This window comes from Lampetra planeri, chromosome 29, assembly GCF_965212315.1.
Source record: "Lampetra planeri chromosome 29, kcLamPlan1.2.h2, whole genome shotgun sequence".
Taxonomy (NCBI): Eukaryota; Metazoa; Chordata; class Hyperoartia; order Petromyzontiformes; family Petromyzontidae; genus Lampetra; species Lampetra planeri.
This window is the reverse complement of record NC_136135.1, coordinates 2,002,079-2,074,167: the sequence shown is the minus strand read 5'-3', so window position 1 is coordinate 2,074,167 and position 72,089 is coordinate 2,002,079. Positions and strand designations below refer to the sequence as shown.

The following is a 72,089-nucleotide window of genomic DNA, read 5'->3' as shown; positions in this document are numbered from 1 at the left end:
ATCAAATTATGTGAGGATACAAAATAGAAATAAAAATTACTAAAAACGATCACATTCACCGAGTTTCTGATAAGCAGGAGAAATCAACGTTTGATTAAAATCTAAATCACCTTTGTTTTTATATCTTTGAGTTGAGTAAGTTTCTTCCTTTCCACTATAGAATTGACTCTTATGAAGGGTTTACTAGTGTTGGTGTACTTTGAATCGTTAGTTTTTTCCCCACAGGTGCTTTCTGATTAGAGATGTCTGTTACTGGATCGAATCTGTGACATGTTCTGCAATTTACGCACCGTTTTCACAGCAACCTGATATGCGCTGCCTGTGATTGGATGGAATTCGTCACATTGAGATTATTTATACTTCTTATTCACCATGCCCTAAATGCGTTCATATTTAACAGAAATACCTTTATATCCAGGTCACTAGGATACATTTCTTGGAAGGGCATCTGAATACGCATTCTAACTATTTCCAAGTAACATTTTTGTATAGAATATATAGTGCTTCATTATCATCAACCATTTTTAATCCACTGCTGGATTAAGGCCGGGTCGTCGTCATCTCTCACGATCATGCGATACAGTAAATCACCCAGCGCCTGCACACGACGTGATCTCATCGCTCCATCTACCTCGGTGGACATCCTTTCTGATGCGTTCCATCTCATACGTGGGGGGGGGAGGGGGTGTGAGTGTGGGGAGGGGGTGTGAGTGTGGGGAGGGGGAGGGGGTGTGAGTGGGGGGAGGGAAGAAGGAAAAAAATGAAAAATAAAAACATTGGAAAGCCGAAGAATGGCGATGCCGGCGGCGCCCATCCTGGCGGCTGCACGAGCGGCTCAGGAGCTGCCCTTGAGCTCTTCCTCCGCCTGCTCCGCAGCGCAGTTCTCCTTGTTCACCGGGGCGAAGACCAACAGGTCCGTGCTGCGGCGCGGCGGGAGAGGGGAAAAGGAGGAGCGAATGCTCACGCGTGCGCGTACAACATCGACAGGCCCCGTCTCCAACGCCTCGCCGGGGGGAGCGGGTATTTGACCGTACTCCAGTGCACGCTGGTCAGAGCGGATTGGCGAGGGTGGGGAGCGCAGGCGGGAGAGTGAGAGGGATCGTACTACGATGGGGTTTGCGACACTGCCCTCGTTGTTGTGGCGTGTCATAACGGACATGCTCCCAGTTTTATTCCAGCACGTGAACTCAAGCCGTGCAGGTAAAACGTTCACCAACCTTCATCAATAGCACGAACGAGCCTGTCTGTGTGGACCTCATCATTATCAATCTAAAACTAAACTAAAACAACTTTCTATTTTTTATCAGGTAAGGCCCACTGAGCTATATAGCTCTTTTCAGAAGCGACCTGGCCACAAATGATAGCTCAACAAAGTGGCTTAACACGTGGAAATTTCTAGCAAACAAAAACTCTAAACGCATATTTCTGAATGTGGAGGGAAAAACAGGTGGACCCGGACAAAAATCAACACAACCGTGGGGAGAGAGACACGCAAACTACCAAATAAACAGGCGTCGGTTTCGGGATCGAACCCACGACCTCCTGCATACAAGGCGAGAGAGTTAACACCTCGCCACATTTTCTGAATGCATAACGTGCACAGTGTGCAGCTTGTCGCTAAAACTGGGTGTGACACTCACACTTTGTTGTGCTTGTCTTTGTCAGCCTGCTTCACTTTCATGTAGCACGTGATGAGCGTGAAGATGAGCAGCACGGTGCTAGCGACGATCATGAAGTACATCATTACCTCCGACACCTTTGCCGTTATGTTCGTGAAGGCTGCGCAACAGCGAACAGGGAATAAAAAACACGGTCTCTCTCTCTCTTGTTGCTGTTGTTTTCATTTCCCCCCCCCCCCCCCCCCCGGTGTTATGCCAATTGCATATTGAATTCTTAGAGCTGGCATTTAGCAAAATTAAGTGTGGAACCAAATTTAATGTGATGGGGGATTTCTGGTGCAGATAACGCTCGTAAAGGAGATCCAAAATGAAGGAAATTTTACAATAAAGTTGAGTTTAAACGGGCCAAAGTGATCAAAGCGTTGGCCAACACTTAGAGATGAAAACAAGTGTAACAAGTAAACCCGTAAAAACAAAGTTTTTCACTATAAATCCTTTATATGCGTGGCGGCTAGTGTCTTCTCGTCCTCTGGCTTGAGATGGCTGCCACCTATGGGTCAGATGATTGTCTGCCAGTATTAAACAATTGGTAATTAAATATTTAATTTGTTTTCCCTAAACAGTGTAAAATTTTGGAAACATTTTTTCACGAAAATTAATTGTGACACAACGAGTCTGTGTGGAAAATGTCAGCTCAATTGGATCACGGGAAGTGGGTTAAAAAACGAGCGAAAGATTTGCACGGTCCTAAGCAAGCAAGCGAACTTAATATAAAGGATTTAAAAATATATTCGCCTGTGGAGGACGCGGGGATCGATCCCACGACCTTTGGCATGGGAAGCGAGGGCGCTACCAACTGCGCTACTGCGCCACGGCCTGTGGAGGGGTTATGCTTTGGGCTCTTATACTGTGAATGAGTTCTATTTGAATATATGTAAAATAATTTTTTTTTGCCTAAAAAGTGTACAATTTTGGGAATTTTTTTTCACGAACATTAATTGTCTCGCACAACGAGTCTGTGTGGAAAATGTCAGCTCGATTGGATCACGGCAAGTGGGTTAAAAAACGACCGAAAGATTTGCACGGTCGTAAGCAAGCACGCAAGCAAGCAAGCACGCAAGCAAGCAAGCGAACTTAATATAAAGGATTTAAAAAGGGCTGCGTTTATAAATATGCACATCTTGCCCTGACAGCTACCCCATCGCCTTCCGTAGTTCTCAGTCAAAACTTCTCAGAACAAACCCACGTTAGAAAGCGTAGCACGTGTGCGAATGTTTTCCCCTCTATTGTTTGAGTTTGTCAGCAGTATCGGAGTGATTATTTTGGGAGCCCCGCTTGGCCTAAAAACAAAAAAAATCCTCGGCTGCTTACCCACCACCCATGCATGAAGCCCAATACTCAGAAGTTGCTCGCCTTGATTATTTCAGTTCTGGTTTTTAAATGTGACATACGAATTGTAAAGGGACACCAAAGTCAAAAATGAACTAAACTATTTAAATTTTCAGCACGTAACTGGCAGTAATATGCATAACGATGCTATGACTTGAATAACCAATGCATCTGTAGGATTTTATCTCTGAAGCATTGCATTGCAGCCAATATAAAAAAACTATGTATTTTACTTAGGATAAATCATTAAAACATGTACAGGTTCTAAACTGCACCACGTTCGCACCGCTGCTCAACTGATTAAACCATCACGTGCCTGCATCGCAGACCACACGACATGGCAAGATGGTTCGCTCTTTCTTCACCACGGCTTGGTAATCCAACACGTTGTTCCTATCCACACGGTTGCAAAGATTCTAATTCATTAAGTGTCTTCAAAATTGCTTCTATTTTTTGTGGAGACCATCAAAGTCCCATGCCTTGCGCTGCAGCCCCGCTAAAGCCCGAGGCCTTAATCCGGCCGCTATGTGCAAAGACGGAGTGGTGAGTGGTGTGGCAGCTTCTCACGTTCGGGGACCACCTCGAGATGGATGGTCTTCGTCACAAAGAACTCAGGGGGGTTGCGGACGGAGGGAATTACGGGGACGCGGCGGATATGGCAACGGTAGGTCCCCTTGTCCGCTAATTTGGTGTCGTTGATCTCGAGGGACACCTCCTGTTAGTGGGGAGCATCATCGTTACCATCGTCGTCACTTAGTATGTACGCCTGCCACGCAGGCCAACTCGGGGCGCCCTGTTGTAGGGCACCCCCTTTGGCAGCTGTCACTATGCAGCACTGGGTGGTGAACGCAGCCCGGGCCAGCGAGTGGGCATTAGTTGGGCAAGACGAAGCCATAATTCTGCGTGGCTTCCCAATTAAAAATCAATTTGTGAAAAAATGTTATCAAAAATGGAACACTTGGACTGTGACGCCAGCACAGATGGGCGACTGTCTTTTGAATAACATGACAGGATCTTTAAAGAAAATTGTGTATCTTGATGGTTAATATCCCTGCAAGATTAACCGTGGGTTTCGCCGGGCTTACACCGCCAGCCTCTGAAATAATCACCAAACTCGCCGAGATATTATTATTATTCATGAGCCAGCCATAATTTTTATTTTTTAGCAATAATAATTTCTACTTTGTAACCCGCCGCACAGTTTCCGCTCGCTCTCGAAGAGAGACAACGACTCGGAGGTGCGAGGAGGAACCAGAGACGAGCGGGAAGGGTGGCCAGGTGGCACGCCAGCGCCAATCTTTCACCCCAAGCTCTGTCGTCCTCTATATACAGTATTAAAGTGTTATCGGCCTTCAGTTTGTACATCACAGCACATTTTACCAACTACAACGCTTACAATGCACATGCTCTCAGTTATACGTTAAATCGTGAAATAAACCATGAAAATAATGACATCGTACAAAACCCATGTGGACAATTACACCGAGAATTATTAAAAGTACTAATTTATTTTCAGCATTTATCTAGAACTTTAATCAGTGTTTATTATTTTGTAGATAGAAAATATTCTTTAACACTGTTTTGTGTTGTATTATAGAACCGTCATTCGAGCAAATTCAATTTCATAATCGCTCAGTCACCACAACAGCTGGAAGGCAAGCCACCAGATGGTGAGCCGGGGCCGACAATTACCCGAGCTCTGCAATCCTCTACATCTTAAGATTTTTCAGCCAATACGGGGGGACAACCCTCTATCCCATACAGAAGAGAAAGATGGAAATTAGTCCGCACTTTGCTGGACCTCCTTCTCCTGGTGAGCCAACGTATGGTCCCTCCTCAACGCCTACAGAAAAGGAGTTTCGCAACATTTGTGCGATCCAACAACCCTTACCTCCACAGTACTGGATTACAGGCATGCACTAACAACACCCGACATGATATGATATTGTTTACCTTACGGAGGTTATGATTATCACGGAACTTGTATCATACCTACCTGGTAGTCCTCGCTGTAGACGAACTGCATACGACTGCTGCCAAACTGCAGGTTCGTGAATTCAACGTCGTCGCCATTTCGTTTCATCACCAGGATCTGCACTCAGGTGGTGAGATGTTTTTTCGCTTTGCTTTGTGTTTTTTGATGGTTATGAAAAAAAGTGCTTTTTTGCAAAACAAAATGAAAAACGGTGCAGTGGTGAAGAAAAACACATGGTGGACATCGACAAAAGAAAATGTGACGTTGAAAAGTGTGAAAAGAGGCGTAGAGTGGCGTGTGTTTGGGATTACAATGACAGACAAACATTGAAGGGGGTACCCAATGATGATATCAGGTAAGGCTGCCAATTTCACAGTTTCTCACATATTTAACAATGATTTTCTTAATCTGCTTGGCAAAACAATCTTACATGAGCTGCTATATTTTAACTCCGAACAATGACTAATAACAACTAAATGGCAGCCCATCCTACAGACGAGGTTATCTTCCACATCGGCTCACTCCCCTTCTCCCAACCATTCTCTCCTCACCGGTTTCTCCACCACTGGCCCCACCACTTCCCTGTTCGCCATTCTCAACACTCACTGGGACACCCGACACGACTCGCCACCTCGCACCGTCGCCAGATACTCACCAGACACCTCGGCCACTCCCACGTCACCACTCACCAGTCATCCACACGACCCTCGCCAAACACGCCCGACACCTACCCACCCGGTAGACACTCGCCAGACACGACCGCCGACGAACCCCGGACACACGACTCTCCTGCAACACGGCAGACTTCGCCCACCACTGACAGTCTCCACAGCCACCGACCTCGTCATTGGCGCACGCTCACGAGGTCAACTGGTGAAAGACTCACCACATCCGCACGCACCTAGGACAGGTCAAGGTTTTGTACGACCACACTACACCCTTACGCCACACCACTACATGCAAACACTGCACCGCTACACCACTTCTGTACACGACTACACCATTCCAGTGCGCCACTCAACACCATGCCACACTTCTGCACGTGAAAAAACTACTGCTTCTACTCGTAGTGTATGGAAGATGTTTGTATTTATCATCGTCATAATCATCACTACATGACTGTCACAAACCTGTCAACCCCTAATCAGTGCCCTACCTTATTAGACCAATTCAGGCCTTATTGGTCACCCCCGTGCCCCTTATTAATCTCAAAGTTCATCCTACAACGTCCCATCACAAGGGAGAAACACAAACAAATAGACAACAACAAAAACACGTTTGTCTGCCCGTGTTTAAACGGCTGTACGCCGTATGGACCTGAAAACTCAATTTCCCTGTACAACAATATGGGTGAAACGTATGGGTTGACAGGTGTGCTGTTAACTAGAACGCATTCTATCCACTGCTAGATGACGACCTCCCCAAGCAATCGCCATCACAAATGGGTCACATGCACAGCTAAATTAAAATATTTTATTCACAAAATAGAGCCCACTGAGCTCTAAGCTTTTTTTACAGAAGTGACCTGGCTACAAATGATTGCTCACCTAAGTGGCTTATCACGTGGACAATTATAGCAGCCAAATAATCCGAACGTATGTTGATTCTAAAGGTGGAGAGAAAAATTGGATGACCCTTTGGGGAGAGACACACTCAATCTCCACACAGACAACAGGCATCATCAGGGGTCGTAATAGAACCCACGACATCCTGCTATACCTGGCGCGGTAGCTAACAGCTCCTAGCCACCGTGGCGCAGCGTCGCCCGCGATGCCCGACGGCGATACGAGGAGCAAGGAGAGCGACGCGGGAAAGGAGAGACAGGAGAGTAAGGAGAGAGAGGGGAGTGAGGTGGCGTGACTCACGTTGACGGCCGTCGTGTTCTCCCCGTCGGGCTGGAACGTCCACGTGACGTCCACAAAGGCGTCCTGCTCCTGCCGCTTGCGACACGAGATGCACGTCAGCTTGATCGTGTCGTTCTCCATCACCTTGTCGACGGAGTCCACCTCCACGCACACGGCCTCCGCTGGGCTTGCTGCGTCAAGCAGAGACAAGAAAGAGCCCCCCCCCCCAATCCTCTTGTAGCTTACGCAGAATGCCGAGGGCGCGAGGGCTGTCAGCGAGCACCGACGAACACCGACACGGCACGCGAGGGGAGTAGGTGGCCAACACCACGCCCGGCCGCTCTCGTCGTCCCAGTGCCGATGTTTACGCACTGCGGCAGGTACTCGTTTAAGGCTGAGTCGACCTAGGGGAGGCCCAGTACCGGTTAAAATATTCACAGCTGCTGTTGATTGTGAGCGATCATCGAACTCGGGTCGATTCTGATTGCTAATTTTCACGGATGCGGATAATCCCAGCAGCAGCTTTGTCGTATCACTAGCTTTTCCTATGGCCAATTTGGCAAATTTTCTGGCGATTATAGAGTCAATTCCTCATCCTGATCCTCCCACCGCCCACGTTATCCCGCCCGTCCTGACACCTCTCCCACCGCCCACGTTATCCCGCCCGTCCTGACACCGCTGTTGGATTTGTTAACGAAATGACCGACGGAAACAGTCAAAAATGTGCATTTATAGTCAACGATGACTATGAGTGGACGAACATCATCAAGCGCGAAGGTGGCGATGAATGCCCGCCAGAGACCAAAGCGCGACTAAGGCGAGATGGATTTGACGAGGATGCATGAAGACGCAGTTTTTCTAACTTAGTAACGCTAATAGAGACTGCAGTGCACTGAGGAAGACCGTAAGTGGTGGTAACTGGCTATACTAAACATTTATATCAATGGGCTCAGTATCTTGGAATAAGCATTCATCATCAACGACCTCGAACAACAACTGCAACCGCATCGTCAACAACAACAACACACACATCTACAACGCACACACGCACAAAAGCCCCTGACTGGCATGAAGGCAGCAGGCAGGCAAGGCGTGACCCTCCTTCTGCCCCACGGCAGAATGCAGCCCGACCCCTTCCTGCGCAAATGTCCCCGTGGCCTCCAACAATCTCCCTGCATCCCGAGCTGCCGCGATAGCGAAGTCGGTGGTGCGAGTGTGACACATTGACACATGATGGTGGTGATTGGCCTCGTGTGTGTAACATGGTGGCTGTGATGAGGTGGTGGTGGTGGTGATGGGGGATGTGCATTCGTGTTGTTATATTGGGGAGCGGTAGTGGAGTGGTGAGCGCAATGCGCTTCCAACTCGACGACCCCAGTTCGATTCCCGCTCACGACCGATATATGGACCGGTCCTAAGCCTCCCCTAGGTAGACTCAGCCTTACAGCGAGTACTCGGTGTGGTTGTGTAAACATCAGCACTGGGGAGACAAAGGCGGCCGCGAGTGCGGATGACCACCTCGTGTGCCTTGGCGGCCTTCATAGAAGCTCGCTAACAGCACTTGTCCCGACTTTCTGTAACAGGAATGGTCGTGTTTAGGAAAACGGATAGACGATGATGATGGGAAATGTTATGATGATGATGAGAATGTTGATGGGATCTGTGATAATGTCCTGTGGCGATCGTGATATTTAAACGAAACGGGCTCATGATAACCACGACATCGATGCCTTAATAAAGAGTCATTCATGATTTTGGTTGTAAACTTGCATGATAATGATGCGGGCAACGACGTTGGTAATAATTATATTACGTGGAAAAGGATGACGTCACCGAGGGTTTGACAATGACGATCATAACATTAATGATTAATTTGGTGATGATAATATCATGAAAATGAATATCATTGGTTTAGTCGCGATGATAATGTTAACCATGACGTGATGTAGGATGGTTCTCATTGGTTTGTTCATGATGAGGATAATGATGATGACAACGATGTGAAATTGGATGATGATGATATCAAAGAGAGTTCAATGCAGATCATGAAAAATAATCAGTGGTCTCAATGGTTTGGTCGTGATGATCGTGACGTGATATGGGATGATGATGATCATTGGTTTTGCCCATGATGAAGATGATAATGACGACGATGTGACATGGGATGATGTCAAAGAGGGTGCAATGATGCTGATGATGTAGAACCCACACGTACCGGCTACAAGGCACAAGGCGAGAGCAACAATCAGTCCTCCTCCTCCGCTGCAGCAAGCAGCCATGGCGCTGGCGAGAATGAGCAGCAGCAGCAGGATGAGGAATCCCGCACGAGCCCAGCAGCTCTGTTCAAGCGCCTCGATTCTAACACCTGCGATAGGTGTGTGTGTACGTGTGTACGTGTGTGTGTGTGTACGTGTGTGTGTGTGTTCAAGCCGAGCAGCACTTTGCCCCAATATCCTGTGTCATGTGTCTGTATTGGTGTCCTTCTGCCTTCTCCTTTTCACAGCCACGCGTATTCGTGAGTGTCTGGTTGGGTCCTGATATTAAATCACGCGGGGGGCATTAAAAATAGACGCGCGTCTGCGTGTAGCGTGTGTCAAATGTGTGTGTGCTTGTCTGTGCTGTGTGTTGTGGGATTGTGTGTGCTGTGGGTGCCGGGTACTGTATCCCCTTTAAAGGTGGCGTGCTGCGAGAGAGAGCGAGATGATGATGATGGGTGTAGAAGGTGGGGTGGCAGCTGCAGCTGATGCTGCTGGATATGATAATGAGCTCGATGGGGGGTGTGGCTCCACCTGCGGTTTCTGCTGCCCAACGCTGCCGCAATAAAATATTCCGACGCAACGAATATTCGATGAATATCGATTATTTTTCTTATTCCCAAAATACCGTAAATATTATTCCTATTCCCAACACAAGCAATCATCATCAGGTCGAAACGTCGTGAGAATTTTTATTGTTTTATTTTAATATTATTTTATTATCTCCCTTCTACGTGACTTTACCGAAAGAACCAAGAATAGAATCTGTGTTTTTCACAGTGCTGTAGTAGTTGGTGGTCGTGGTGATGTTGCTGCTTGGACAGCGGTTACACAGAGCACCATTCACTACCTTGATGGAAAAATATAAAATGTTCGACGTTTCGAGCAATGGCTTGTTTCACGAATGCTGCTGGATTGCCAGATATTATTGGCGATTGGAATCGAAAAATACTGTAGTTGACACTTTCTTGAATTGAACAAAGTTATAAAGCACTTGGGTTAAAGAGACGACGATAGAAAGCAATTCCACAGTGGAACAGTGCAAGGGAAGATGCAGACAGAGAAGTGTTCTTGTCGAACACCGTGTGGCTGAGACGTAACAATTGTTTTTATTGTCTTTCCCTCGCGGTTGGCTACGTACGGCGCGAAAGAAGTTCAACAAACTGCATACGAATCCGTTCGGTGTTTTTGCTCACGATTATTAAGTTCGCCATAACTCGCAACGGTGGTTGCCTGAGACCAAATCCGATTTTGGAAACTAAGCAGAGTCTAAGCCTGCTTAGTACTTGGATGGAAGTCCGCCTGGGAGGAATACCAGGCAGGTGTTGTAGTTTTTAAATCCTTTATATTAAGTTCACTTGCTTGCTTGCTTGCGCACTTACGACCGTGCAAATCTTTCGGTCGTTTTTTAACCCACTTCTCGTGATCCAATCGAGCTGACATTTTGCACACAGACTCGTTGTGCGTGACAATTTATTTTCGTGAAAAATGTTTTCCTAAATTTTACACTTTTTAGAAAAAAATAAATTATATTTAATTACCAATTGCTTAATGGTGGCAGGCAATCATCTGACCCATAGGTGGCAGCCATCTCAAGCCAGAGGACGAGAGGACTCTAGCCGCCACGCATATAAAGGATTTATAGTGAAAAACTTTGTTTTTACGGGTTAATTTGTTTTGCGTCTCAAAGCGGCGCTATTCAGCCCGCTTCTCTCTCACACTCCGGGATGAATTGGCGTTTTCACGTCTGTAGAGGGTACTGTTTACCACTTCATTTGTTTTGCAGCCCTCTGTCAATTCACTGCTGGCTGAAAGCTTCCAAAAACAACGTCAGATATGCGTGTTTTGACCACACTTGGGCACGCTGTTCAGTGCGGGGTTGGTAACCCGAGTTATATTCCCGCCTCGGTCCAACATGTCAATGTATTATTACTATCCTTGTTTACCCAGAAAAACATCACTGAGTCTCATGACTTTCGCAGAAGGGAGAATTATTGATACGTGGAATCTGAATTCATTAATTTCTAACTTGGGGTTCGCAATCGCAACTCGCCCATTTTTATTTTTAAAGCGAATCGGTTGAACGATGAGATGGAATCTTCTTGGTTCTTTCGGTAAAGTCACGTAGAGGGGAAATAATAAAATGGAGCGTTGTCTTTCAGACAGCTCTGTCTTCACCTGAGGACGGCTGCTTGTGTTGTGGCCGAAACGTCGTGAGAATTTGATTTTATTTTATTATTTTATTATTTCCCTTCTACGTGACTTTACCGAAAGAACCAAGAAGTTGAATCCCCGCAGTCACGAAAGCTTTAAATCGAGATGAATTGGAAATTAACAGCATAAGATACATTTCGCATTTAGTTCGCATGACTTGGTGAAATTGTACATCATCCTTGCCATCGTCTGTTTTATATAAATTCAAGATAAATCCGGATTGCGCCTATTGCTGTTAATTTTAATTCGCAATTGTACGCAACAAAAATCTGGGTAATTGTGAACCCCAAGTTAGAAATTACTCAAATGTGATTACGCATTGCAATCATTGTCGATTGCTGAGCTTTTTCAGAGTAAATCAGCATAATCGTAAAAACGATGTTGGGCTTCGTGAAATGGATCGCTGAGCCGGGAATCTAACTCAGGTCACCAACCCACAATGACAGCTTGGTCATAACACGTGGTTTTTGGAAGCTTTCATCCAGCAGTGGATTGACACGGAGGGCTGCAAAAAAGTTAAGTGCCCCCTACAGACGTGAAAACGCCAATTCATCTCGGAGTGTGACAGACGCGGGATTAAAACGGCGCCCCCTTGAGACACAAAAAAGCCTACAACACCTGGTATTCCCAGGCGGTCTCCCATCCAAGTACTAACCAGGCTCGACCCTGCTTAGCTTCCGAGATCGGACGAGATCGGGCGTATTCAGGGTGATATGGTCGTAGGCAATGCTTGCAGAGATCGAACGCGTATTTATAGCTGAACGAAACGAACATTTCTTCACGAATGTTTTGGGGGTTTTTTTGTCGACGCGGTATCGCCAAATGTTGTATTTGTTGGAAAGATTGTTGCTTCACAAAGACCGTGGGCGACTGCGACCTGAGGAAGTGTTAATCCAGCAGCGGAGAGATCGCGGCTGGCTAAGAACAATAAACTCGCAGTGCACGAGCAACGCACGTGTTGCTGTTTACAACGAACGACCCGCGGCCTCGTCCTCGACTGGATTCTCAAGCCGCCTCGAGGCGCTTGGAACCCGGCAAAGCCTTCTAGGCAAGCACGGGGGGACGGCAAAGGCCTTGTGGGCCTAACTTTTTTTTGCTGAGGCCAGGGGGGCATGTGGTCATGTTTCCGCTTTGGCAAGCATCTGATCGAGGTGGGGGGGGGGGGTAAATTAATGTTTCCTGCAGCTCGCCTGTCCAGAGAGATAAGTCGCACTGGAAGATAAAGCCTCCATGCCGGCAAAGGTTTGTCTCAAAGTTTCTGATTGCGTGCGAAGTCGATCCACACGCCCCGCTTTACGATTCCGCGTGTCGATTCTATTAAATAATCGATTCCCTCGTTTTGGGTTCCACGAGGGGCGCTGTGGATGTCTCGGTGCGCGTGGGCTGCGTTTGTACCTGGACTCCTCCACTTACGAACACTCGACTTACGAACTCTCAGAGATACGAACAAACCCTGTCCTGTATGGTCAGTTGCAGCGGGTTCACGATGCTATTGCCTGTTACAAGTTGACTTACGAAAATATGAAGATAGCAGCTGTGCAGACATATATTGGAAAGTCTTTCAAGGGAGCAGAGAGGAAACGCGAGCACCAAAGGGAATTAGCATCTACAGAACGTGAATAACCAGTGGCATCTACATCTGCAGAACGTGAAGAACCAGTGGCATCTACATCTGCAGAACGTGAAGAACCAGTGGCATCTGCAGAATGTGAAGAACCAGTGGCATCTACATCTACAGAACGTGAAGAACCAGTGGCATCTACATCTGCAGAACGTGAAGAACCAGTGGCATCGACATCTGTAAGACGTGAAGAACCAGTGGCATCGACATCTGCAGAACGTGAAGAACCAGTAGCATCTACATCTGCAGAACGTGAAGAACCAGTGGCAACTACATCTGCAGAACGTGAAGAACCAGTAGCATCGACATCTGCAGAACGTGAAGAACCAGTGGCATCTACATCTGCAGAACGTGAAGAACCAGTAGCATCGACATCTGCAGAACGTGAAGAACCAGTGGCATCCACATCTGTAGAACGTGAAGAACCAGTAGCATCTACATCTGCAGAACGTGAAGAACCAGCGGCATCGACATCTGCAGAATGTGAAGAACCAGTGGCATCTACATCTGCAGAACGTGAAGAACCAGTGGCATCTACATCTGCAGAACGTGAAGAACCAGTGGCATCTACATCTGCAGAACGTGAAGAACCAGTGGCATCTACATCTGCAGAACGTGAAGAACCAGTGGCATCTGCATCTGCAGAACGCGACGAACCAATGGCATTTACATCTGCAGAACATGAAGAACCAGTGGTATCTCCATCTGCAGAACGTGAAGAACCGGTAGCATCTACATCTTCAGTAGATTATACAACTTTTAAAGCCATTCCCCGTGTTTAGTGTACATGCCGTACAACATGTTTGGAATCGACAGGAGTAAAGTTGGACTTACGAACAAATCGACTTACGAACAGACCTCTGGAACCGAACTCGTTCATACATAGAGGAGTCTCTGCACTCTGTATCGGGTTTTTTAACGTAATAGCCTCAAGTAAACACGAGCACAAATGTGAATGAATACAGTATGTAATCGATTTCTACAAGAATCTCAAGGCTACGCATCATAAATGACAGCAGCACCATAAATAACACCATCAATACTGACATCACTCCACTGCCAATCAACAGCAGAATCCTCAATAGCACCATTCCCAACATCTTATCTAGGATTTTATATAAAATAATTATAAACGGTACATTAGTATCGGCTGATGGGAAGAAAGGGATGGGGTTTGAGTGTTGGGGAGGGGACATCAAATCAATAACACCACCTCGATTAACATCAGCAGGATACATTGTTCCTTGGTATGTGAACTCCTGCAGATCCCCAAAGCCAGAAACAGAGATCAATACTTTTATACATTTTATTGTTTTTCACTTGAATGAGTATCCAATTTACTCTTTTAGTGCGCTGCTTGGTGTGGGCGGAAAACGAGAGGTCTGATAATTGTTTTTTTACCCTTTTATCTGGCAACAAAACTGACACCTTTTTTACGAGGAGTCATGTTTGCATTGACCACAATACCTGCGGTCGGAATGCAAACAATAAACACAACTCTGCTAATGTATGCACTGTCCTTGAAATTGATTGGTCCACACCCAAGGCAGCTTTTCTTAGAGCCTAGTCTCACATGGGTTGGACCAGATGACGCCAAAAGGCACACAACTCAAAGACAATGCACCATCAGAGTATGAGAGCTCGGGGTAAGCATTTACACCATTGGAACCTCCTTTTGCTACTGGCAAAGGAGGTTCCAATGGTGTCAACGAGAGGTCTCTTTGAGAAGAGACGCCACGCATGCCGAGGGGATAACGCTCGCTCAGGTTGAGCCTCCCAGAAATTTGGTAGCATTAACTTAGTGGTCGCTGGCGCGTTTGTTTTCATGTGATTTATTAATTTGTTAAAAACTAAATAACATTGGCATTTATAGTAAATATGGAGTGTCATTTTTGAAGTAGGAAATATCAACATCGATAACACTGTGAGCGGCATGTAATCATAGTACTTAAGACAACGAACGCGACTCAGCACTGCTTTAAAGAAAAACACAACCTCCAAACGAAAACGCTCATGTAAAAATATCCTGTTGAGCGCAACGTGATCATTCATATAAAAAAAACACATGTAAACCAATAGTAATGCCTGGGCTGAGTGGGTACCACACAGTGAAGGCCTGTACAGCTCTTGTGTCAATACACTGCAGGAGTAGGACCTTCCTTCATCGCGCTGGTGAATGTGCGGTGGCGAACGGCCGCAGCGTAGAGATGACAGCGTACAAGTACAGGGCCAGCGATGTTGCTGCACAGCCCTCTACCGCATAAGCCCCATCCCAACATATCTGGACTGAACTCTGCCTGACACCTGAGATCTAACGCATTGTGTCATTTGGTCATCGGCCAAATCGAATCTATTAAGGTTTATATCGGGTGGGGGGAAAGAAGCCGTGGCGTCGTGGTTCGTACATTTCGCTATAAACTACCAGGGTTCAATTCCCGGTTAACTTCCTTCACCAAACCCGCAATGACCAGTCTGGTCTTACAATCCCCATGAACGACTTGGTGTGGGAGGCCTTCATCCAGCGGTGAATTGATAAAGGGTTGTACGCATAGGCAACTTTAATAAGCCCATCTTTCATTGAAAATGAGTCACACACTTAAGAGCATGGCTTTAAAACACAGTATAGCATTATTCACCGTTCCTGCCTGACAGCAGGCACTTGTTTAAATATACACCATGCTGATGGGACTCAGCAAAATCTAAGCAGGTCCAGGGATGTTGTTGTTGCTGCTGCTGTGAAACACTAATTCACACGGCCGATGGTGCCGATGGATTTAAATGTAACTTTGTTTAAGTTCTTTCAGATTATAAACATCTCGGCATGTTGAAATTTACATATACTACCGTACAGCGTTGCATATCCACCCTAACCAATTAACCGCTCGTACCCACTGGTATTTGGCCATGGTTTGAGTGTTATTTTCTATACACGTTCACAAATGTGACCTTTTCTCGAATATTCTTACACCTCGGTCCCCAGCGAGTCAGATATGCGACACTAACATTAGTTTTATTTTTTTAACACGGTAATACTATCAAGATGGATTTGCTCTAATATTGAACTTTGTTTCTGAAAACATCCCAACGTGGAAGAAATAATGAGCATGCAAAATAAATATTTTTAATTATCACGTGTTAAGTAACTTTTGAGTCATTTGCCAGATTTTACACAGGCAGAAACATTAAAAAAAACTAAACAAAAAAAACATATCATCAATAATACTGTAATGGCAATTTAACACTGTAAAAGGTAAGTAAATGCAATCATTCACCTTGGCTACCAAACACGCTACGAACGAATATAATTCATCATGAAATAATTCTCCCTTTTAGTGGTGGCTGGGTGGCCCTTCCTGTACACATCTTCTTCATAAGTCCATCACACCTCATCACAAAAATCCCCCTGCCACACTTCTCACCCATAAACGAGTCACCCCAATGCTCCCCGTTGCTCCACTGACTTCTAAACCAGTGCCAAATCAATTTCAAGATCTCACCGTCTTCAAAGATCCTCCGCAGACGCAACCCTGCCTACCTCTCCCCTTATCGCTACAGAACTCACCTCAACGCACTCTCTGCTCCACCAACGAAGGCTTTGTCCGTCAAAGTCCCCAGTTAACCTTCGCTCAGGGGTCGGCAACCAACATTAGAAGAGGAGCCGCAATGCATGTGCATAAGAGACAGTGGCCCTCAATAAATAACGGCACAAAGGAGTCCTTAAAGAGCCGCATGTGGCTACAGAGCCGCAGGTTGACGACCCCTGGTCTAGTACTTTCTTCTCCCATCCATCCACGCTGTCGACTCCATTCAAATGCAGGGTCAAGATTTTCCTTTTTTTCCCCCAGCCTATCCATCTGGAAAATAAATATGCTCACGGCTACCGTACAGCGTCTTGCGATGCGCTCACATTCAGACGTAAATTAATCCACATTTGATCGTATAATCTCACAGGTGCCCTGCGGCCACCATGGTTAACACTGCCTGTGAGTTAACCAGATATATGCGCTGCCCGCTTCACAGCGGACGTTAAAGATCGTGCGACATTCGAAAGCGGCACAACCCAAATTTCCCGAATTCGAACAAAAAATCGCCCGCAAATTACGTGATTGTGAGAAAACCACGTAACAACATCCTATAACTAGCAGCCTATGCCCGTTTGCAGGATGGTTCTGTGTTCATGTTGTGCTGTGCAGAGATGGTTACCACCGGTGGTCCGCTACGCTTGACTACCGCAAGGCAATGACATGGCTGAGGTGAGACGTGAGGCCAAGAGCTTTCAGCTGCTGAGGCACGTAAGCACCCTGTAAATGCAATTCACACGTGGCCACCTCCATCATTTCTTATTCGAGGACGGTGCGATGAAGGCGCTGGGCTGGAGCAGCTCACGCCTTGATGAGGTCAACGTGGCACTCATCTCGTGCCGTTTGGTGCGGGTGGCATCTCCCGGACGTGTGCGACGCTTGGATCCGACAGCGCTGACAAATACAATGCGCGTGAGTTTGTGTACAAAGGTACAAAATACTTGGTATAAAAGATCATCATAAAACGTCTGCAATGTCCATCCTATTTTTTTTTTCAAGGAGGCATTCCGCTTCACAGTCGAGCGGGAGGGGGGCGGTCATGGCGCTGTCTTAGACGCGCAAACTTCCACGGTTGACGCTCTCGCCCTGTGGAGTGGTGGGGGTGGGTGGGGTGGGGGAGAGTGGTGAAAAAATAAACATCAAGATCCTCATCGTCATCGTCATCGGCGTTATTGCAAATGATCAACGTTGCCACCGCCGTTATACTCATCGCCGTTTTCATCATCACCACCATCTACCCACAGTGCAATCATCATATCTACATCACCATCTACAGTGGCATTGTGATGTTATTAAAAGTCAGTGTGTACGGGGAGCTCACGTTTTTCCCCTCCTATTATGAGGCAAGGCAATCAGTGAACTCAGTAAATATTTATAGATATGGCTAATTACCTTTTTGGGTCTTCTTCAATGTGCTGCTGTCTCTCAAGAAAACTTCTGAAACTACCTTCTTCTACGTCTTCAGTGAGACCAGCTAATTTTTATCTCATCAAAGCCATGCTTTGGTGGGCGACCGTAGCCACGGCCAATCAACGTCGCTGGATATTTCGATTTAAAGCTTTCGTGACTGCAGGGATTCATCTTCTTGGTTCTTTCGGTAAAGTCACGTAGAATGGAAATAATAAAATAAGAAAAATAAAACATAATACAATATTTTATTACGTTTTATTTTTATTATTTTAGAACCAAGAAGATGAGTCGCCGGATATCTTCGACGCTAATTCCGGCGAGCGATATTCCCGCACGCTCACCGCGTTGAGCCTCCGGGGACCGGCTCGCGCCGACGACGAGCGAGATCCCTGGTTGTGGTGCGGCACGGGCGGCGAGTACGGAGGCAGCGACCCCTCCCCGGGCTCCGCCGACGCCGCCGCCGCCGCCACGCGGTAGCTGGGCGGCCTCTCCTCGCGCGCCCCGTGACCCCTGCTGTGCGACCCCCGACCCGCGCGGACTGAACCCGATCCCGGGTCGCCAGCCCCCCCCCTCGTCCCCGCCACCTGGGGGGAGTGGGGGGAGGGGTCCCGCTCGAGGTCCCTTTCTGACCCGCGCACGGATCGGGGCCGAGCGGGCTGCTCGCGATCGCCGCCGCCGCCGCCCCGGTGGCGGCCGTCGCGATGCTGCTGCCGGTAGCTTCCATCGCCGCCCCTGCCGGACGACTTGCCACCGGCGACCCCGTCGTGGTGGTGGTGGCGGCGGTGGTCGTCGTCGTCGGAGTGCCGCACCAGGTAGGAGTTTGTGCGGTAGCCGCGCGGCTCGCGGTTGCTCTCCCGGCGACTCCGCTCTCGCTCGTAAGCGCCGCTTCTGTCCCGACGGGGAGATTTTTCACCACGCAGAGGCAAACGCAATAATGCTGATCATCATTATCATCTCGTTTTTAGTTTTGTTTTACGAGGATGCTGCCATGGTGCGATGGTTAGCACACTGGATGGTTAAATTCGATCTCCTGGCAGTTGAAAAATTGGAGCAATTTTCCCAAGACCAAGGTTGAATGTGTTTATGTATTCCCGTTTCAGTCTGTCTGTCTCTAACAGAGGGGCACTCTTAATGCTCATGGAGGTAGAGGTGCAGGCCTGTATGCTTGCTCTGGTGTCGTAAGATCCCCTCCACTACGAAGGAGTTCAAGAGAGCCCCTCTAAGGGATATCTTGGCCTACTCTTCCTAACTGGCAAGACGTCTTGGAACAGGTGGGAGCACCCACACTGCCATAACTTTTAAAATCATTGCTAAGGTTGCAATATACAACGCTCGTAACGCACAGGCCTGCCAGAACAGTGACGTCGCGTAACGAGGACGCTGTCAAATTAACTTGGAAGACAGTTTCACAAAGCATTGAATGCATGGGCCACGTGTTGGCGGTGCACGACGCAGTCCCCGTACATGTCCGTGGTTGAGTCCAGGTCGGAGTCGAGGCAGTCCCGCGAGCGTGAGCGGTGCCGGTTGGCCTGGCGACGACTGCCCGAGTAGGGGCTGGGGTCCTTATCGGAGTCCGGCTCCCGGTCCAGGAACTCGCGGCCGTCCCAGCGCTGCCCAATTTGATCGCGACAGGACCACCTACGAAACGAATAAAAACAACAATCAATAATTATCATCGCCGTATTGGGGGGGTGGGGGGGGAAGGGGTGACCCAGATAAAATAAAACACGAATAATGCGAAACGTTTGTACAATAGGCTTGACAAACAAATGTATTGTTTACCTGTGTAAAATAGGTGGGGTCAAGACGTAGAATGTGTCACCCGTCTTTATTTATTTTGAAAGTAACGGTTTACACGCAGACACGTTTGCAATCACGTGCGCCCAAGTCGAATTTTCGCAGAGTTTCTGTTCCCCTCCATCACCGATGGGCGTATTGTACCGGGCTCGCATTTTGTTGTAATTAAAACATTTGTAAAAAAAAAAGAGTAGGCCATTGATCGACGGCGTCACGGATATAAATTTTCCACGTTCAGAAAAACGAAAACCCAATGAAAACCCAATTGGAATTATACATGGCAATCATCGCCCCCCCCCCCCCCCCCCCCACGATAACTGTGAAAAATTGTTGGCAGGATCCTCCTGAACAATAGTCACGAGACTCTGTGTGACTTTCCTGGGTAAACGAGAGAAATAAAAATAACGATAACCACTGCAGCAGCAACGCAGTAGCAACGGCGGTGGTGACAACGGCGGTGACGGCAGCGGTGACAGTGGTGACAGTGACGGCGGTAGTGGCGGCGGTGGTGACAACGGCGGTGGCAGTGGCGGCAGTGACGGCAACGGTGACGGTGGAGGCAGTGACGGTGGTGGCAGTGGTGACAGTAACGGCGGTAGTGGCGGTGGCAGCGGCGGTAGTGGTGGCGGTGGTGACAATGGCGGTAGCAGTGGCGGCGGTGACGGCGGTGGCAGTGGTGACAGTGGCGGCGGCAATAGCGGCGGTGACAGCGGCGATCTTACCCGTGCCGGCTCGAGTCCCTGTACCCTCCCGCGGCCCCGTCGCGCTCGCGGCCCCGGGACGCGGCGTGCACCGAGTTGCGGGAGGCGGCCCCAGCGCCCGAGCCGAGGCTGAGGCCCTCGCCGAGGTCGCTGATGGGAGGCAGCGCCCGCAACTTGGCGTGGCGCAGCGCCTCCCGTAGGTCGCCGGCGCCGTTGTCGTCGTGCAGGGAGGTCAGCTCGCTCATGCTGCTCGCTGCGTCAGAGCGCACGTGTCCGCGCGTGCGTGTGTGGGGAGCGGTGGCGTAGTGGTTAGCGCGCTGCGCTACGAACCCGGCGAACTCGACTACAATCCCCGCTTATCGCCAACACCGGTGACGATTATCTGAACCGGTCCTAGGCCTCCCCTAGGTCGACTCAGCCTCAAATGAGCACCTGGTGCGTGGTGCTGGCCACCAACCCGCCTCGTGCGCCGTGCTGGCTTTGATAGGTGCTCGCTTACAGCACTCGCCCCAACAGCATGTTAAGGCTATACGGGGTATCTTTGTCTTTGTGTTCAAACCAAGTGGGGAGAGGTGGCATAGTGGTTAGCGCACTGCACTACGAGCCCTGAAGCCTGGGTACGATTACTGGGTGCTCGCTAACTGCACTTGCCCAAGCAGCCTGTTAAATATTACACATTGTAATCATTGTCTTTGCCGAAACCAAACCTGCTAAAGGGGTCAGAGTGCTTGGCTGCTAGAAATTTCCACGTGATAAACAGCTTTGTTTGAGCTATCATTTGTGGCCCGGTCGCTTATGAAAAAAAAAGCTGTATGGCTCAGTGGGCCTTACCTGGTAAAATATATTTTTAAAAACACTTTTGAGTTTAAATTTCGATTTAAAGCTTTCGTGACTGCAGGGATTCATCTTCTTGGTTCTTTCGGTAAAGTCACGTAGAAGGGAAATAATAAAATAATACAATTTAAACATAATAAAATAATTCTCACGACGTTTCGGCCACAACGCAAGCAGCCATCCTCAGGTGTCTTTCCGACAGACCTGTTCTTCACCTGAGGACGGCTGCTTGCGTTGTGGCCGAAACGTCGTGAGAATTATTTCATTATGTTTTCTTTTTATTATTTTATTATTTCCCTTCTACGTGACTTTACCAAAAGAACCAAGAAGACTTTTGAGTTTATTCCGTTTCCCGCTGAAATGAATGTTTCGACAACACGTGGAGCGAGAGCCCACGGGGACCCCCTCTCACCTTTCTCCACCGTGTGGAGGCGCGACGGGTCGAGCTTGGCGAGCTCCTTCTCCACGTAGTAGAGCACCTTCATGGAGGAGCTGGAGCGATCGGCTTGCACGCGGTAGCCACTCCGCACTGCCGTGACACCACGCAGAGACAAAAGATGAAGATTCCCCCCCCACCCCCCCCCCCCCCGACTGTGTCGCCTTTACAGACTCAGAATATTTATTTATTCTGGAGGAATCCGACGAGCTGTAAAACTCTTTTTTACAGATGTCCAGGAGGGGCGGGTAAGAACGTTACAACAACAAACAGTACAAAATCATGATGGTAGTGCAGAGTACAGGAAATGTAAACAAATCACCCAAACACATACAAATGAAACTAAACCATCCCCATCCTACCAGCCAAAGCCCACTGAGGTATTAACTTATTTTTCAAAAGCAACCTGGCCACAAATTATAGCTCAACAAACTGGCTTATCATTTGGACATTTATCGCAGCAAAACAATCTGAATAGTTTTAACGCATGTTTCTACATGTGGAGGGAAAAACCGGAGGACCCGGAGAAAAAATCCACGCGACCACGGGGAGAACATGCAAACACCCGACCTCCTGCATACCAGGCAAGGAAGATAACATCACACCACCGTGGCAAAGACTGTTGGGGCAAGTGCTGTTAGCGAGTAGCACCTATGAAGGACGGTACGGCACACGATGGGATGGGTGGCCAGCACCACGCCCGACTGCCCTTGTCTTCCCAATGGTCACGATCATACCCCACGTTTTCTGCATCGATCTCCCGACACAGCAGTTGAAACAATGGGGCAGATTTCTTAAATCCCACCCCCCTGCCTCTGTCCACCCAGCAACGATATAAACTGATATACTGCAATCAGCCTTAACTGTGATAAAATCGTGGGTCTTGGTTTGTGTGGAGTGGACCACGTGATACTGCGCTTAAGCCACCCGCGTCTGTCGCGTATCAACCCTCAACCCATCACAACTCCATTCGCACTCGTTCCGGCACCGGCGGTACCGGACTACACCACTCAGGGACGGCAACGCCCCCCATGAACACTGAGGGTCAGGGTGTGCACAGCGCTTGGACCAGGCTGCACCAGTGAAGCCACTTTTCCTAGTCTCGGTGGTGGCTGGTGGCTCAGATTTTCGGTTGCCCGGGTAAGGCTTGTGGGTATAAATAAAAATTTTAAAATGTGTATATCCAACTACTGACAAAGATCCCCCGTATAGACTTAACAGACTGTTAGGGGCAAGTGCCGTTAGTGAGCACCTATGAAGGCCGGCACAGCACGCGAGGGGGTGGGTGGCCAGCACTACGCCCGGCCGCCTTCGTCTCCTGAGTGGCGACGACGGCCACTCATTCGAGGCTGAGTCGACCCAGCAGAGGCCCGGGACCGGTTGAGTAAATCGTCAGCGGTGTTGGCCGTGAGAGGAGGATTCAAAGTCGGCACGCCGGGTTTTTCGCGGCGCCAACGGCTGCCCGCTCACACTCGCTCCTCCGTGATCACCTGACGCGTCGTGCTGCGAGCGCTGCGAGCGCGTGTTCGTGGGGACGTGGTAGAGCGAGAGGGGCTCGCGCGCGGCGTGGAGGCCGGACAGGCTCGGGGCATCGCTGGCGTAGCCGTACGTGGCCGCCTTGCCCGCCTCGTACACTGCGGACGGAAGGCGCGTCGGTCAGGGCCGATGGGCGATGGTCTTATCGGCGAAAATTCTTAGGTCGGCTTTATTTTCTGATCCGCTTCGCACGGTTAGGGTATCACGCTCTGCTTACCCCATCCAGCAGCGCCCTTCCCAGCGAACATGGAACATTTGGCAAACGTTGGGCCAACGGTTACAGCCAAATTGCAACATTGTTTGCTGGGTTATCACTACATTGCCGTGATATGGTGAAACTATGACGTCGAAGACATTAAATACACTTTAATGTAGCATTGTCCCTTTTGCAAATAGTGTGAATCATTTGTGCGTCCCGTTTTATCTTCAAACCGTATTCTTTCTCAGATTTCAGCAACAAAGCCGGACCCATGACTCGCTGGAACGATACATCGACGAATCTCCGTTCTTGAGCTCACAACAAATTACATCACATATGTGAGAAGCCACGCTTTTCTTTATCGGTATACATTGCTTGTCATCAGTTCACGTGACCCCTGCAGCCACTCGGGGTGCTAACATTCACCGCAATGTAAAAAAAGGAATAAATTATCGAATAAAAATCACGAGACCCGAATTCTGACAAATCAAGGAATTGTCAAACGAAGTTGCATTTGTCAATCCACTGCTGGATGAATGCCTCCCCAAGCCGCATCGGTCATAGCCGGTTGCGTGACCATACTTCACCACGATGGTCAGTGTGGGTTGGTGAAGGGGGCCGGAAACAGTTGAGACATCACTCGCTACTGATGTTAGCTGTGGCCGGGAATCAAACTCTTCATTGGGTTCATAGCGCAGCGAGCCAACAAATATTTGCAAATAATTACCGACATTCAAAATGTATAATTAATTGATCCTCACACCACCTGGAGAACCCGATTTTAGCTGGGACAGTTGGGAACCCGGAATCAAACCGAGGACCTCACCAGTGTGGGTCTCAGCAGCCCAGAGCTCAACTCTGGGCCACCCGGAGGTTCCTGGAGGCCATGGGCCGAGCTATAGGCCCGTGGCTCGCAGAACTCCTAGTGGGGCCCCTTATACCTTTGCAATTTAATTTTAAAAAATAGTGCCGTTGTGTGGCCCTCTTTTGTGTGAGGCCTGACCCATTCGCGATCCCCGCCCCCACATCCCACTGGGGTGCCCTGGCCGTACTCACGTGCCCTGGGGCAGCAGCATCGGCGGGGGCAGCAGGGGCAGCGCACGTAGCAGCAGCACGTGTGCGGGCAGCACTGGCACCAGCACACGGCGAGCAGAATGATGAGCAGCAGGCCACCCAGCACGACGAGCAGCACGAAGAGCCAGTCTGGGGGGAGGAGACACGCGGGGTGCGGTGAGGAGGAGGCACACGCAGGCACCTACCCAGAGGCACAGCCTCATAACAACATTGTCCACCCCACGTCATCATGTGGTTACTCACTCAACGTGCACGTGACTCTCAGTGTCTCGCTTGTGCCCACGTGTCTCACCGGGCCATGAACTGTATCTGTTGTTGCTCAATGTTAGGTTCTGACCACGTGCCCCTACTCGACATCTGTGAAAAAGAGCTTCATAGCTCGTCGGATTCCTCCAGTATGACTACATATTAAGATTCTTTGTGATCCTCAGTGTCGTGTCGATTCAGTCTCCTCACATCGATTAAGGTCCTTATGTCTCTTATCTTTGAGTCCCTCAATGTCTACGTGACAACTGATAGTTCTTTGAGTTTCGCAATTGTTCTGATGTCCAACCTTTGCATTTCAACTCGTCATCCTGCCATACCCTAGTGTCTACTTCCCAACTCGGCTTTCTCGTGTCGCTCGCTCCCCAATACATCACGCAATGGGTGCGTGTCTGCGCGTGTGCGTGGTCATTTCAATAATTTAACTCCAATTCTCATCTTGCATAGATGACCGAAATGTGCCCAATTCTGCCAAAACTTAATTGTAAAAAGGGATGATGATGATGTTGTTGTTGTTGATTTTGTTAGCAAAAGCAAGGTTCATCTGGTAGTCAACCTTTGCTCATCTCAATAACGGTCTTTATTATTGCTTGTCGTTGTATTTTAATTCGTGAAGGATTTCATTGATGAGCAACATTTGCAGATGAATGAGGTCACATTGCCTGTTAAGAAGACTAATTGGGCTTGGGCAGGACGCGTCGCGAGGAGGAATGAGGGTCGGTGGTGGTGAAAGTTTGTTAAGAGTAGCAGCAAGGAAAGTAAAGGGCCCTAGGGTTACGTCCATCACGGAGATGGAGCAATGCAATCAGCCGGCACACAGGAGGAGCTCAGCGGATCGTTATATCGCAGCACGGCGAGAGACGGCGATGGCTTGGGGAGGGCCTTCGTCCAGCAGCGGATTGATCGTGGCTCATGATGATCATGATGATGATGAAGACGATGTCGATTAGCGTCTCGCACTATAACAAACATATGAAACAGAGAGTGTGTGCACACCGATCAATGTCTCCGCACGGCCGACACGCTGCAGGCAAGTCCTTGACCGAGCAATGCAGATGGAGACATTGTTCCCTGGCCAGCCTTTGTTTTCGTTCCCTGAAACTTTAGTCAAGTTCGTTGGAAACACACTAAAAAAAAAACCACTACAATGCCCCCCTTACCAAGGGGAAGTGATAAAAGCTAAGCTTTCTGACATCGTTTACTTTAACCCCTGCCGGCAGATTCAACAGCGCACGGATCGGGAAGAAAGGGATAACGACTTCAAACGCGAGCTTTTCAGTGGGAAAACAGGAGCCAAAGATATTCAATGGTGTCCCCGGGCCAAATACAGCCCGCCCCGCTCACTTACAGCGCTCCGAGTTTGAGTTATTTCCACTGCGTAGGGTTTTACAGTTGTGCTGCACACACCCTCTGGTGTGTCTGCGGGGTTTGGACCGCGTGTTGTTGTTCGGCACGATTGTCTCACGTTTTGCCCCAGGAACAGAAGAAATTCAGTTGCTCAGAAAAATGAAGATCCTGTTCAGGAGCAACAGTGCTGAACAATTCAAATCTCGATTTAAAGCTTTCGATAAAGTCACGTAGAAGGGAAGTAATAAAATAATAAAAATAAAAAATAATAAAATAATTCTCACGACGTTTCGGCCACAACGCAAGCAGCCGTCCTCAGGTGAAGACCAGGTCTGTCTCCCCGACACCTGAGGACGGCTGCTTGCATTGTGGCCGAAACGTCGTGAGAATTATTTCATTGTGTTTTATTTTATTATTTTATTATTTCCCTTCTACGTGACTCTACCGAACAATTCAGTTCCTGAAGAGGCTCCCAGCATGCGGAGCAAAACGTCACAGGCATCATGCCGAAAAAACACGCGGCACAACACGAAAGCGAGTCGGTGAGCAGCCCTAGTTGTCGTTCGACAAGGCCGCATTTGGCAATCTGAACTCGGGTTTCAACAGCAAGCAGGCGCTGTAGGAGGCTGCTGCGTTTGCTCGCCCGTGTGTATTTTCTTTAATTTGCCGCAGCAGATCCCACTTATGAAAAACGCATTCCGGAGCGGCACACACATGGCTTCAATCGAGTCTGGCATGAGACTTGACTTTGTACCAGGTGCCTCCTCCTGCCTGAATAACGTGACATTATTTAGCATTCATCATCATCGGCCGTGTGTATATCCACTGCTGGAGGAAGGTCTCTGTTACCGTCCCGTAGAGCCCAGTGCTGCTACCATCCAACTCAGGCATGCACATGAACTGATATCGCCGTTCCATCTCCACGGTGGTCATCCTCGTAGACGCATTTTCTCCTTTGGCTGCCATTCCGTCACCAGTCTCGTCCATCAGCCATCATCCCATCACGCAATGTGTCCTGACCAACTCAATTTAGTTTTCTTAATTATCGATATGATGTCTCTGTTTGTGTCTGTTCAATTATCCATATGTTCCTCTTACTGTCTCTCAGTGTAATTCAAAGAGTGTATGTCTACACGCCTTTTTCTGCACTCTTCAACTTTTGTTCCATTTTATTTATCCAGTTTATCTGGCCAAAGACACTAAATCCTGCTCTTGTTCTCAATATTTAATTGTTTGGATCACGATCCATCTGCAATAACCGTCTTCCTAGACAAACAATAACTGCCACTTTTTCACTGGCACATGCGAACTGAGCCAGCATGGGGCCCTCATGGCACAGGTGGGTTTTTCCACTGGCTATTTTACATGCCGAGTCATAACCAATCCCTTATTCCTGCTGCCCTCACAATAAGAGGTCTGAATCTGGCTCAGGGCCAAGCAGGTCCAGGGGAGACATTGTCGGTTTTTCAAATGGTGTTTTTTTTCCGTTTTGTGTTTTTTTCTTACAAATTGGGATGTGCTTTCTGCTGTGCTGCACTTACAGTATTTAAATTCAGGTCTCTCTGGGAAAATATCTTGATGGTCTTACAACTCATCATTTCATCATTTGCCTTAATCTAATCTGCTTATGTATTCCATCATCTCAAGATTCATTGTGTGCATGTGTTAGATTCGAACTCACATATTTTACTGTTACCTGCAATAATCATAATCATTGTAATGGTCTCAATGTTAGCATGTGTGGTGGGAACTCCAAATAACCTGACAACATTGACAGTGAATAACAGGATGTTCAACGAATCACCATGATCATAGTTGTCATAAAAAAACACAATTTTTGATCAATTGTGGTAATTTCACTCTGCTAAATAACCTCGTGTAACTCCGTCATGGCAACTGGGTAAAACGCAAATGTGAAGCCCTGCAATTGCATGCTCACGCAACTACTGGCAAAATGGCCTCCGTTTGCCAGCAGTGGCCAGACGTCTTGGAAAAGGTGGAAGTGACCACACTTTAACCCCACCACATGTGACCTGCCACGCTTGTGGTGCAACCCGTTTATGCTGCTGGGTGGACAGAGGCAGGGGGGAAACTTCAGAAACTTGAATCATGGTTTAGAACTGCCGGCGACCTCTGGATTGCAAGTCCAGTGTGCTGACCATTTGACCGCGGTAGCATCACGGAGCAAATGTCTACAGCAGCGTTACCGATCGTGTGCGAATTCATTTGGCGATGTTTTCTTTTATGCAGTTGTTGATTCGGTAAATAAGGTAGGATTTGGGGGTGTCAGGTGAGGGGGTGTGTGGGGGCATGGGAGTGAGGGGAGGAGGGAGCGGTTGCTCAATATGAAAGCTTTGTAAATCATCGAGCAGGGCAAGAGGCGGAGGGGAGGGAGCGTGAGGCAGTTGGTCAGTGCGATTCAGACAGATACCTGGCAGGTTTGCTATCTGAAAGCCTGGCAAGAGTTCAACCTTCTCAATTGTTTTCCCTACAACACACAGAGAGAGAGAAGAGAGCGCAACAGCAGAAGTTACTACCGCAGACTCCAGCCACCACCACCACCACAACAGAGGTGCCAAGCCCTCGTGTCGCCAACACTGTATTTTCTGTTTTAGCTAAAACATTGCCCAGGTCTCCCTTTTGCACGAGCGGCTGTATTAGGGAAAGAAGCAACACAAAGAGCCAAAAACCTTGAGATTACCGGGTGGTTCAAAAGTCAGAGCGCTGAGCCGACACCGATGAGACCATGGGTTTGAATCTGGGTTTCAGCCACCTGTGATTAAACCGGCTTCTCAAGTGTTGTGAGAGTTTGTCACTGAATGACTGCACAAAAGAACCATCACGTAAAATTTGGTTTTGCACTTAATTCGCCTAAATTCCTAAGGATTACGAATATTGGTTTGAAAGTTACGAGCTGAACATTTCTCTCTGTAGCAGGACGGGTAGGAAAGTGATGCCCCCAACTGTATGGACCTAAGGTCACTTGCAAGTATCTCAGAAGTAGTTATGTGATATCCGCCTTCTTGCGCCATTCTCTAATATGGAGGGGGTGCACTTCGACGCGAGTTTCATGAATGGATTCTTCATTGCATGACGCCGATAGCACAATTAGGGCCATACAACAATAAGCTTCATGCTCAACTGATACAAAATAAAATAAAGTGAAGACACGTCCTTATGACACCCAGTGACAATAATCTGAAGTTACTCCCGTGTTTTTTTTATGCATACACAGTCACGTTACCAAAGTGCTATTTATGGCAGTGTGTTCCATCCATGACTTCAGCTTTTTTTCTTCTCTTTAACGGAGTTTACAATTCACGTGGGACAGCCCAGTACCTACAGCCTGGGTGCGTCGCCAAAGTCGTTTTTTGGGGGGGGCGAGATCTTCGACGCAACTCAAATCCCATAAACGTCTGGAATTTTGGTTCACTCGGGATTACCAGGCAGGTGACACGGACGATCCTGTCGTGAGTTCGCCACTGGCTGCAGAGGTTCCCGATTCAAGCCCGGTGGCCGCTCTGTTTAACGCGACCAAAAATATTACCCGCCGTCTGCTTCTCAGTGAAGGATGTGAGTGTCGCGTGCCGTTATTCGAAAAAGGATTTCGCCATCTGTGCCAACGGGGTATGGTCCCACATTTTGGCGAATTTGAAAAGGGCCTGTACATTGCTTAATTGGCTAAAACCTAATCCGGTAGTAACTTCGCCCGTTTCTGGCAAACTCCACCCATGGGTGAAACAGAGCACGTTCGCGATAGCCATTACGCTCTGAGAATGGCATGAATACGGATGGGTGTTATTCGTCATTATGTTAAAATCAGATAAGTCCCACCTTGATGTGAATTAGTATTTAAGCCGAGTCGAGGTTTTCCCGCCTGCGTCATTCATAAATCAAACTTGTAACTTATAGTGAACACAGTACTGTACCTCTCAGCCATAAATCACACCCACATGGCAACTCGTCATGAAAATTTTAACAAAATTGCACAAACATCCATACGCAGGACCCTCTTGAGACTCGATGAGAAATTTGTATAATCAGAAAAAAAAATTGTTATTTGTGTAAATTGAATGAGCTCTCTCAAGCATTAAGCAAAACGAAATTTTCAAATATATTGCCCAACTATGCCAAAGCAGGACCCTCGCGAGTAAGAGACCTGAGACTCGGGGAGGTTTTTTTTGGATAAGTAAAGAACATCATCATCATCATTATTATTGTGTATCAATAAAATGTAGCTTATGTCTATGAGCAAATCACTTTGAATGCACCCCAATCGCGTCAGATCTCAGAACTTAAGCAGGGTGCAGCCTGGGTAGTGCTTTAATGGGTGACCACCATGCACAACAGGTGTTACAGGCTGCTGCGGGCCTACATTATGGGGCAGCAGAGAGCAACGCAGCAAAATCCATAGTTGTACTGTGCGTCTATGGTCCCACATCTGCGCTCCAAACCGTCGCCAACAAATCGTTTGACCAGAACGGCGTGGGGAGAGGACCTCGTCGAGCCAAAGATTGGCAACGAGCGGGCTGCCGCTACACGCGTGTAGATGTGTCACGCGTGTGGAAAGCTACAGTGCAGTATCAACAAAACACTGGTGCACTTTGCCACCACCGCACCCACACCCGTGGGAGTGGAGACACATTTCAGTGGCCAGGAAGGAACTCACATGGTATTGGAATGTCGGATAAGTGTTCCGTAAAAAAAAACAAGTTTTAATTGAACGCGATAATAGATCCCCGGTTTACATGAGCGAGACGGGACACCGCGATATGGGGGCAGGCCGTGCTGGAGCTGCTACGGGACAGCCCATAACAATCTCGAGATTCATCATCATAAGCTATGATCTATCCCACTCTGCTGGATGTATGCAGGTCAGGCTTACTGCGGTCCGCTATATATTAAGGTGTTATCGGCCAATTAATGAGTGTTTACATGTGGGAGAAAACCAGAGCACCTGGAGAAATCCATACGTGTAAGTGGGGGACACTCTATCCCACACAGATGGAACAGGTGGTGGAGTCCACATTTGCTGTACCACCTTCTCTTGGCCAGCCAGGGAACGACATCTCAATGTCGAATTTCGCAACATTTGCGTGATCCACCAAACCCTCGCCTCTACAGTTCCATGACCAACCATGCCAAGTAGAAGCCCTGCTAGCCAGGGAATGCCCTACCCAAGTACTCTTCCTAAAAGTCAACATGATGTCATTAACTCGTGGATATTATCTCATTCATGTCGTTGTTCCTCCCGTCTCTCCGTGTGAGATCACAGTAAATAAATATCATATCAGTTTACATCGTGAATTTTTACCATATCACTTTTGTTTTAATCGTTGACAAGCTGAGTTGTGCTCTTGGGTAATTTGTTATTGATGTCTTGTATTTATTTGATAGAAATGGTTATTGGTTATTATGAATCAATTCAATTCCTGGTGAGAAATATCCAAACCGATCCAATTATCTTTCTTAACAATCAATAGGATGACTCTAACCTGCGTATGCTCTCTTATCCAAATGTACCTCTCGTTGTCTCTCGGCGTATTTTCAAGGATGTGCCTGTTCATGCTTTTTCCCGGTGCACTTTGCAGCTTTTGTTGCATTTTCTCTGTCAATGTCGACGTTTCTTATTCACGTCACAACCTGTTTATAAACTGACGTCTTCAGGCACATTGGAATTGTGACTTAATCATTAAGCTTCGGCTTTCCAAAAGAACGTACAACCTGCTCTTGTCTGCTTCTTTATTCCATCATTTCGATCCCGGTCCACCTTCAATAACTGTCCGAGGGTGGACACACCCTGACGTCCTTTCCTGTTGTGTCCCTCTGCCAGATATCTCCTTTGTCATTCTCTCCATGTTTGTAATATGAATCGGCGACCCGATGTTATCGCCTTGGTTATGTTAGGGTTGGAATGCTGCCATGGTGTAATGGTCAGCACACTGTATGTATCTGTAGGCATGTACAGTGTGTTGAACTTCTTTTGCACCGTACGTAGCCAACCGTGCTCATCGAAGGTGCGAGGGAAGGACAACAAACTAAACACACAAAGCAGTTCTAAAGAAAGTAGTTTTCAATATAGATTTAAAAGTGGCTTCCTAATATCGGAAGGAAGAGCTTTCCAGACGGCCACAGAAATGCATCTGAAAGCGCACGATGCAAGAGGTCGCCAGTTCTATTCGATCTCCCGTTGTGGCAGTTTAAACTATGGACAAGTTTCTCAAATCCCCCCGCTGTATGAATGGGTAAACAACAGCAAATTTATCGTCAGGTCACATGTGGTGGGGTAAAATGTGGGTATTTCCACCTCTAGGTGTCATTTTATTGTTTGTTGCGGTTGCACCCAAATCAAGAGCCGAATGGCTCACAGGGTAAACCCTAATAAATGAAACTGAAAACTCTTCCAAGACGCCTGAATTAAGGCACGGTTAACATCAGTGGTGAGTGATACCTCAGCTGGCCCTGCTACACCCCCCCCCACCGCTCCTCACCAACCAACATTGACCAGCGTGGTGAAGTATGGTCAAACAACCTCAATGACCAAGACAGAATGGGGAGGCCTTCATTCAGCCATAAATTCACACAGCGCTGTAAAGTGTTATTATTATTATTGCAGATGTGATGGCTTTGATTGAGATATTTTTTTTAAGAGTGGTATCGATTTTCTTTTGTCGCTTTTGGATTGCACTCTCATACTCACAGGCCCTTCGATTACACCCGTTGGGTTGCACTCCCTAATCCCTCACTTTAACATAGCCACTTCTGTGCCCTCTAATCTCTCACATTAACATCATACTAATCCCTCACATTAACATAGCCACTTCCGTGCCCTCTAATTTCTCACATTAACATCATGCTAATCTCTCACATTAACATACCCACTTCTGTGCCCTCTAATTTCTCACTTTAACATCATGCTAATCTCTCACATTAACATAGCCACTTCTGTGCCCTCTAATCTCTCACATTAACATCATGCTAATCCCTCACATTAACATAGCCACTTCTGTGCCCTCTAATCTCTCACATTAACATCATGCTAATCCCTCACATTGACATAGCCACTTCTGTGCCCTCTAATTTCTCACATTAACATCATGCTAATTTCTCACATTAACATCATGCTAATCCCTCACATTAACATAGCCACTTCCGTGCCCTCGCCTAGGAGGCCGCTCTCCTAGCTTACTTTTACATGCTAATTTCTCACGTTAACATCACTAGCCCCGGCAACTTTATAACCCTTGAGCTACACCCATTTGAAACCTTTTTAAACAGTCTGCCTCAGCAGCAGACCATGCTTTCCCACCTGATGATGGACGTGATTTTACCGAAAGAACCAAAGAGTATGGATTCCTGCAGTCACGAAAGCTTCAAATCAAGAAAGAACATATTTGTATAATTCGAGGAAAAATCTAATTGTAATCCGAGTGACGGAGTCACTCCCCCACCCACTGTCCCTGCTAACAAAGAGGCCTTTGCTTCCAACGAAACCTTCATTCAGCCGGGTTCCCAGGCACACATACATGCACACACATTAACACAAATACATTAACACAAATACATACACAAAGACAGACGCACATACGTACAACAACAGCAGCCATTCGCCACTAACTGGTGGTTATGTCACTGCAGTGATTGTGCCAGGCTAGGTGCAGGTTGAGCCCAAGTGAAGTGTTGAAAGTTCACGGACAGCTCACGGGATAGACCCGGGGTGTTATTGGGTTAACTGCCTGAGATAAGTGACAGATGCACCACCTGTACTCCCAACTGCGCCACCTTGCTACATTTTATCCACCCAGCGCTCTGCTCGTTGTTGTGAGCGTCGTTCCTAAGCCTTGCGGTGTGTAAGAGCAACTGGCTTCCAACTACCCAAGTAGCATCCTTCATGAGCTTCTTCCCCATAGGCTGATCTTGACAACGCTGGTACCAGTCATCGGCAAGTCCACTCAGCTCCAGATTATCTTTAGCCGGTGCTGGGCTAAAGAAGAGATGGGCTGATGTGGTACAAGCAGGACGTGCTTGGACACGCGGTATCAGTTCAGATGTATCCCTCACCACTCACGCTAGCCGTGACTCGGGGTCGAACTCTGATTGCCGGACTCGCTATCCACGCACCAACGCTCGCCGCGCACACGCACTAAACCGAGATAAACTTTTTATTTCATCAAAGCAAGACCCACTGAGCTATGTAGCTGTTTTTCAGAAGCGAGCTGGCCTACAAATGATAGCTCAACGAAGTGGCTCAACATCACGTAGACATTCATAGCAGCCAAATACTAGAAACGCGTGATGTCGATTATAAATGTGGAGGGGAAAACCCGAGGAGCCGGGGGAAAAATCAACACACACTTCAATTAACAAAGACGTGCCGCATTAGAATTAATCTTGAAAATTACAACGAAATATGAAAAGGCAAAATTTTGCCCGAATTCATATTCCAATTAAAATATGTTGTTTCTGTCACAAAGCGGCTTTGCCAACTCGGGAAACGGATTACGTAAAATGTGTACACTCTGGTATATCAATCGTTCTATTTGTGAGCGTGGGCCGCGCTCACACCGCTGAGTTTTTCATTAACGCGGCCGCTGTTTCAAATCCTGCCCCCCCCCCCCGCCTCCTCCTCCTCCTCAGTCTGCCAACGAGCGCCGCTGCAAATCGAATTGAACAAGAAGTCGCTCCCGCTCTGCTCGCTCCCACGTGGCCCCTGCGGTGAAATCAACGCAGGGACACAATGGGGCCCCCCCTGCCCACCCACCCATGGCAGTGTAGACACCGAGGCATAAATAAGCAAAGGAAACAAGGAGCTTACGGGGGGACCGAAATTAGCTCAAGGGGCCCCGGGGTGGACAGAAACAACGAGTCCCGATTTATAGCGGGGCGCAAAATCCGCGCAGCGAGTCGTCGGCACGCGTCCGAGACGTGTATTAAATATCAATTATCAACTCGAACGCGAATCCGGATAAATGTCACAATCAACGTATAAAACATTTCTGGCTTATATCTTGCATGTATCTCTCTCGCATCTCACTACAATCCCTATTTTTCTCGACGCTTGCCTGATCTCTCGTCCATATCTCTCGTGTCATTTCACTTGGCTTTTGCAAATTGAAAGGAGGGCCCTCGACAAATAATTGCTGCTCAGCACCGCTGCCCGATGGTCACCTCTCTTCCACCCTCTCGAACCGTTCCCCCCGAGTCACCCCTTCTCAACCCTCGTCACATGCCGCCCCCTCCCATCACATCCCCTACCCGTCACACATTTCCTCTCGGCCAGTGGCATTGTGTCGAGTTGTACGGGCGGTAACGACACCAGAGGGCCCACGTGGCCAGAAGGGCCCAGCCACCGGGCGAGGGCAAGAGGGGGGAAATTATTCACGAGGGACCCAGTCACACCTTGCTCCAGGGCCTACACCAACCGCACCACACCACTGCTCTCATCCCTGCAAAGCCTGACCTTTGACACCCACTATCGCCTTCCCTCTCATCCCCTCGCACACCCTTACTTCTGACTCCCTCGTGAGCCATCACCTCCCACTGCCTCCCATCCCCTCTGGTTCCATCACCTTTCACCTCGTTCCCCGTCTTACAAACAAAACAACGAGTCCCGATTCATAGCGCGCAGCGAGTCGTCGTAGCGCGCAGCGAGTCGTCGGCACGCGTCGGAGGCGTGTACTAAATATCAATTATCAACGCGAATCCTGATAAACGTTGCAAGCTAATGAACATGTGAAACACATTTCTGGTTTATATCTTGCATGTATCTCTCTCGCATCTCAGTACAATCCCTATTTTTCTCGACACACAAACAAAACCCAGATTTCTCCCATCTCCTTCCAATCCCTCATTCTAATCCCTTATGTATTCCTTCCATTACTCCCTCAATCTCTCCTTCTCTACCTCCTTCCCTCCCTCACAGCAACCCTCCTCCATTCACGTTCTCCCTTCCTCCCTCCCTGCTTCCATCTCCCACTCACTCTCTCCCTCCCTGCCAGACTCCCTCTTTTCATCTCTCCCTCCTCGTGTCCCTCCCCCACATCCCGACGGTAGTCTAGTTGTTCCCAGGGAGACCAAGGGTCCCTAAGACTCACACTGCATCTCGCCGCGTCTTCTTGTCGTGTTCTAAGTTTGTGTCCACGTCTCTGGGCCATTGTTTGCGTTTCATATAAAAAAACACCTAACGATCGCCCACTCAGTGCTTTCACATCCCCGTGAAAATCTCTCACATGCATGCTGTAGTCATCATTAACACGATGATGAAGACACGCAAACACAAATGCAAAGAGATGCATACACACAAACTTATATACACAGAGAAACACAGACACACACACACAAAACCATACACACAGAGAGCGACACAGCATACAGAAATGATGTATCTAAGGCTAAAGCATTGGATCTTTGTCTTTGTAGAGGTGTAATTGTGTATGGGAGCGGATGGCAAACAAACACAAGGGGCGTGGTTAGGGCCGTACACATAGGAGGTGGCCACACCGACGTCCGCACCTGCATCCCCCACGGGCCCCTCCCGGGGGGGCCGCGGACTATAAGAGGGGGTGAGCCGGAGGGCTCGAGGTCGAGGTATCAGCTTTAACCAGCGAAGACGGAAGACCAGCTAGAATAGGCCCCGGAGCTCCCCTGGCTCGCTGTCCTTATAAGGGCCGACCAGGGCAAGCCGGTGGCGTGGCCCCGAGAGCTCAGACTGACGAGCAGGTCTGGGAACTCAGGGGGTCGGATCCCAGCTTGACCAGGGCTGGGACAGGTAGCCTCCCCTAGCTCCCTAGTGGAGGACTTGGGCTTAGGTTAGCGGGGCTTAGATGTTGTGTCTCCCTGTTAGCCGAGTAAGGGGACGTTACCCCTTAGGTCCTGTGTATACTCGCTAACTGTATACAAGTTGTGTTAATAAATAAGTGTGCCTCCGATCCCGTCGTCAAGCCTCCTGAGTAATTACTACATCTGGTGTCAGAAGTAAAACGTCCAAAGATGGACACACGAGGGACGACACGTACCAGGGAGTCGGAGAGGGAGGACACCGCGGCCGAATCACCACCAGAGATGGCCGAGGTCGGATCGGAGCAGCCGGGGCCGAGTACACCCGCGCCGCTACGACAGGAGGGGGGGGATGCGTCGGCCGAGGGACTTCGGCTGGCTCACTCCCGCCTGGCGGAGCTGCTCTACGCCGCGGCCGCCGTGTTGGAGGAGATCACGCGGCTGAGAGCTGGAGGGGCTGCGCGGGAAGACGGCAGCAGCCGACGCACGCCGGCATTTCCCGCCACCCCGACGCGGCTCGCGGTTAAATTTCCCGCCATCACTACAGTGCGAGCAGAGGGCGGGGCCGGCCTGCGTCAGGTGACTGCTGAGGGCCAAGCACGAGCCGTGACATCATCAACGCCGGCCAGCGCGTCAACAACGGAGCGACCGGCGATGCCATGCTCACAGCCCGCCCACACTGTAACGTCGGCTGGGAACGAGGGAGCGAGATCCGCAGCCACGGACGTCGCCTTACAACAGCGACTGCCGCCTCTCAAGGAGTTCGTGGGAGCGGCTGGAGATTGGGGTGGCTTCAAAAGGCGGTTCATCGCTCATCAAGAGATGGCGAACTGGACGGACGCCGAGGCACTATGCGCGCTGCCGGCGATGCTGGACGACGACGCCCTGGCTACCCTCACCTCGGCGCCTAAGGAAAAGCGCGCCACGCTGCACCTGGCGCTGCAGCTGCTGTCAGCCGTCTATGGGCCGCCTTCGGACTGCAGGCAGCTGTTCCACGATCGGCATCGGGGCGCCAACGAATCGCCCCTGGCCTTCCGAACGGCTCTCCTGGCCCTGGCAAAGGCAGCTTTCCCGCGGATGGACGAGGAGGGAGTGGACGCCATGGTGGCTGAAAAGCTGCTGCTACTCGCCGATGAGCTGGACATCGCCGTCTTGGCTCAAGACGACGGAGAGATGTCGTCCCTGCTGGTCGCGCGCCACATCCACGGGGGCTTGCGGTCCCTGCGTCGCAAGGCTGCCAAGGGGGTGGCCGGCCATGCCATGGCGGCCACCGCCCTCCCATCAGAGGAGGTCTGCGGGGTGGAGCGGCGGGGGGAATGGAGATCGACGGCACCGCAGGCTCGGAATGGACCGAGCCGCCAGGAGCAGCCCAGGCCATCTGGGGCGCTCACACGTTGCTACAACTGTGGCCTGCAAGGCCACGTTGCGTCAGGATGCCGGGCTCCCCGTCAGCGCGGAGCGACACCTCGTCAGGACGCCACGCCGTCTCCACCCAAGCTCCAGCAGAGAAATACGGCGAGTCGTGGCACCTCACACGTTTGGCCCATGCACACATCCGACACACACTCACGCGCTCAACTGAACAGGGTTCGAAAATCGCCGCCCATCGCGCGCGATTGTTCTGAAATGCGGCGAGCGCTCCAACCGGGTCAGTGGTCGGAGCTCGCCCGTCGTGTCGTTGCTGCGTCGGCGGGATCATCGGTTGTGGTCGGTCATATTGATGGGGTAGAGGTGCGGATTTTAATTGACACAGGGGCATCGGCGACCATTATATCTGATTTGATTTATAACATCCTTCCCGTTCAAAGTCGTCCCTTGCTCCCTGTTGACGTGCCATGCTATGCTGCTAACGGGGGCTCGCTGGGCATTATTGGGCAAATCCGCGTCAAAATTTGCATTGGAGACATTAAATTATCCGGGCCTGTTTTGGTTTCCTCCTCACTCGCGGTTCCGTGCCTGTTGGGGACGGATTTCTTGGCCAAAATGCCCATCCGTATCTTGATTGACCAGGGGTGCATCGAGCTCCCATCGGGCCGACGTGTTACATTTTTGTCTTCCCCCACCACGGAGCGTCGGGCGTTTGCCACCGTGCAGGCGCTCGTGACAAAAACTGTGCGCGTACCCCCGGGGGCTCAGATGCTCGTCCCTCTTAGGTTGCGTCGGCCGTTTGCTAAAGGGGTTGCGGATCGGGGGGTCTTGTTGGGATCATCTCGGGCCGGGGTCAATGGACCCGATTTGCTAGCGGCTCAGACCATGGTGAAAGGGGATGGGGACCCCTTCATTGCAGTCCTTAATGTAGGATCGCGAACGGCCGTGGTTCCTCAAGGGACCGTGCTTGCACACGCAACGCCGGCGCCCTATGAGGAACCACTCGTGGGTCAGGTAACCACCGATCCTCCGTCGCGACCGCATTCGGACTGTGATGACGGATGGCTGGATGCACTTTGCGCGGGATCTGTGGATCTGTCCGACACGCAGCGTGCGCAGCTGCGAGTTCTCCTGAAAGAATTTGCCGACGTTTTTAGTAAACACAAATTTGATATTGGTTGTACTAAATTGCTGCGACACCATATTGACACGGGTGACAGCGCGCCAATCCGCCAGAATCCCTTTCGGCTCAGTCCCGCCGAAAAGGATCATGTCAAATCGGCTGTTGATGACATGCTAGCCGCCGATATCATTTCCCCTTCCAACAGCCCGTGGGGCGCACCGATCGTTTTGGTGAAAAAACACGACGGCTCACTGCGGTTTTGTGTCGACTTTCGGCGATTGAACAAAATTTCTGTGGCAGATGCGTACCCGCTTCCTCGAATGGATGAGTCGCTCGATGCCTTGGCGGGGGCGCGATTCTTTTCCACCCTCGATTTACTATCTGGATTCTGGCAGCTTCCTCTGGATGACGAATCAAAACCTAAAACTGCTTTTCGGACACCGCAAGGTCTCTTCCAATTTAACCGCTGGCCGATGGGCTTACATTCTGCGCCGGCAACTTTTCAGCGGTTAATGGAACTGGTCTTGGCAGGCTTGCAATGGGATTCGTGTTTAATTTACTTGGACGATGTCATCGTCTTTAGCAAATCCTTCGAGGAACACCTCCAGAGGCTGCGTGCTGTTTTTCTCAAAATGCGGGCTGCCAATTTAAAATTTAAACCGCAGAAGTGCCATTTGCTCCGCGAATCGGTGCGGTATTTGGGTCACATTGTTGGGCGCTCGGGGATATCCACTGATCCCGCCAAAACAGAATGCGTCAGCTCCTGGCCGACTCCCACCTCGGTGGGAGAGGTCAGGAGTTTCATTGGGTTCGCGTCGTACTATCGACGGTTTGTGGCTGACTTCGCTACGATCGCGAAACCATTGCATGCCTTGACGTCCAAGGGAGTCAGGTTTCATTGGGGGCTGGAGGAAGAGGCTGCTTTTCACGCCCTCCGGAATGCCCTGGTGGGGGCTCCGCCGTTGAATTACCCCGACTTCTCACAACCCTTCTTGCTCGATACAGATGCAAGTAACACGGGCATCGGGGGCGTGCTGTCCCAACTCATTGGGGGCGTAGAGCATGTGGTGGCTTACGGTAGTCGGGTACTGTCTCCAGCGGAACAACGGTACTGCGTTACCCGTCGGGAATTATTGGCAATTGTTTATTTCATTCAGCAGTACCGCCCATATCTGTACGGTCGGCGTTTCACCGTCCGTACAGATCATGCGGCCCTACAGTACGCTCTGCGGGTTCAACAACCATCGGGCCAGTTGTCTCGATGGTTGGAGATTCTCCAGGACTACGACTTTGTCACCACATATCGTAAGGGCGTCCGCCACACGAACGCTGACGCCCTGTCACGGTTGCCACCCACTTCGGAGTGCGCTTGCCTCCTGGGTTCGGGGCGTTGTAGGCCCCCGAACGTCACCACCGATTCGGTCCTCGTGGCCGCCGCCGATGCGCCTTTGGCTTCGGGTCCTATCGAGCAAGAAGGGAGGGATTCGTTGCTGGGGTTGTCGGTCGCGGAATGGGGACGCCTCCAAATGGAGGACACCTCCCTCCTCGCTCTGCGCCGTCGCGCAGGGGGGGTTGGGCAGGGGGTGGCGAACATTGACTCGTGGGGGTTGTTCCAGGGTCTTTTAATGCACTGGGACGGAAAAACCCGCCGCCAGCAGCTCGTGGTGCCTGCAGCATTGAGGGGTAAGGTGGTATGGGCTGTTCATGAGCGGCTTCTGCACTTGGGGGTTCACAAGACCTTTGCCACGCTCCAGCTCGATTTCTTCTGGCCGGGCATGGCAAAGGACGTGGGGGATCTCCTGGGGTCGTGCACGCAATGCGCGCAGCGAAAGCCACCAGCTAGGGGGTCCAACCCTCCGCTGCAGTCCATAAAGGTTTCCCGGGTTAACGAGCTCGTTGCGCTAGACATACTCGGCCCATTTCCCGCTACACCCAGGGGAAATAGGTATTTATTGACAGGGGTCGAATACTTCACGAGATGGCCTATGGCCTGGCCCCTGGCCAACCAGTCGGCAGCAGCCATCGCGGAGGCCTTTGTCCAGGGCTATGTCCTCGACAAAGGTGCTCCGGAACGGCTGCTTACTGACCAGGGTAAGAATTTTTCGGGAAAACTCCTCCGCGAGGTGTGCGACCTCTTGGGTACGGAAAAAATTCGGACCTCCCCGTATCACCCTCAAACTGACGGGATGGTGGAACGGCTACATCGGACCATCACGTCTATGCTGTCCCAACAGGTGTCCGAATCCCAGACAGATTGGGACCTTCGCATAGCCGGTGTGTTGCAGGCCTACAGGATGGCTCCCCATGCGGCCACCGGATTTTCCCCTTTCTTTTTAATGTATGGCCGCGAGGCTAACCCCCCTGTGACGACCCAGCTGAAGCTCTCGGCGCCTCAGGCGAAGTCTACCTTGTCCGAACACGTTAAATTTAACATCAGCAAATTGTCTGAGGCGCGGGAAGCGGCCGTGCAAAATTCTGAACTCCGCCAGAAGGCGAACGAGAGGCTTCGGCTGGGGCGGGTACATGTGTTCAAATGGAAACCAGGGGACAGGGCATGGTTGCACTGTCCCCAGGTGCCACTGGCAACCTCGTCAAAGTTGGTACGGCCGTGGCGGGGGCCAGTGGAGGTCGTACAGGTCTTACGGCCGCAATGTGTTCGCGTCAAATGGGGGAGGCGTCGGTGGTACGTGCACCCCTCAAGGTTGAAACCGTTCATTGCGCCGGCCCGTGGTTCACACACACACACGCATGGCCAAACGTGTGAGGGGTCCGCCGACTCCCCGACGTCGCTGCTCTCGCCTGACATGACGTCAACTGTTCCATCTCCAGGTGCAACAGGAGTGACGGGTCCACGCCCGCCAACCCCTCCCGGAGGGGTCGGGGGTCACTCGGCAGCGACGCCAGACTCTCTTGCACCCGGACCGTCACCAACCACCACTGAGCGTGCCGGGTCGAGCCCTTGTGACGGGCCCGCCGCGAGAACGCGCGCCAAAACGCGCAGACTATTGTGAGGTCGGCCGTTGGGGGGCCCTTGCGGACAGTGGGGGAGGGACATCCGGAGCGCGTGTATATATGTTGGGTTTGCGGAATGGGGTATTTATTCGGGAGGGTGCGCCGGGTTATTTTTTTTCTCTTTCTTCTTCTACCTGTTCCTGTTGTTGTTGTTGTTATGACTGTTATCGTTCTTGTTAAATTTACGCGAGGCACACACGGTTTTGGGGAGGCATGCACCTTTATTCTGGTTTTGTTGCAGCCGGGGACGGCTGCGAGCTGTACAGGGGGGGGTGATGTAGAGGTGTAATTGTGTATGGGAGCGGATGGCAAACAAACACAAGGGGCGTGGTTAGGGCCGTACACATAGGAGGTGGCCACACCGACGTCCGCACCTGCATCCCCCACGGGCCCCTCCCGGGGGGGCCGCGGACTATAAGAGGGGGTGAGCCGGAGGGCTCGAGGTCGAGGTATCAGCTTTAACCAGCGAAGACGGAAGACCAGCTAGAATAGGCCCCGGAGCTCCCCTGGCTCGCTGTCCTTATAAGGGCCGACCAGGGCAAGCCGGTGGCGTGGCCCCGAGAGCCCAGACTGACGAGCAGGTCTGGGAACTCAGGGGGTCGGATCCCAGCTTGACCAGGGCTGGGACAGGTAGCCTCCCCTAGCTCCCTAGTGGAGGACTTGGGCTTAGGTTAGCGGGGCTTAGATGTTGTGTCTCCCTGTTAGCCGAGTAAGGGGACGTTACCCCTTAGGTCCTGTGTATACTCGCTAACTGTATACAAGTTGTGTTAATAAATAAGTGTGCCTCCGATCCCGTCGTCAAGCCTCCTGAGTAATTACTACATCTTTGTGTGTGTCTGTGTATATATGTGGGGAGCGGTAGTGTCGTGGTTAGCACGCTGCGCTATGAACCCGGCGACCCGAGTTTGATTCTCACTCACGGCCAACACCAGTGACGAGTATCTGAACCATTCCTGGGCCTCCCCTAGGTCGAGTCAGCCTCAAATACCCGGTGTGGTGCGTAAACATCGCCGTTCGGGAGACAAAGGCAGCCGGGCGTGGTGTTGGCCACCCACCCACTCGTATGTCATTCCGGCCTTCATTGGTGCTCACTAACAGCACTTGCCCCAAAAGTCTGGTAAGCCTATACAGGGGATCTTTGTCTTCATATGTGTGTCTAAAATGCAAAGTGGGGGAGCACAGGCAGTGCATCTGCCAGTCATCTGGGTTAACCCATAACACCTGGACCTGCCTCATGATCTCAAACCAGCAGCAGCCTCTGCCACTTCATGAGGCCTCAAAGGGCACCTAGCCTGGTGCAAGCACTGATAAATGAAAATTAAATAAATGAAAAACTGAAACTGATGTCATGTCATCATCACTTTGTGCAAAAATTGTGGCTGTTGTTGGCTAACAATCACTGACCCAACACTTTTGTAGCCTCATAAGAACCTCACAAACGTGTTCAGTTAGTACGGTCGCCTACACGGAACCCGATGATTTACGAAATGTAACTGAAGTAAGCATCACTTGGGTTTTTTCGTCGCTTCTAAATGACTGTGTTGAGCCTGCAAATCCATCACCGTGGAACGTGCCCATACACCCGTAAGCGGACGCTGTAAGCGCACCTCATAAATTATTTTCGCAGTGGCGTACAGCACAAAATGACAGCCTCGCCGTTCAAATGGCTTACACCCCCGTGTCCCATTGGTTAGCTGTCAAGCTGTAACGGCTCACACGTGCAAACGCGAGCTTGGACATGTGCCACTTGCAGGCCCTTCAGCACACACGCCGGATTGGTGGGGCGTGAGTGGTCTACACCGATTGGTGGGGCGTGAGTGGTAGACACCGATTGGTGGGGCGTGAGTGGTACACACTGATTGGTGGGGCGTGAGTGGTAGACACCGATTGGTGGGGCGTGAGTGGTCTACACCGATTGGTGGGGCGCGAGTGGTACACACCGATTGGTGGGGCGTGAGTGGTAGACACCGATTGGTGGAGCGTGAGTGGTAGACACCGATTGGTGGGGCGTGAGTGGTAGACACCGATTGGTGGGGCGTGAGTGGTAGACACCGATTGGTGGGGCGTGAGTGGTAGACACCGATTGGTGGGACGTGAGTGGTAGACACCGATTGGTGGGGCGTGAGTGGTAGACACCGATTGGTGGGACGTGAGTGGTAGACACCGATTGGTGGGGCGGGAGTGGTAGACACCGATTGGTGGGGCGTGAGTGGTAGACACCGATTGGTGGGGCGTGAGTGGTAGACACCGATTGGTGGGGCGTGAGTGGTAGACACCGATTGGTGGGGCGTGAGTGGTAGACACCGATTGGTGGGACGTGAGTGGTAGACACCGATTGGTGGGGCGTGAGTGGTAGACACCGATTGGTGGGGCGTGAGTGGTACACACCGATTGGTGGGGCGTGAGTGGTAGACACCGATTGGTGGGGCGTGAGTGGTAGACACCGATTGGTGGGGCATGAGTGGTACACACCGATTGGTGGGGCGTGAGTGGTAGACACCGATTGGTGGGGCGTGAGTGGTAGACACCGATTGGTGGGGCGTGAGTGGTACACACCGATTGGTGGGGCGTGAGTGGTAGACACCGATTGGTGGGGCGTGAGTGGTAGACACCGATTGGTGGGACGTGAGTGGTAGACACCGATTGGTGGGGCGTGAGTGGTAGACACCGATTGGTGGGGCGTGAGTGGTAGACACCGATTGGTGGGACGTGAGTGGTAGACACCGATTGGTGGGGCGTGAGTGGTAGACACCGATTGGTGGGGCGTGAGTGGTAGACACCGATTGGTGGGACGTGAGTGGTAGACACCGATTGGTGGAGCGTGAGTGGTAGACACCGATTGATGGGACGTGAGTGGTAGACACCGATTGGTGGGACGTGAGTGGTAGACACCGATTGGTGGGACGTGAGTGGTAGAAACCGATTGGTGGGACGTGAGTGGTAGACACCGATTGGTGGGACGTGAGTGGTAGAAACCGATTGGTGGGACGTGAGTGGTAGACACCGATTGGTGGGACGTGAGTGGTAGACACCGATTGGTGGGACGTGAGTGGTAGACACCGATTGGTGGGACGTGAGTGGTAGAAACCGATTGGTGGGACGTGAGTGGTAGACACCGATTGGTGGAGCGTGAGTGGTAGACACCGATTGATGGGACGTGAGTGGTAGACACCGATTGGTGGGACGTGAGTGGTAGACACCGATTGGTGGGGCGTGAGTGGTAGACACCGATTGGTGGGGCGTGAGTGGTAGACACCGATTGGTGGGGCGTGAGTGGTAGACACCGATTGGTGGGGCGTGAGTGGTCTACACCGATTGGTGGGGCGTGAGTGGTCTACACCGATTGGTGGGGCGTGAGTGGTACACACCGATTGGTGGGGCGTGAGTGGTCTACACCGATTGGTGGGGCGTGAGTGGTCTACACCGATTGGTGGGGCGTGAGTGGTAGACACCGATTGGTGGGGCGTGAGTGGTACACACCGATTGGTGGGGCGTGAGTGGTAGACACCGATTGGTGGGGCGTGAGTGGTCTACACCGATTGGTGGGGCGTGAGTGGTCTACACCGATTGGTGGGGCGTGAGTGGTAGACACCGATTGGTGGGGCGTGAGTGGTACACACCGATTGGTGGGGCGTGAGTGGTAGACACCGATTGGTGGGGCGTGAGTGGTAGACACCGATTGGTGGGACGTGAGTGGTAGACACCGATTGGTGGGGCGTGAGTGGTAGACACCGATTGGTGGGACGTGAGTGGTAGACACCGATTGGTGGGGCGTGAGTGGTAGACACCGATTGGTGGGACGTGAGTGGTAGACACCGATTGGTGGAGCGTGAGTGGTAGACACCGATTGGTGGGGCGTGAGTGGTAGACACCGATTGGTGGGGCGTGAGTGGTCTACACCGATTGGTGGGGCATGAGTGGTAGACACCGATTGGTGGGGCGTGAGTGGTAGACACCGATTGGTGGGGCGTGAGTGGTAGACACCGATTGGTGGGGCGTGAGTGGTAGACACCGATTGGTGGGACGTGAGTGGTAGACACCGATTGGTGGGGCGTGAGTGGTAGACACCGATTGGTGGGACGTGAGTGGTAGACACCGATTGGTGGGGCGTGAGTGGTACACACCGATTGGTGGGGCGTGAGTGGTAGACACCGATTGGTGGGGCGTGAGTGGTAGACACCGATTGGTGGGACGTGAGTGGTAGACACCGATTGGTGGGACGTGAGTGGTAGACACCGATTGGTGGGACGTGAGTGGTAGACACCGATTGGTGGGACGTGAGTGGTAGACACCGATTGGTGGGGCGTGAGTGGTAGACACCGATTGGTGGGGCGTGAGTGGTAGACACCGATTGGTGGGGCGTGAGTGGTCTACACCGATTGGTGGGACGTGAGTGGTAGACACCGATTGGTGGGGCGTGAGTGGTCTACACCGATTGGTGGGGCGTGAGTGGTAGACACCGATTGGTGGGGCGTGAGTGGTAGACACCGATTGGTGGGGCGTGAGTGGTAGACACCGATTGGTGGGGCGTGAGTGGTCTACACCGATTGGTGGGACGTGAGTGGTAGACACCGATTGGTGGGACGTGAGTGGTAGACACCGATTGGTGGGGCGTGAGTGGTACACACCGATTGGTGGGGCGTGAGTGGTAGACACCGATTGGTGGGGCGTGAGTGGTAGACACCGATTGGTGGGACGTGAGTGGTAGACACCGATTGGTGGGGCGTGAGTGGTAGACACCGATTGGTGGGACGTGAGTGGTAGACACCGATTGGTGGGGCGTGAGTGGTAGACACCGATTGGTGGGGCGTGAGTGGTAGACACCGATTGGTGGGGCGTGAGTGGTAGACACCGATTGGTGGGGCGTGAGTGGTCTACACCGATTGGTGGGACGTGAGTGGTAGACACCGATTGGTGGGGCGTGAGTGGTCTACACCGATTGGTGGGGCGTGAGTGGTAGACACCGATTGGTGGGGCGTGAGTGGTAGACACCGATTGGTGGGGCGTGAGTGGTAGACACCGATTGGTGGGGCGTGAGTGGTCTACACCGATTGGTGGGACGTGAGTGGTAGACACCGATTGGTGGGACGTGAGTGGTAGACACCGATTGGTGGGGCGTGAGTGGTAGACACCGATTGGTGGGGCGTGAGTGGTAGACACCGATTGGTGGGACGTGAGTGGTAGACACCGATTGGTGGGGCGTGAGTGGTAGACACCGATTGGTGGAGCGTGAGTGGTAGACACCGATTGATGGGGCGTGAGTGGTAGACACCGATTGGTGGGACGTGAGTGGTAGACACCGATTGGTGGGGCGTGAGTGGTAGACACCGATTGGTGGGGCGTGAGTGGTAGACACCGATTGGTGGGGCGTGAGTAGTAGACACCGATTGGTGGGGCGTGAGTGGTAGACACCGATTGGTGGGGCGTGAGTGGTAGACACCGATTGGTGGGGCGTGAGTGGTAGACACCGATTGATGGGACGTGAGTGGTAGACACCGATTGGTGGGACGTGAGTGGTAGACACCGATTGATGGGACGTGAGTGGTAGACACCGATTGGTGGGGCGTGAGTGGTAGACACCGATTGGTGGGGCGTGAGTGGTAGACACCGATTGGTGGGGCGTGAGTGGTAGACACCGATTGGTGGGGCGTGAGTAGTAGACACCGATTGGTGGAGCGTGAGTGGTCTACACCGATTGGTGGGGCGTGAGTGGTCTACACCGATTGGTGGGGCGTGAGTAGTAGACACCGATTGGTGGGACGTGAGTGGTAGACACCGATTGGTGGGGCGTGAGTGGTAGACACCGATTGGTGGGGCGTGAGTAGTAGACACCGATTGATGGGACGTGAGTGGTAGACACCGATTGATGGGACGTGAGTGGTAGACACCGATTGGTGGGGCGTGAGTGGTAGACACCGATTGGTGGGGCGTGAGTGGTAGACACCGATTGGTGGGGCGTGAGTGGTAGACACCGATTGGTGGGGCGTGAGTGGTAGACACCGATTGGTGGGGCGTGAGTAGTAGACACCGATTGGTGGAGCGTGAGTGGTCTACACCGATTGGTGGGGCGTGAGTGGTCTACACCGATTGGTGGGGCGTGAGTGGTACACACCGATTGGTGGGGCGTGAGTGGTAGACACCGATTGGTGGGGCGTGAGTGGTAGACACCGATTGGTGGGACGTGAGTGGTAGACACCGATTGGTGGGGCGTGAGTGGTACACACCGATTGGTGGGACGTGAGTGGTAGACACCGATTGGTGGGACGTGAGTGGTAGACACCGATTGGTGGGGCGTGAGTGGTAGACACCGATTGGTGGGACGTGAGTGGTAGACACCGATTGGTGGGGCGTGAGTGGTAGACACCGATTGGTGGGGCGTGAGTGGTAGACACCGATTGGTGGGACGTGAGTGGTAGACACCGATTGGTGGGGCGTGAGTGGTAGACACCGATTGGTGGGGCGTGAGTGGTAGACACCGATTGGTGGGGCGTGAGTGGTAGACACCGATTGGTGGGACGTGAGTGGTAGACACCGATTGGTGGGACGTGAGTGGTAGACACCGATTGGTGGGGCGTGAGTGGTAGACACCGATTGGTGGGGCGTGAGTGGTAGACACCGATTGGTGGGACGTGAGTGGTAGACACCGATTGGTGGGGCGTGAGTGGTCTACACCGATTGGTGGGGCGTGAGTGGTACACACCGATTGGTGGGGCGTGAGTGGTAGACACCGATTGGTGGGGCGTGAGTGGTAGACACCGATTGGTGGGACGTGAGTGGTACACACCGATTGGTGGGGCGTGAGTGGTAGACACCGATTGGTGGAGCGTGAGTGGTCTACACCGATTGGTGGGGCGTGAGTGGTACACACCGATTGGTGGGGCGTGAGTGGTAGACACCGATTGGTGGAGCGTGAGTGGTAGACACCGATTGATGGGACGTGAGTGGTAGACACCGATTGGTGGGACGTGAGTGGTAGACACCGATTGGTGGAGCGTGAGTGGTAGACACCGATTGATGGGACGTGAGTGGTAGACACCGATTGGTGGGACGTGAGTGGTAGACACCGATTGGTGGGGCGTGAGTGGTAGACACCGATTGATGGGACGTGAGTGGTAGACACCGATTGGTGGGGCGTGAGTGGTAGACACCGATTGGTGGGGCGTGAGTGGTAGACACCGATTGGTGGGGCGTGAGTGGTAGACACCGATTGGTGGGGCGTGAGTGGTAGACACCAATTGGTGGGGCGTGAGTGGTAGACACCGATTGGTGGAGCGTGAGTGGTAGACACCGATTGGTGGGGCGTGAGTGGTAGACACCGATTGGTGGGGCGTGAGTGGTAGACACCGATTGGTGGGGCGTGAGTGGTATATGACAATTAGTGGGGTGCCATGAAGGGCTCAAACCCCACGGAATTCCAGGGGAAACTTGGTGGGGTTCAGTGAGAGAGCCCCTTTTGGCGGGATTAAGGGAATGGTTTGCGAAGGGGATAGCATCTGTTGAGGAGGTTCAACAAGGCTGGGGTATGAGGGTTGGGGTAACAGGTAACAGGTAATAGATAACAGATAACAGGATATGAGGGTTGGGGTAACAAGCTCTCAGCGTTCACTCTGATCTGTACTCCACGCGCTTCGTGTTGCTGGCTACAATAAAAGCCATTCGGTAACTGCACGTTAGAGTCCTCCTTTTTCATATCTATAAATACACTGTCACGGGCCCAACTAAAAAGGAGTGTTTTTTAATAATGAAACACGTTCAAAAATGCACTTTAAATAATGGAGCGAAAATACTTGTTTGATTTTGTGTCAAGGTGTAAGAGATGTGAGCCCAAGTTTTACGGCTCACAAACTATAACCAGCATCATCATCATCATCACCAGCATCATCGTCACCACCACCAGGAATCGAGAATGCACGTAGAATAATACAGAATAAACACAGAATACACACGGAATATACACGGAATACATACGGAATATACACGGAATATATAAGGAATATGCGCAGAATACACACGAAATATTCACGGAATATACACAGAATACACACAAAATATGCGCAGAATACACACAGAATATTCACATAATATGCGCAGGATACACAGCGACGCGGCCTAGGAGAAGCACTTTCGCCGATTGTCACTGCGGAGGTTCACGGTTTGAATCCAGCGGCCGCCCTGGATATTACTCTGATGTGCGCAGTAGGGGGGAGAAAATACTACGCGACATCTGCAACTCAGTGAGCGGTAAAGTTCCCCTGACGTGATTCGCGAGAGCAGGACATTGTGTGCCGGCGTCAGGGCTCCTCGTTTGGCAAATGTGGACACTGACGCCGCTAATTACTCAATTTGGATTACGCACACACAGCGGTAATCATGGCCCCCTACTGGCAGACTAATACCGCAGGTCACTTTTACAAATTGCAACATATCTCAGTCTCTTGAGTTCTCGCCTGGTTACACTAAATACATTTGAGGAATATCGTGCCAACGTACGAAGAAGTGCCCATTTGCATCACCACAAGCCAGTGCAGAAAGAGACGTCACCCAACTACTTCTGAAGTCCCTTCAATGGGCCTCTTGAAGAAGCACGTGTTATATGCCCCGCGAAGAGTGTTCAATCAAACTACCTGCCGATGAAACTGTGAACATTTGCAATTATTCTCGGAGCTGCAAAAAAAAAGCCAAAGTGAAGATTCTGAAATGTATCGTGATGGTTTTTTTGTGTGGTCACCGGTGATCAAGCTGAGACAAACAACAACAATAAAACATTTGTAATACTCTGCATTTATCCAGAAAAAAACCTCAGACTGCCTTACAGGAGGGTCCTGCATCAGGATATTTGGCCAATTCAAACCAACTCACCACATGTGATCACCCAGCCTAATCACGGGCAGGTGAAAATAGAACGCGGAGTCAAACCCAGGTTCTCAACGATGCCAGCTCTGATATGGCCATGATAAACTCTGTGAGACAGCCATTCGCTTGCAAGAATGACATATTTTAGTTTCACCATCTTTTGTTTTCAATGGCTACTCTCTCTCTCTCAATAAAACACATTCACCTCCACTCAACCACACCATCGCACACTCCATACTCACCTCCACTCACCATACTACACACTCTCGGCTCCCCTCACCCCACCACACCAACACCCACCCCCCACCACACCATAGCCATGCGAAAGGAGAACTCACCCAGCACCCACAGCTCCATCTTGACCTCGTTGTCGCCGGTCAGGTCCGTGTTGGACACCACGGAGCACAGGTAGAAGCCCCCGTCGCCCCACTCCGTTTGGCCAAAGTACAGATCGGCGTCTTCATCGAGCGACAGGAGAGCGAGGGAGAGAGGCAGGGAGAGAGCGAGTGTTAGTTAAGAGTATAAGCGTGAGAGGGAGTGAGTGAGTGAGTGGTGGCGCAGTGGTTAGCGCGCTGCGCCACGAGCCCAGCGACCCGAGTTCAATTCCCGTTCACGACCACCAACACCAGTGACGATTATCTCAATCGATCCTGGGACTACCCTGGTGCGATGTGTATACAACACCACTAGGGAGACAAAGGCGACTGGGTGTGGTGCTGGCCACCCACCCCCTCGTGTGCCGTGTCGGCCTTCAGAGGTGCTCGCTAACAGCACTTGCTCCAACAGTCTGTTCAGGCTATACGGGGGATCTTTGTCTTTGAAGAGTTTAGATAGGAGAGTGCGTGAGAGAGCGCTAGGAGGGTGAGCATGTGAGCGAGAGAGTGTGAGTGTTGTAAAGAAATGAGTTGTGTGGGAGAGTTGGTGGAGGAGTGTTAGAGAAGAGTGAGTGAGGGTTAGGAAGTGCTCGAGAGTGACAGGCATTTGAGAGAGTGAAAGTGTAAGAGAGGTCGACAGGAGTGAGGGATCATGGGTGTGTGATGGTGAGACAGGAGAGAGAGAGAGAGTGCGGGAGAGTGGCAGTATTAGACAAATGTGGCCGGGCGTGGTACCGACCCCACGTTTGGCATGCCGGCCTTCGTTCATTCATCGCGCACAATCAGCGAAGGACCATTGCGCCAAACGTGTGACCTCTTGCGACAGCATTCACATAAACTGTTATTGCCGTTCTAGATTTGAAGCTTTCGTGACTGCAAGGATCCATACTCTTTGCTGTGACGGTTCCACCTGAAGACGGAGGCTTTTGTTGTCTCCGAAACGTCGTGATTTAATTTATTTGTTTTCCCTTTTTAACCTACGTGACTTTACCGAAAAAACCAAAGAGTATGTTCTTGCCGACATACACCGGCGTATCATTGAGTTTGTTTGATCCACGGACCACACGGGGGGGTGGGGGGACCACGGGGGAGGTGCCATTCCTTAGACTTGACCCGACTGTACTTTCGTGCCCTCGCCCAGTAAACATGGAACGTTGGTCCAACTAAACTGAAATTCTACAAACTAAACTATTTTTTATTTCAGCACGGAAGGCCCCACTGGGCTGTTTCGCTCTTTTTCCGGGAGCGACCAGGCCACACATGATAACTCGACGTGGTGGCTCATCATCGCGTGGACAATTATAGCAGCGAAATTACTCTAAGCACGTGATGTTGATCCTCAATGTGGAGGAAAAAAACCAGAGGACTCGGAAAAAATCCACGGGACCATGGGGAGAGAGACACGCAAACTCCAAATACACAACAGGTTTCAGGGTCGGGATCGAACCCACGACCTCCCGTATACCCGGCGGAGGTAGTTAACATCTCCTGGCCACCGTGGCGAAATGGTTCCAATCGTTGGTTCCACCCAATTGGAACCGGGCATGCGTTTGTCCATTCTCCACCTCGCCCAGCACGCTCCCCCGGGGCGAGCCGACCCACCGTTGACCACGGTGACGCTGCGCCTCTTGTAGTCGTCACCCAGCGTCACGGCATTGCCGTGCTTCGTGGCCACGATGCGGGCGGCGCGCGGCCCGTCGGGGCAGTCCACGTTCGAGTCGTAGCCGGGCAGCTTTGCCTCCACGTAGCCGCTCGTGCCCTGGCTCGCCGGCCCCGCGAACAGCGCCGACAGGCGGTCCCGGCAGTACGGCTTGAACTTCCAGAGGACGATGGGTGGCTGCGACGAGCCCCCCACCGCCGTGTAGTCGCAGCGGAGCGTGGCGGACGAGAAGAGCATGGCCACGTTCATCCGGCGCGGAGCGAACACCTGGACCGCCACGGCGGCGCCTGCGGGGAGAGACTGCGTTATCGGTTCTCCGGGTCACTCGACTCTTTGCAGTCATCCGAGGTTTGGAAAGCATTGGATGCACTTGCCGTCTGTCCCGTCTGTCCGTCTGTCCGTGATGCAGGGGGGCACGATAACTCGAGCGAAGAGGATCCGATGTGAATGAAAACTTGAGCACTGTGTAAAAATTGCGCTGCTTATAAGGAGACGAAAAACAGCTGTAAGGATTTGCCCGGGGCGTCCGTGCCCTTCGTGGTACCTGGAATGCTCCGATCTCGTCAGAGCTCGTAAGTCAAGCAGGTTTGAGCCTCGATAATGCTTTGATGGGTGACCACCATGAATTAAAACAGATGTTATAGGCTGCTGCGCGGCTACGATGTGGGCACCAGAAGGTAGTCTAACCAAATCCATTGTTGTCCTGTACTATGCTCTTTTGTCTATGCTCCCCACCTTGACCAACCCACAATGACCAGCGTGGTGAAGTTTGGTAAAAAAAAATAACACCACCACCCGCACAGCGTGGGCAGGTGTCATCCAGCAGTTGATTGGCAAAAGGGCTCTGCATGTGCACATACACCACCTTCAATAATAATAATGCCACTTTGAATTGTACGTGAGCAGTTCCTCCCTCCCTCCCTCCATATGCTCCATTTCCCATGCTCTCTCCCTGTCACATCCCTCCCTTCCTCGCACAATCTCTCCCTCCTTCCCTCTGGCTCTCTCATCCACTTAGCGTCTTTCTTCCTTCACTTCCTCCCTCCTTCACTCTCGACCTCTCCTTCCTCTTTCACTCCTTTGCTCCGTGTTCCTCCTTCCCTGCCTCCCTCCACTCCCTCCTTCCATCTCTCCCTCCCCTACTCCCTCCCTTCCTCATTCCCTTCCTCCCTTCTCCATCCCTGCCCCCACCTTTCCTCCATCTCTCCCTCGCTCTGCGCACGTAAGCTCCCTTCTGCTCGAGCCAAGAATACGTCTATTATTACATCTCGGTCTATTATCATGCGAGATGCGTAACACAGGCATCTCACGGTCACCAATCCGAGCACGCCCACCGCAAGCGCAGCCTCCGTCGTCAGACAGCATCGAGGAGGTGCAACCGCTCATCGTCTTCATCGGCGACCTTAAACGTGCTTGTGCAAATTCCACATTCCTGTGTCGAGGACGGTCTGCTCTCACCCCCCCCCCCCCCCCCCAAAAAAAATAGTACGACCGCTGTTACAGATTCATAGAGCTGAGTTTCTCGTCATTGTCGCCAGCAGCCGTGGTCTATTCACTGCACCGGCCAGCGTGTGGACAAAGCGTGGCGAAGAACGGTCAAATAAACCCCCCGCCCGCCCGCCCGCCACCACGACCGCAACAGCGTGGGGGAGGAGGCCGTCGTCCATACCGGCAATGGATTGACAACAAAAGGGGCTAATTCTAGACTTGAAGCTTTCGTGACTGCAAGGATTCATACTCTTAGGTTTTTTCGGTAAAGTCACGTAGATAAAAAAGAAATAATGAAAATAAATAATAAAATGATAGAAATAATAATAGAAATAAAATAATAAATCACGACGTTTCGGGCGCAACACAATGATGACGGACGCTTGTATTGCGCCCGAAACGTCGTGATTTATTATTTTATTTCTATTATTATTTCTATCATTTTAGTATTTATTATTTATTTTTACCTACGTTACTTTACCGAAAAAACCTAAGAGAACAAAATGGGCTTACACATTCTCTCAATCGCGCGCCTGCGCGTGCGTGCGTGTGTTCTCAGGCATTTTGTCCTCGTAATTAATAATTACTTTTTTTTTTAAACGTCCCGTTAGCCCAGTCTGGAGGTGGAGGAGATGACGGTGGAATGTGTGGCATGCGGATTGGGGAGGTGGTGGGGGGAGATTGCGGGGCCATGAGGTCACCACCCCCGTATCCAGTGCCGGAAGAAGCTAGTACAGGGCCTGTAGCATATGGTGTTATAAAGGGGCCCTAAATATAAAAAAACACAAAAGTATTAAAACACAAATTTATAACTTTCATAGTAAATTGTATTTTTTTATTCGCTATGCAGCCAGATAATACGACAAATCGCTAACCTTAAACACCCAGTCGTTCATAAAAGTTGAAGGCGGTATAGTACTCTAGTAATAGAGCAAGTGCAGAATCACTGAACCTGGATTGATAGCTTGAAAGCATTTAGCGCGGGGCCCTTGAAAGTGCTGGGCCCGTAGCTACTACACATGTAGCTACTACACATGTAGCTACTACACATGTAGCTACTACACATGTAGCTACTACACATGTAGCTACTACACATGTAGCTACTACACATGTAGCTACTACACATGTAGCTACTTTTGCTACTAGGAGAATCCTGCACTGCCCATATCAGCTTTTGTACAACATTCTTCTGCGGTTGGTGCCAAGTGCTATCAGCTACCAAACTACTCAGGCCACCGCGGTGCAAGACGGGGTGACGTGGTGAGGACCACGCCCGTCCGCCTTTGTCTCCCCAAGTGCTGATGATTTGACAAACTGTTCCGGGTACTCATTTAAGGCCGAGTCAACCTCGGGGAGGGGGGGGGGGCTCGAAACCAGCTCCGATGTCTCTCACCCACAGATGGGATTGAATTCTGGTTCATAATGCAGCGAGTTAACCACTAACACCACTGCTCCCCACACACACAAAGATCCCGCTAAAGCCTTGACAGCCTGTTGAGTGGGTGGCCAGCACCACTCCTGACCGCCTCTCAGTGCTGATGTTTAAACACCATACCAATTACTGATTTTGAGGCTGAGTCGACCTAGGGGAAGCCCAGAACTGGTTCAGATATTCGTCACTGATGCTGTCCGTGAGCGGGAATCGAACTCGGGCCACCAACTTCAAATCTAGATCGTGCCACCGAGTTTGTAGTACAGAGCGCACATACACACACACGTGTACATGACGGCACAGAAAGAACCCTGCACAGCTGTATGTACGTGTATATGTGTATGTTGAACTTCGTTTGTACGTAGCCAACCGTGTTGTTGGAGCAACTGCTGTTAGACATCTAGGTGGCGAGGTGTTAACTCCCTCGCCTGGTATACAGGAGGGCATGGGTTCGACCCCAACCTTGACGCCTGCTGTGTGTTTGGAGTTTGCGTGTCTCTCTTGCCATAGTCGCTTGGATTTTTTTCCGGGTCCTCTGGTTCCCCCCCAACATTTAGAATCAACATCACGCATTTAGAGTGTTTGCCTGCTGATATAAATGTCCACGTGACAAGCCACTTCGTTGGGCTCTCATTTGTGAAAGCAAGTTCGCTTCTGAAAAACAGCGATACAGCTCAGTGGGCCTCACCTGGTAAAATAAAACTAAAAGGTTTTATAGTTTATAGTCAGTTAAATGTTTTGTTACCGTTCGCTTTTGAGGTAAAACCCTTTTTTTGTCATCACAATGTTCGGATTTAGTAAATGTCATTGTTTACCCCATTTACCTTTTGATATATTTTTATCGTATTCGTTTAAATTGTGATTTCAAATGTAATCAAAATAATTATTTTTTAACACAACTGTAATTGTAATTGTTTTACTGGTATTAAATTGAATATCGTTTAATAGTTTTTAACAACAAAAAAAGTCAACTATTTTGAATTCTTGAATTCATTTTAACAATATGGTCGTTATAATCGTTTTTAAAAATCCAATAACATTGTCCTTTGCTTCAATGAGTCTCAATATAATTTAAAAAATCCTATTTCAGTCGTAACATTATTTTAGGAGAAAAGAAATACCACAAAAGCCCTAAAAGATCTGCACAGGTGGATTCACATGCCTACTTACTGTCTCCTGCCATCCTCTGGCGATCACCTCGTAAATCAGTGGATGTGGACATTTCACAAATGTGGGTCCAAAGTACAGAGCTAGATTGGTGATGTAGAGCACCCACCCAGCCACCACAGTCCTTCGCTCGCCAGAGCCCAGTGAGCGACCTCCTTATCACTGTTTTGTGACCACCACGGACGGTTACAATTCCCGCTGACTTCAATCGTTAATACTGGTAGGAACCTCCTGGTTACACCAGCCCACAGGGGATTATTGTGTCCGTCCGTCGTGCAGGGAGAGGCTGGGAGGGGAGGGGCTGGAGAGGGGCTGGGTGGGGCTGGGTGGGGAGGGGAGGGTGGGGAGGGGCTGGGTGGGGAGGGTGGGGAGTCGCTGGGTGGGGAGGGTGGGGCTGGGTGGGAGGGTTGGGAGGGGCTGGGTGGGGAGGGGCTGGTCACCCCGTGGTGCCCTTATAAAACTCAACGTTTAACCTACTCACGCCGGCTTGTGCCCGCCCTCACAGTCGGGCATATTTGCGGAATACACCACGCCGCCGTTGACCCTGGCCATTGACCGAGCAACCCAACGTTCCTACCAGCTCCCTCCACAGGAATGTGTTTCCTCCACCCGTGTTGAACAATCGGCCTACCGGACTTCCTGTTTCATCTCATCCGTACTGCGCTCAACTAGCACACTGCAGATCACCTCACTTCACTTTCTGATTCTTCCCTGCGCACTGCTACACTCTGGAATTCCCTCCCATCGTCTCTTTGCTCAAGTTCAAACAATAATTCTAGATTTGAAGCTTTCGTGACTGCAAGAATTCATACTCTTAGGTTTTTTCGGTAAAGTCACGTAGGAAAAAATAAATAATAAAAATAAATAATACAATGATTGAAATAATAAAGAAATAAAATAATAACCCTGCTCAATTAACGAAACGTCGTGGGCTCTTATTTATTCCAACTTTGATAGTTCTGTTTGTTGCTGGCTGTTTGGCGTATTTTTGGGGCCGTTGGGCCTGTGATGACAAAGACGTAGACTAAGGTTTTTTTTATTGATTTAACAAATTGATATTTATCATGCGATCCTGTGTGTATATGTGTCCCGATGTATCGACGGTTAATTATTAACACTTTCTCACGATACATCACGTCAACCCGCGCGGGTGTGAGAATCGATATTTTCCCTTTTCGTACGTGATTATGTAATGGGTTTACGACTTCACATGAACTATCAAGCCATTAGCTGTGCAGCACTTAACTATCTATGTACTTCGTGTATCGTTGCGTGTGATATTTATTGTATAAATGCTGAGTGTAATCAGTTAAGAGATTAAAAATGTGTGTACACGCGTGTCATTGTGTGTTTGCTATGTGGTCACTTGATACCTTAGACACCCATGGATGATATTTTTTTAACCTCAATGGTTTATCTAATCGAATATTCATTTAATGAAAAAAGTCATTGAAAGACTAGAGACCCTTCTTTGTGCAGTTTAAACCTCCTTCTCGCCCCGAACAAGACATGCATGTGCTCTGAAGAAGGACTTTACCAGAAACGTTGCCTGTTATACATTGATCTCTCTTTTAAGGCCACACTGTTGTTATTGCCTAATTTGTTGAGTTTTTTGCTGTTTATTGTGCTTGCACACTGCTGCTAACTCGGCAGCAGCAGCGCCAAATAATTTGTTGAACAAGACAGAGGCTCACTTGGTGGACTGACTTTCCAGCGTGGTTCTAATAATGCCGCTGCCAAATCCATCAGCCGTGGAAATTACTGATTTGGTTCATTGTCAAAAAAAACCCCCACGAGCTTTCGGCTTTTTCGGGGGCTCGGGACTCCACAGGGCGTCAACAGAGCCAGAGAGAGGGAGGGGGAGAAACATTATTTTTAAAACAAACAAACCAAGAAAGTGAATCATTGACACGGGGTGATTGTTGCTTCTGTACTTGTACACGCACGCAGGAGAGCGAGGTGGACTCACTCACGTGCATGCGACCCAAGGATTGTGTGGATCGCACAGAGACACGTGACACATCCCAACCCCACTGAGCTGCTGCAAGCGAGGTGGACGAGAGACGGCAGCACAGCAAGTGGGTGCGTGAGTCCGTCAGTTGTGCTTCGAATCGCATTGAGAGGCAGGAAGGTATCGACTTAAGAGGAGTACGCTTGGGCAAGACAGAAGAAACGATAACAGGTGGTCAAAACTAACTACGGATTGGCAGCTAAAAGAAAAAACGCCCAAGACTCTTAGAGTGTGTCCACCTCATCGTGGCTTGTGTGAAGGCACGATACGCACTGTGTCGTGGCAGTACCGTGAGAGATGGATTGGAGAGGCATTCGCCTCGAAGTGGATTGACAATGGCTGACGATGATGATTGTGTTTCCTTTGCATGCGATGGTTGGTTTTTTTGGGGGAGTTCTCTGAATTCCACACAAGAAGCAAATTCGTTATTTTGAAAGGAACTGGCCAAATATCATCGTGTAAAAAAAAGTATTGAGACTCTATAGGGCTGTATTAGCTGCATAACATGCATGCGTAATATTCACACTCAACGAGACACACCCCACAGACAACCGCCCGAGTCGGGAATCCACCCAGGATTTATTTGCAGCGAAGCACAGCTCTTACCACCACGCCACCCCTGCCATCCAATGCGAATGCCAAAGTAGTACAAGTCTATTTATAAACACACTATAATCATTATATCCATAGGGTGGGCGATGCAAATAGCGATGATAATGCGCGCGTGTGTACGACAGTGCCTTTTAATTACCGTAATGAGTGTGATGGGCAGCCAAAGTGCCAGGGTGTCTCGGTTACACTGGATACAAATACACTCATGCGCTACCTACGTACATCGGAACGGTACGTACAATACAAAGTGTACAGACAGAGCATACGTAGCACATATCATACACAGCTCGCACGCATATATTTCGTACATACAACCGTATGTTATGGTTATGGTTATGATGATGCTGTATTTTTACCCAGGAAAGCCTCGCTGAGTTTTTCAGGAGTGTGCTACAAAGTTGCCTGGTAAGGGGCAATGCTGCTTTGTGTATTCCCAGTTTGGTCATTTTTCGGTATTTTTGTTTTGCATTGGGATGTTGGCAAATCTACGCCACTATTTAAGGAACGAAATAGGAGGACTTCTCCACAAATCTGGCTGTCGCCTGATGAAGCTTGTTGGAATTACTGGTGAAACGTCGTACTCAGATTGTACATTCTGTGGCTTGGCTCTCTAACACGATTCGTTACTAGCTGTACTAGTAAACTACACCACTATACACTACACTATTATACACTACACTACTATACACTATACCATACACTACACTATACACTACAATACACTACACTCTATACTACACTACTATACACTACACAATACACTACACAATACACGACACTACTATACACTACTATACACTACACGATACACTACTACACACTACATTATACACTACACTATACACTACTATACACTAGTGCTGCACTAGTGACGAATTGTCATGTTCTGTTTACGTGACAAACCTTATTAATTGGCTGTTGGGTGGTGGCAAGTTTATATATTTACGCGATCTAACCCAAACAAAACCTATATCATGGATGATATTGGTCGCAAAAGCCGACGTGTTAAACTGGCAAATATAATTTACATTTTTGTGGGATTTCACGCTATGAGAGGAAACCGAAAAACCCGGAGGAAACAAACAATTGTGGAACAAGAGAACATATAAACAACAATAAACACACAATCACTCACACACACTCTGCAGAATAGGTGTAAAACTCGCAAACTCCACTCACACACAATCTGTAGAGCAGGTAGAGAACACACAAACTCCACTCACACACAATCTGTAGAGCAGGTAGAGAACATACAAACTCCACTCACACACAATCTGTAGAGCAAGTGGAGAACACACAAACTCCACTCACACACAATCTGTAGAGCAGGTAGAGAACATACAAACTCCACTCACACACAATCTGTAGAACAGGTAGAGAACACACAAACTCCACTCACACACAATCTGCAGAGCAGGTAGAGAACACACAAACTCCACTCACTCACAATCTGTAGAGCAGGTAGAGAACACACAAACTCCACTCACACACAATCTGTAGAGCAGGTAGAGAACACACAAACTCCACTCACACACAATCTGTAGAGCAGGTGTAGAACTCACAAACTCCACTCACACACAATCTGTAGAGCAGGTAGAGAACACACAAACTCCACTCACACACAATCTGTAGAGCAGCTGGAGAACACACAAACTCCACTCACACACAATCTGTAGAGCAGGTAGAGAACACACAAACTCCACTCACTCACAATCTGTAGTGCAGGTGGAGAACACACAAACTCCACTCACTCACAATCTGTAGTGCAGGTGTAGAACTCACAAACTCCACTCACTCACAATCTGTAGTGCAGGTGGAGAACACACAAACTCCACTCACACACAATCTGTAGAGCAGGTAGAGAACACACAAACTCCACTCACTCACAATCTGTAGAGCAGCTGGAGAACACACAAACTCCACTCACACACAATCTGTAGAGCAGGTAGAGAACACACAAACTCCACTCACTCACAATCTGTAGTGCAGGTGGAGAACACACAAACTCCACTCACTCACAATCTGTAGAGCAGGTAGAGAACACACAAACTCCACTCACTCACAATCTGTAGTGCAGGTGGAGAACACACAAACTCCACTCACTCACAATCTGTAGAGCAGCTGGAGAACACACAAACTCCACTCACTCACAATCTGTAGAGCAGGTGGAGAACACACAAACTCCACTCACTCACAATCTGTAGAGCAGGTAGAGAACACACAAACTCCACTCACACACAATCTGTAAAGCAGGTAGAGAACACACAAACTCCACTCACTCACAATCTGTAGAGCAAGTGGAGAACACACAAACTCCACTCACTCACAATCTGTAGAGCAAGTGGAGAACACACAAACTCCACTCACACACAATCTGTAGAGCAGGTAGAGAACATACAAACTCCACTCACACACAATCTGTAGAGCAAGTGGAGAACACACAAACTCCACTCACTCACAATCTGTAGAGCAAGTGGAGAACTTACAAACTCCACTCACACACAATCTGTAGAGCAGGTAGAGAACTTACAAACTCCACTCACACACAATCTGTAGAGCAGGTAGAGAACACACAAACTCCACTCACACACAATCTGTAGAGCAGGTGTAGAACTCGCAAACTCCACTCACTCACAATCTGTAGAGCAGCTGGAGAACATACAAACTCCACTCACACACAATCTGTAGAGCAAGTGGAGAACTTGCAAACTCCACTCACTCACAATCTGTAGAGAAGGTAGAGAACACACAAACTCCACTCACACACAATCTGTAGAGCAGGTAGAGAACACACAAACTCCACTCACACACAATCTGTAGAGCAAGTGGAGAACTTGCAAACTCCACTCACTCACAATCTGTAGAGCAGGTAGAGAACACACAAACTCCACTCACACACAATCTGTAGAGCAAGTGGAGAACTTGCAAACTCCACTCACACACAATCTGCAGAGCAGGTAGAGAACACACAAACTCCACTCACTCACAATCTGTAGAGCAGCTGGAGAACACACAAACTCCACTCACTCACAATCTGTAGAGCAGGTGTAGAACTCGCAAACTCCACTCACTCACAATCTGTAGAGCAGGTAGAGAACACACAAACTCCACTCACACACAATCTGCAGAGCAGGTAGAGAACACACAAACTCCACTCACACACAATCTGTAGAGCAAGTGGAGAACTTGCAAACTCCACTCACTCACAATCTGTAGAGCAGGTAGAGAACACACAAACTCCACTCACTCACAATCTGTAGAGCAGGTAGAGAACACACAAACTCCACTCACTCACAATCTGTAGAGCAGCTGGAGAACTTGCAAACTCCACTCACACACAATCTGTAGAGCAGGTAGAGAACTTGCAAACTCCACTCACTCACAATCTGTAGAGCAGGTAGAGAACACACAAACTCCACTCACTCACAATCTGTAGAGCAGGTAGAGAACACACAAACTCCACTCACTCACAATCTGTAGAGCAGGTAGAGAACACACAAACTCCACTCACACACAATCTGCAGAGCAGCTGGAGAACACACAAACTCCACTCACTCACAATCTGCAGAGCAGGTGGAGATCATACAAACTCCACTCACACAATCTGCAAACTCTACGCAAGAAAGTGCCCGGAGTTTGAAATTGAACTCAGGGCCTTCTTGCTGTGAGGGACGACGAATGACCACTTCACCACCCTGCCACCCAAAGTAAATAGACATAGCCTATATATGCATTCATAGTCTGCACACGTATTGCCTACTGACACATGCAGTGGTTACAAAAAAATGCCTAAAAATAGCCTGTAGAGAACATATACACATCCTAAATATCTACATATCCCGCACCACATACGTATAGTACATATGATGGCGTACACAGAGCATGTACATAGCAAACACCGGATATTATACATAGCCTGCACACAGTAGATACATAGCCTAAATAGTAAATATAAATAGCATACATACACAGCATACATACATAGTCTAGACATAGATAGGCTATATGCATAGCATATACACATAGCCTGCATCAAAATATGGGTGTACCATTCCAGTTGGCGATGGTTTACACCCAGGGGTGTGCCACGTTGGTCTAAATAGGTGCTCGCTAACAACATTCTTAGTCAGAGTCTGTGAATCTTTCCGAATATGTTGCGTATGCATATATGTACGTGTATGCCAGGTGTGTACTGTGTGTGTATAATCTATCAGTTGTGTTCGTATAGTGTCTACCAGGTGAGTATGTGTAGTGTCTACCAGGTGAGTATGTGTAGTGTCTACCAGGTGAGTATGTGTAGTGTCTACCAGGTGAGTATGTGTAATGTCTACCAGGTGAGTATGTGTAGTGTCTACCAGGTGAGTTGGTGTAGTGTCTACCAGGTGAGTATGTGTAGTGCCTACCAGATGAGTATGTGTAGTGCCTACCAGGTGAGTATGTGTAGTGTCTACCAGGTGAGTATGTGTAGTGTCTACCAGGTGAGTATGTGTAGTGTCTACCAGGTGAGTATGTGTGGCTCCTCTGCACGTGGAGTGAGTTCACCGCATGCACGCTCTGCTCACGTGGGGTGGCTGCGGCTGTGCGTCCTCGTTTCTCCTGCTGCGGATTAGAGCTCAGTAGCAACAGCTCCCTAATCCGCGCAGAGGATAGGCGGTGGGACGCAGGCATGGATGGTGAGCCTTCTGTCTGTGTGTTGTGGCCCTGGGTGGGAGAGTGGGACCTACGGTTGGTTCGTGGGTTCCTAGTCTGGGACCCTGTGTTGGTTTGTGAGACTCTGAGTTTGTTAGTGGCACCTTAGGATTACGGTGGGTCCGTGCGTTTGGTTCATGTGACCCCCGGTAGGTTAGTGGGAACCTGTGTTGGGCAGTGGATTCCTTGATGAGAGATAGGGTTTGGGTAATGTATCCTGGATAGATAGTGGGGCCCTCAATGGGAGACTGGCTTGGGTCACGGGACCCAGGGTTGGATGGAGGATCGCTGGGTGGGATTTGGTCTATCGCTTGGGCGGTGGGTGCAAGTGGCTCAACGCGGTTGGCATGGGCCTCGGTGCAATAAATTAAATGCCCCCCTTCCCTGTCCAGGTAGCATCCCGGGCTGCATGGTGAGACACTGGTTGATTGGTGAGTCCTTTGGTTGCTGTGAACACTTGTTAGAATTCCCATCAGGCACCAACTCAGTTAGCAGTCGTAGATTTGTATTGCATGTGAAAGGTGCTATCGACATTTTGTGCACTATTTACAAGTCAAAACATTTGTCATTAATGATTCCTTTCGACAGAACATAATTACAATAGGCTGACGATTTGGGCAATACACCTCCTTCAGAGCATGTACGTTGCATATTGTCTCGAGTGATTTATAAGGATGAACGATAGCCAATGGACACGATTCATGGTGACAAAGCAGCCAAAGGCGAGATAGAGTGCTGCATCGTGAATGACTTTTGGAGGCCTTCATCCAGCAGTGGACCGATCATGGCTGATGATTATCCATCACAGCTTGCTGACCGCATGAACAGCTGATCACCATTCTGACCCCTACAACAACCACCATGCTCGACTCAATGGTGAAGTCACCACAGCGGTTGTGCCAGGCTAGGTACACTTTGAGGCAATGTGACGTGTGGTAGACTCAATGGCAGGATATAAAAAGGCCCAGGTGTTATGGGTTAACTTACTGAGATTACCGGTGAATACACCATCTGTGCTGCCCGTTGTGCCAACTTGCTGCGTATTAACTGTCCGATGATTCTGCTCGGCGTTGTGAGCGTCGCTTCCCCACCCTCTGCTGCTGTTGCTGGAGGGCGACTGTTTTCACAACTGCCCAGTAAACGTCCTTCACGAGCCTCTTCCACAGACGGCAATGTTGACACCCCAGGTACCAGTCATCGGCAAGTCAACTCAGATCCACATCCTGTATCTTGTTGAGCCCGTGTAGCCCCCTCTATCCGGCCAAACGCAAGCTGCTTGGCCATGCGGTGGCTCGGGCATGCGGGCTACATGACCCAGCACCCGCCGCAGCCTCAGCCTGCCGGAGGGAGGCTCACCAATGTGACCCAGCGAAACACAAAAGACCCGTTGTGTAGCCATTCACACACTGCTGGGGCAAGTGCTCGTTTGCGAGAATATATTATCATTACACACATACACACCGACACATCCCAGTACCACGTATATTTCCTAATATCTGTTTGTTTGTTGTTTTTGTTACGAAAGAACGCGTTTTCATTACGTTCACGTCACTGCCCACTGTGAAACTCTACAACACAGAGACGCGCTCATCCCACCTCTAACCACAGCCCCTGCCTCCCCATCGTGCCCTTGTACCCAGAACAACAACAACAGCAGCAACCTGTCGCCTCCTCCACTCAAAACTAACGGAGCTCACACAACGCGTACGCTCGCAAGCCAAAGATCCCCCGTATCGCCTAACAGACTGTTTGCGAACAGGCGGCGGGGGGGTGTTTAAGACAGGCAGAAGACGCGCTCACCACTCACCGAGTAAACGCAGGACGCAGAAGAGGCCGGCGCAGAAGGCATTCTTCTTCATCTTGTGGTGGGGTCCAGAGATGGAGAGTGCCCCTCCTCCTCCTGGCCGGCTGCGCGCGATTGTGATGGGGAGGCAAGCGGTGAGATGATGGGATGAAGATGCCGAAGGGGGTGGTGGTGTGGGTGTGTGGGTGGACGGAGGAGGAGGAGGTTGTTTTTAGCTCGGAGCAACGCTGCTGCTGCTGCCACTACTACAAATGCTCTATATTTCCCCCCCCCACTCCCCTTCACAATTGGCGAGGGCTTATGACTCACACGTACAACACGTATACATTCACGCACGCGTGAACATGCGTGTACACACTCAAACGTCAAGGGTCCGTGGTTGTTTGGCGGCAAGTGCTGTTAGCGAGCACTTCCTATGAAGGTCGGCACGGAACACGAGGTGGGTGGGTGGTCAGCACCACGCCTGGCCGCCTTTGTCTCCCCACGTACAACAAGACAAAGATCCTCCGTATAGCCTTAGCGGACTGTTGGGGCACACGTGTACACACACTCACACGGAGTACACACATACACTGACCCGTAACAAAGATAAAGACAAAGATCCCCGTATAGCCTTAACAGACTGTAGGGGCAAGTGCTGTTAGCGAGCACCTATTAAGGCCGGCACGGCACACGAGGGGGTGGGTGGCCAACACCACGCCCGGCCGCCTTTGTCTCCCTAGTACCGATGTTTACACACCGCACCGAGTACTCATTTGAGGCTGAGTCGACCTAGGGGAGGCCCAGGGCCAGTTCAGATAATCGTCACTGGTGTTGGCCGTGAATGGGAATCGAACCCGGGTCACCAAGTTCGTAGCGCAGCGCGCTAATCGCTCTGCCACCGCTCCCCACGCTCACACGTACACACACGTACACACACACTCGTACACTCACACTCACACACGCGTACACTCACACGTACACACACACACATACACTCACACTCACTCGTACTCACACGTACACACACATGTACACTCACACGTACACTCACACATACACTCACACTCACTCGTACACACACTCGTACACACTCACACGTACACTCACACACGTACACACGCGTACACTCACGCGTACTCACACACGTACACACTCACACGTACACACACACGTACGCTCACTCGAACGAGCTCACAGTCACTCACGAGTAGGAGGAGCGCGTGGGCAGCACGACAGCAGCAGCAATCCCCAGGTACAGCTGCAGCAGGAGCAGCTGCAGCAGTCCCCAGCTACAGCTGCAGCTACAGCAGCAGGAGCAGCTGCAGCAGCAGCAGCAGTCCCAAGCTACAGCTGCTGCAGCAGCAGCAGCAGGAGCAGCAGGAGCAGCAGCAGCAGCAGGAGCAGCAGCAGGAGCAGCAGCAGCAGCAGGAGCAGCAGCAGCTGCAGCAGCTGCAGCAGCAGCAGCTGCAGCAGCAGGAGCAGCAGCAGGAGCGTCTCTCACCGGCACTGTCAGAGCCCCCGTCTCACTTGTTGCATTCACATCACGAGCCCCGGAGTGAGACGTTACGGGGAGCGGTGGCGCAGCGGTTAGCGCACCGCCGCGCTTACCGAGTGGCGATTCTGTAGACCGGTACCCGGGGCCTCCCCCTCGGTCGACTCGGCCTCAAATGAGTACCCGGCGCGGTCTGTAAACGTCGCTGCCGGGGGAGACAAAGGCGGTCGGGCGTGGTGCTGGCCACCCACCCACATTTCATTTATTTGGGCTATACCAAATAAATGAAACTGAAAACTGAAACCTCTCGTGTACCGCTCCGGCCTCCGTAGATGCTTGTCCCAAAAGTCTGTTAAGGCTACACGGGGGATCTTTGTCTGTGTACGAGTGTATGATGATGGTGGTGGAAATGCGCTAGCCACTGCGCTACCAATCTGGCCACCTAAGTCTATAAACATCATTGCCGGGAAGACAAAGGCAGCCGGGCGCGATGTTGACCTCTCCCACCCCGTACACGGGTACTGTTACAAACTATACTCTCTTGTTCTTTCGGTAAAGTCACGTAGGTGAAAATAAACAAGTATAACTCGTCCTCTGGCTTGAGATGGCTGCCACCTATGGGTCAGATGATTGTCTGCCACCATTAAGCAATTGGTAATTAAATATTTAATTTTGTTTCCCTAAACAGTGTAAAATTTGGGGGAAAAAATTTCACGAAAATTAATTGTCACGCACAACGAGTCTGTGTGCAAAATGTCAGCTCGATTGGATCACGGGAAGTGGGTTAAAAAACCACCGAAAGGTTTGCACGGTCGTAAGCAAGCAAGCACGCAAGCAAGCAAGCGAACTTAATATAAAGGATTTAAAAAAAAAATGAATTTTATAAAAATTTTAAAAAATAAGTTTGATTCCTGGTCAGGGCTAACGTCAATGGGCGAACGAAATCTGAGCCCGTCCTTGTGCGTCGTGCCAGCAGCCAGCAAACTACAAACTGCACGCACTTCTGAAGGCGCCGCAGAGAGCGGGGGGGGGGTGCGAAACGTTTACACCACACTCGAGCAAGGTCATGAGAACTTGGCAAAAGGAGAGGGGTGGGGGGGGAACGATTCCAAAGTTGTTCCGGCCAGACGGTGAATTCGCGCAAGAAGAGCGCACAAAGTGTTGCCCGTCACATCACCACGCTTCTGTTGAAGGAACGAAACAGGTGGACTTCTCCACAGGTTTGGCTATCGCCTGATGAAGCTGGTTGTAATTACTGGCGAAACGTCGTACTCACAGATTGTGAATGTTGTGGCTTGGCTCTCCAACACACAACCGGTGTTGCTGTACTAGTATTACTACACTATACACTACACTATACACTACACTACACACTAGTGCTGTACTAGTATACTACACTATACACTACACTACTATACACCTCACTATATACTTCACTATACACTACTATACACTACACTATACACTACACTACTATATACACTACACTATACACTTCACTATACACTACTATACATTACACTACTATACACTACACTATACACTACTATACACTACACTATACACTACACTACTATACACCTCACTATACACTTCACTATACACTACACTATACAATACACTACTATATACACTACACTATACACTACACTATACACTTCACTATACACTACTATACACTACACTACTATACACTACACTATACACTACTATACACTACACTATACACTACACTACTATACACCTCACTATACACTTCACTATACACTACACTATACACTACACTACTATGCACTACACTACACACTAGCGCTGTACTAGTGACGAATTGGCCACGTTCTGTTTACGTGACAAATCTTACTAGTTGGTTGTGTCGGGTGGTGGCGGGTTTAACGACACATTTATATATTTACGCCATCTACCCCCCCCCCCCGTATCATGGAGGATAAAGAGTTGCGAGCTACAACAAGTGGTGGTGGCTGTCGGCACCTGTGAAGGAGATGAATCGGCGGTGACTCCGGTAGTCTCGAGGAGTCTGATCCGGTCGACTTCATTCAACCCACAGCAACGCGGGTGGACGAATTGCGGTCGCGTGCTACAGGAGGAGGGTTAGTTAGTGTGTTAGTTAGTGCGGTAGTTAGTGTGTGTGTGTTTGTTAGTGTGGTAGTTAGTGTGTTAGTTAGAGTGTTAGTTAGTGTGTGTTAGTTAGTGTGTGTGTTAGTGTGTTAGTGTGTGTGGTAGTTAGTGTGTGTGGCAGTTAGTGTGTTAGTTAGTGTGTGTGTGTTAGTTAGTGTGTGTGTTTGTTAGTGTGTTAGTGTGTGTGGCAGTTAGTGTGTGTGTGTTTGTTAGTGTGTTAGTTAGTGTGTGTGTTAGTGAGTGTGTTAGTTAGTGTGTTAGTTAGTGTGTTAGTTAGTGTGTTTGTTAGTGTGTTAGTTAGTGTGTTAGTTAGTGTGTTAGTTAGTGAGTGTGGTAGTTAGTGTGTTAGTGTGTTAGTTAGTGTGTTAGTTAGTGTGTTAGTTAGAGTGTTAGTTAGTGTGGTAGTTAGTGTGTTAGTTAGAGTGTTAGTTAGAGTGTTAGTTAGTGTGGTAGTTAGTGTGTTAGTTAGTGTGTTAGTGTGTTAGTTAGTGTGTTAGTTAGTGTGTTAGTTAGTGTGTGTGTGTTTGTTAGTGTGTTAGTGTGTGTGGCAGTTAGTGTGTTAGTGTGTGTTAGTTAGTGTGTGTGTGTTAGTGTGTTAGTTAGTGAGTGTGGTAGTTAGTGTGTTAGTGTGGTAGTTAGTGTGTTAGTTAGTGTGTGTGTTTGTTAGTGTGTTAGTGTGTTAGTTAGTTAGTGTGTGTGTTAGTTAGTTAGTGTGTGTGTTAGTGTGTTAGTTAGTGTGTGTGTTTGTTAGTGTGTGTGGCAGTTAGTGTGTGTGTGTTTGTTAGTGTGTTAGTTAGTGTGTGTGTTAGTGAGTGTGTTAGTGTGTTAGTTAGTGTGTTAGTTAGTGTGTGTGTTTGTTAGTGTGTTAGTGTGTGTGGCAGTTAGTGTGTGTGTTTGTTAGTGTGTTAGTTAGTGTGTGTGTTAGTGAGTGTGTTAGTTAGTGTGTTAGTTAGTGTGTTAGTTAGTGTATTTGTTAGTGTGTTTGTTAGTGTGTTAGTTAGTGTGTTAGTTAGTGAGTGTGGTAGTTAGTGTGTTAGTGTGTTAGTTAGTGTGTTAGTTAGTGTGTGTGAGTTAGTGTGTTAGTTAGAGTGTTAGTTAGTGTGTTATTGTGTTAGTTAGTGTGTTAGTTAGTTAGTTAGTGTGTTAGTTAGTGTGTGAGTTAGTGTGTTAGTGTGTTAGTTAGTGTGTTAGTTAGTGTGTTAGTTAGTGTGTTAGTTAGTGTGTTAGTTAGTGTGTGTGTGTGGGTATTTGTGCTGTGCGAGAAACACCTCGCACAGCACTGTTGCTGGCCTGTATTGCGCTCTCTAAATCGACGACCCCATCCACTCCACTCTTCACTCCCCGACCCCCTCGACTCGTCCTCGCATTACCCAAACCCCCTCCTCATCCTCCTCATCGCCATGGTTCGCTCCGTTACCACGGACACGGCCTCCGCACGCTTTCATCACCCAGCCATGCTCGGGTATTCATTCAGTCGGAATGCGCCAGCGCCGTTCGTTGTCGGGGGTGGACTGACGACTACAGAAAACAATCCACACGGACGTCTCATCTTTCTTGTTTTTGATGTCAAACCCGCTGCTGGATGAAGGCCTGCCCGACCCCCTTCTCGGCGAATTGGGGGTTGTTTGACCATACTTCACCATTGCGCGTGGGGGAGAGGGGTGGGCAGGGTGGACCGGTTCAGATGTATAAGCACCCCCCCCCGCCCCCCTTACAACTCCCAGTGAGGTTAGCCGTGGTCCCGATTCGAACTCATGTTTCCAGGATTGTAGCGCGCTGTCTACATCACTGCGCCTCCGCTCTCTCTGGATAATACATCCACGCTGGCGAAAACTAAAGATTATCTCGTCGAGCCCAGGGAAAACGCCACCACGCCTGGCCGCCTTTGTCTTCCCAGTGCTGACGTTTATTATTTCCACACCGTACTAAGTACAGGGTGCTCGGGGTGGTTTACGACAGATTAAAGATGCCACATTCATTCCACTAATGGAACAGACCGTTGCTAAAAAATAAT

The 72,089-nt window shown here is 50.0% G+C and overlaps 2 protein-coding genes and 1 non-coding gene across 5 annotated transcripts in view; all 3 read right to left on the bottom strand.

Moving 5' to 3' along the window:
• The window catches only part of LOC144728572 (sodium channel regulatory subunit beta-3-like), an 11,340-nt gene extending 1,775 nt beyond the window's left edge, over nt 1-9,565 (bottom strand). The window contains exons 1-6 of the mRNA XM_078608100.1: nt 9,043-9,565; nt 6,849-7,018; nt 5,005-5,100; nt 3,576-3,723; nt 1,641-1,779; nt 1-920 (exon numbers count right to left, since the gene is read on the bottom strand). The exon at nt 1-920 is cut by the window's left edge and continues 1,775 nt beyond it. Coding sequence (XP_078464226.1) covers nt 836-920; nt 1,641-1,779; nt 3,576-3,723; nt 5,005-5,100; nt 6,849-7,018; nt 9,043-9,106 — 702 coding nt within the window. The 5' untranslated portion in view covers nt 9,107-9,565 and the 3' untranslated portion in view covers nt 1-835. The remainder of the gene's footprint in view (nt 921-1,640; nt 1,780-3,575; nt 3,724-5,004; nt 5,101-6,848; nt 7,019-9,042) is intronic.
• A 2,337-nt stretch (nt 9,566-11,902) lies between these two features.
• Nucleotides 11,903-12,021, bottom strand: LOC144728697 (5S ribosomal RNA). Its single transcript, XR_013587554.1, has one exon. It is a non-coding gene; the product is annotated as a 5S ribosomal RNA (ribosomal RNA).
• A 1,848-nt stretch (nt 12,022-13,869) lies between these two features.
• LOC144728571 (lipolysis-stimulated lipoprotein receptor-like) lies at nt 13,870-67,473 on the bottom strand. Of its 3 annotated transcripts, none has more exons than XM_078608097.1 (11): nt 66,469-67,473; nt 53,205-53,549; nt 51,567-51,686; nt 28,528-28,584; nt 24,468-24,614; nt 23,167-23,310; nt 21,653-21,769; nt 20,428-20,659; nt 19,373-19,546; nt 18,250-18,793; nt 13,870-17,584 (listed from the first exon to the last, which is right to left on the bottom strand). In XM_078608097.1, the coding sequence occupies exons 1-11, from the start codon at nt 66,518-66,520 to the stop codon at nt 17,549-17,551; spliced, it is 1,968 nt and encodes a 655-aa protein (XP_078464223.1). In that variant the 5' UTR covers nt 66,521-67,473; the 3' UTR covers nt 13,870-17,548. The 3 variants fall into 3 exon arrangements, with proteins under 3 accessions (XP_078464223.1, XP_078464222.1, XP_078464224.1); XM_078608096.1 differs by having other exon boundaries at nt 18,250-18,796; nt 66,469-67,471; XM_078608098.1 differs by lacking the exon at nt 28,528-28,584 and having other exon boundaries at nt 18,250-18,796; nt 66,469-67,471.
• Nucleotides 67,474-72,089: the final 4,616 nt, after the last annotated feature.

Bases quoted from the DNA above. Each gene is read 5' to 3' on its own strand.
- LOC144728571 (XM_078608096.1), bottom strand. From the start codon at position 66,520: ATGAAGAAGAATGCCTTCTGCGCCGGCCTCTTCTGCGTCCTGCGTTTA. The intron at 28,585-51,566 runs GTGAGTTCTCCT...TGTGTGTTGTAG, and splicing joins GATGGAGCTGTGGGTGCTGG to GGAAAACAATTGAGAAGGTT. The intron at 17,585-18,249 runs GTGAGCGTGCGG...ACCACTCCACAG, and splicing joins GTCCCCGGAGGCTCAACGCG to GGCGAGAGCGTCAACCGTGG.